At 45.8% G+C, this 72089-nt stretch overlaps 3 protein-coding genes across 8 annotated transcripts; all 3 read left to right on the forward strand.

The window, feature by feature from the left end:
• Positions 1–10837: 10837 nt before the first annotated feature.
• On the forward strand, positions 10838–12548 carry LOC135383539 (uncharacterized). Its single transcript, XM_064612953.1, has 3 exons — positions 10838–11005; positions 11070–11192; positions 11321–12548. Exons 1-3 carry the CDS (start codon positions 10915–10917, stop codon positions 11779–11781), a joined length of 675 nt encoding a protein of 224 aa, XP_064469023.1. The 5' UTR covers positions 10838–10914; the 3' UTR covers positions 11782–12548.
• Positions 12549–23512: 10964 nt separating this feature from the next.
• Positions 23513–25204, forward strand: LOC135383540 (uncharacterized). Its single transcript, XM_064612954.1, has 3 exons — positions 23513–23651; positions 23739–23861; positions 24234–25204. The coding sequence occupies exons 1-3, from the start codon at positions 23573–23575 to the stop codon at positions 24686–24688; spliced, it is 657 nt and encodes a 218-aa protein (XP_064469024.1). The 5' UTR covers positions 23513–23572; the 3' UTR covers positions 24689–25204.
• Positions 25205–44673: 19469 nt separating this feature from the next.
• LOC135383541 (uncharacterized) lies at positions 44674–48004 on the forward strand. 6 transcript variants are annotated; one of them, XM_064612955.1, is made up of 7 exons: positions 44674–44833; positions 45498–45680; positions 45841–46206; positions 46363–46524; positions 47287–47422; positions 47519–47624; positions 47687–48004. In XM_064612955.1, exons 3-6 carry the CDS (start codon positions 46012–46014, stop codon positions 47587–47589), a joined length of 564 nt encoding a protein of 187 aa, XP_064469025.1. In that variant the 5' UTR covers positions 44674–44833; positions 45498–45680; positions 45841–46011; the 3' UTR covers positions 47590–47624; positions 47687–48004. The 6 variants fall into 6 exon arrangements, with proteins under 6 accessions (XP_064469025.1, XP_064469026.1, XP_064469027.1 ...); XM_064612956.1 differs by having other exon boundaries at positions 47719–48004; XM_064612957.1 differs by having other exon boundaries at positions 47784–48004.
• Positions 48005–72089: the final 24085 nt, after the last annotated feature.

The raw sequence follows: 72089 nt of genomic DNA on the forward strand, positions 1-72089 counted from the left end.
GAAAAAAAAAAAATATATGTTGTTGTCGTCCACGTGAACATAATCCCTGCGAAGTATTTCGCCCGGGGTCCGCATAGAACCACCGCCAGGGGGCTTCGAACTCCTGCGCCGGGCCTAAAACCATGGTGCATCTAAGCGGGCGCTGAGCAAAAACGGTTTTACCTATCCAAAACGTTGAAACGGGACGCCGTTTCGAAAGGGTCACACTAGTTCCGTTCACGATCTCAGTCGCGCCGAGCCGATATTTCGCGAGCCGAGCTATCACAAAGAATGTGCAAAATCCGCCAAGTTGAGCAATTTTTCCTGAAAACACCGTACATAGAAATCTCAATGTTATATTTTGTCCTTGTTGGGGCCCACGATATGACTCACCGAAAAAGTTTGACTGCCGAACTCTGGACCGTTTGGCTATAAAAAGGCGCGAAATTCGGAAATTTGACGAAAAATTGGAAACTTTGACAAGAAATAGCGCTAAACGTGAACGTGGGACAGCGCTGAAATTTGCACAGAAATGTAGTATACTGTCCCGGTAATCACTACAAAAAATATCTTCACGGTGTTTTTTGTTTAAAGCGCGCGACGAATTTTTAATTTTAACCCGAGAAAGGGACAGAGGAGGGACGACACGACACGTTCCACACGACACGACGTCCCACGTCGGCTTGTCCCAGGCCCCCTTCTGAATCCAACGCCGCTGAGACTGAGGTGGTAAACCTTACTGGCGAGGAGATCCCTGCGTCTCTTTCATCTGTCTTATCAAGAACCCCCAAGTTCTGCATTCCCGTGAAGCCGTCGAGGTTCGATGCCGCAGCTGCTGTTCAGAAGGTTGCTTCCACAGGATATCCGAACCGTCCAGCAAGTCTGCCTTCGTGGAGTTATGTGTCAGCCGCATTCCACGTGCTTCGCTCTCTAGCCAGGAGAAAAAGAGGTGCCCCAAGGAGCTTGCCACCGTCCGTGTTGAACTTTCAAGCAAAAATTGGGTTCTGTTGGAGTGCGACAACTCTGGTAAGTTCGCTGTACTCCTTCAAGGGTTGTTCTTGGCCAAAGCCAATCAAGCCATTAGCAAGCTGTTCAAACCTTTCTCCGGCAACCTAAAATCCGTAAAAGCGTCCGTTTCCAAGCTATTGAAAAGAACATTTCCTTAGGAAACAAGATAAAAAGTTGTAAATCGTCAGCGCTTTCTGTGAAGTTAATCCTAAAGGACCACAAGGTTGATTTACCGCTTAGAATTATCATCAGTGAGTTAGGCACTTGGCAAAAGATGCTCTACTGTATGTAAAGATGTACTGTAAAGATGTTTCTGCAAAAATCCTTGTCTTGCATTGTACCTCAGAACAGTCTGTCTTTGAGGAGTTCCTCTGAGCTGCTTCCTTCACTCCGTGGCTTTCATGGAAAATGTTGTGAGGGGGTTTCACTGGACATAAAAGACTTGTACTACTCCCTGAACATTGGTATGTTGCTAAATCGTGTCCGCCACGTTATTAAAGACCAATTGGCTCGTTTTCAGACGGCGGTGGGTGTGCATGTCAGTGACTCCTTACGTCTTCTGGAATTGTATCTTGGTTCTACGGCTATGTCCTTCAATGACCAATTGTTTGTGCAATCTCGGGGTGTGTGCATTGGGTCTGCTGTCGCGCCGGCTCTCTCAGAAATTTACCTCAATGTTCTTGATGCTGCTGTCTGTCAAGCTTTGGAACCGCTTTCTTCTGACTGTATCATTGTTAAAAGGTATGTTGATGATATTTTGGTGCTGTCCACGCAGAAGGATCTTACTCAGTTAGTTTTTGTCATAAAGTCTGCCGCCCCCGAACTGGTGTTCTCGCAGGAGGTCATGTCGAATCAAAAACTGCAGTTCCTTGACCTGTGCTTACGCTCAACCCCGGGCCTTTGCTGGTCCTACGGGAAGGCGGAAGCGTAACCCTTATTACCCGCCAGCAGTTCTCACTCAAAGCTGATCAAGTCAGGTGTTATTATGTCCTTCTTCTGTTCGGCCGTCGAAAAGTCCTGCTGTCATTTTGATTTTGAGAGTATTGGTTGCCAAGTGAGCCGGTTACAGAAAGCTGGTTACGGCTATTGCCTATATCGCAAGTTGTTAGATTTTGCTACTGGTTTCGCTGGGCCACCTGTTTCTCAGAAAGAAAAATTGCCACGTGTTTGTATCCCGCACTATCATTCCGTATCACACAACATTTTGGCTGCCGCACGTAGATTTAACATTACGTCGAGAACGTGTCGTGTCGTCCCTCCTCCCTCCTCTGTCCCTTTCTCGGGTTTACAATTTTTCACTATGTACCAGCTGGCCTGCACCCCTGCCCTTTTGCTATTACTTTTCAATTTACTCTGTAGCAACAACCGTGACGTGCAGGGCGGGGCCAATACCACGGAGGAATTGTACTGTTAACTTTTTATTCTTTTGCTTGTTTGTCGCTTATACGATCAGTGATGGATCCGACGCTGTCAGGGCCCACCATGGCTAGAAGGCCAGTGCTGAATTGCATATGCAGGTCGCCATATCGCGTACACGGCACAACATTTCTTACTTCGATACTCATCAGACGGGTCATTCCATCTCAAACCTCCCAGTCACCTGGCTCGACCATCACCGATCCGAGAGAAAAAAAGTATGTTGATCCTATATATGGATATATGCAGTACACGAAATAGTTTTGCCCAACGCCGATTAGGGCGTTGTCGGGAATGCCTCAAAGTTACGCACGAGGCCGAAAACTAAGGTGCGCTTTATTGCTTCTGGAGCGAATGCGGAATCAAGTGAGTGAGAAACTAAAATTGGACGCTCTTGAGGAAGCATAGTGCTGTCCTCGTTCACTCGTCCTACGAGTGAAGCATTAGAAGGTTATGGGTTTGTGAAATAACCGCAAAATACGCGATATTTGACTTTTATTTTTCTCGGACCAACAACGCCATTACAACAACTACAAATATTTTCCGGATGTTGGACTTTACCTATATATTATGTGAAAAAAATTCAGGTTGGACCGCCGAATGGCCGATTTAAAAAAAAAATCGCGAAGTTGAAATAGAGAGTTGCAATATCAGTGTCTTTCATTAAACTGTCATTTAGCCCTCTCTGAACCGACGCATCTCAGTTACCAGTAATGGTTGGACGCGACGGATGCGACATGGGAGTAAGTATTGTGCAGCCCCGATACGTGCCGCAAAATATTGGAATTAATACAAAGAAATACCCTCAACTCTACACCCACTCGCGTATTGCGGGTTAAAGCTTGTATTAGCGGGTGCAATAGTAGAGACAGAAAAATAAAGAAAAGGAGGACGCAAGAGGCTGCTTGCGGTGCACCGTTCAACCGTGCTACGTCTACTCAGCGCAGCTTCATGTTTGTCGTACCGTAGCAACTTTAAAAATTCACTACGCGCTTTAAACAAAAAAACACTCTGACGATATTTTTTGTAGTGATTATTGGGACACTGTACTACATTTCTGAGCAAATTTCAGCGCTGTCCCACGTTCACTTTTAGCGCTATTTCTTGTCAAAGATTCCAATTTTCCGTCAAATTTCCAAATTTCGCGCCTTTTTGTAGCGAAACGGTCCAGAGTCCGGCCGTCAAACTTTTTCGGTGAGTCACATTGGTGGGCCCCAACAAGGAAAAAATATAACATTGAGATTTCTATGTACGATGTTTTCAGGAAAAATTGCTCAACATGGCGGATTTTGCACGTTCTTTGTGATAGCTCGACTCGCGAATTATCAGCTCGGCGCGACTGAGATTGTGATCAGAACTAGTGTGACCCTTTCGAAACAGGGTCCCATTTCAATTTCTTGGATTGGTAAAAGCGTTTTTGCTCAGCGCACGCTTAGACGTACCATGGTTTTAGACCCGGCGCGGGAGTACGAAGCCCCCTGGCGGCAGTTCTATGCGGACCCCGGGCGAAATACTTCGCAGGGATTATGTTCACGTGGACGACAACATCATATATCTTTTCATGGAAATCGGAGATGGTCGAGCGCCATCATCGGGACGTTTGAGCTGGAATGACCCTTTAGCAACACCTCGGTCTCCCTTCCGAAGGCACTTTACGGGACTTCATCGGTTTCACCGGTCACCGCAGTGACTCTCGAACAGGCAGAGGTTCATTTGCAGGTTCTCAGGCTTCGTATCGTGTAATCTCTTTTCTGCTGTGATGGAACACCCCATTCATCATCTCAAAATAAGGTTATTGTCTCTTTTCTGTTTACTTTTTTGTGTCGTGCACCGGTATCTCGTTGTAGTACATATTTTCTTGGTGCATCGTCTGGTGGGTATTTGAGAATTCGCACAACTAATCGCGTTTGCTTTCAACATTGAAACGTACGACAAAGAACAAAGAAGAAACCTGTGTGTCTGACTCCATCTGTGCCGAGGGAGCTATATCCAGGCAAAGCTACCAAATATCTAGGTAGACATACAGGGTTAGTCTGGCAAACGTTACACATATCAATCGTATCATAAAAATAGAAGACGGCGGTTTAGCCAAACCCAAACTTTGAGGACTTATAGGCATTTGTCTGAAGTTTTATTGGGATCTTTTGTAAGCACTATGGTCATGTAGAAAGAAAATTAAAAATCAAGCAAAATCTCGCCCGATGCATTTTCAATGGCCTATCTCACGCAAACACCGCCATTTTTTTCTTGTGTTTGCTTCGCATTCACATCCTCTCGCACAGGCGGCGCTGCTTACAACGATGTGACATGCCTATTCTGACATTAGGCACTAGTCCTCTTCTTGTGTGTTGGCGCCACCTGTGTGTGGTGAAATGAAATTGAAGCATACACAGGAGAAAATGGTCACTTTTGAGTCAGATAGGCCATAGAAAACGCATAGAGTAAAGTTTTGCTTGATTTTTAATTTTCCTTCTACAGGATCATAACGCTCACAAAAAATTCAAACAAAAACTTCGGACAAATGGCTACCAGTCTTCTATTTTTACGATGCTGTTGAAATGTGTAACGTTTGCTATACTACGCCTGTAGGTATACAGGTAAGCACTGACAGGGAAGCACTGAATATAACATTTTTAACCTCTTTTAGATATAGATATGTTTATTTCCATCTGCTTATATGACGGCGGACGCCGCGAAGATGAGGTTTTTTAAGTACCTGACGGGACAGGGCCCCAGCTCTGCCGTCAACCATTTGCAAGAACACAGAAAAAGTTTGCAAGACGCTCACCGTGTTACATAGCAATTGCGTTCCGTATGTAAAACCTACTTCACTCTTCAAGCAACAGAAACGCAGTCAATAAAATGAAACAAACACCACGCGCGACGTTTATGAGGCAGATATGGCCACACGTAATTCTCGAAATGACGGGCTTGAGGATGAAATCCCTTTGGAGCTAAGTTTATTCAATAAATTAGGTACCAAATAAAGAGGTAAAGATAAACACTGTTTGCCGTAGTTAGTTCGCTCCCGATGAATCTTCCATAAGTTGCGGCAACGTGTGTTACGTTAAAAAGTTGTGGGTGAATATTACAACTCACACTAGGCATTTGTAAACAGACAGCCCATTTTGATATAACATAAATGCATCTAATATATTATACCGTCGAAAAGACTCTTCGGTATAGTCTAAGCAAAAAAGGTAGGATTTTCTACCCGTCTCGGCAGATCTGTATTGCACCCACATTTCTACTCAAACCAATGTCACTTTTCGGGTATAATTGCAGAGTAGAAACAAACTACCGAGTAGGAACTGTCGTTCCACCAGCTTGGGTAGAAAATTGTACCTTTTTTCTTAGAGTGTAGAATCTCGATAACGAACATTCGCAGTTAGGAGTACCATATTTTCTTGCTTGGTATTGCCCCAAGCAGCACAGGAGACCGGGAAAAGGTTGGGAAGGCAACGGGGCTACTGGTTCTGCAAAAGCCAGTGTCGAATGCAGGAACTCGAGGCTATGCGATAGTACCCCAGTACCAAGAGAAAGGAGAACTGCGGAAGGGGAAAATTGTGAGGTCGCCCCCCGAAAAATCCCCGAGTCACCCGATTCGTGATCACGTGGTAGATGTAAAAAAAAAGAAGGCAAAATCGTAGGATTTCACTCCGTTCATTCCCCGACACCATGCCGATTGCATATCACGGGGCAGTGCCTCATACGGAGCAGGCAAGCGCACTTTTAGGACAACCAAGCTTACCATGCAGAGGCTGATGCAATGCAGAACCATGAAGGCGCCACGACGGCTACAAATTCAAACGGCGAGACGCGAGAGCAGAGAGGCGAGAGTGACAACAACAACAACAATAAATGAAGAAGTGACGATGACATGGGATGTTTCTCCGTGGTAGCCACAGGACCCTACCCCACTGCACAGTGGTTAATATGAGAGGATGAATTATGGTGAGAGTGAAGCGAGAGTTACAGGTGACAGTAGTGATGGGCGATAGTCATCCAAACACTATCGATAGTACTATCGATAGTTAGGACGACTACTCATTTAACTATCGATAGTTTTGCTCAAAGCTATCGGTGGTTTGAACTATCGATAGTAAGTTGGACACAGTCCAAAAATGTAGAAGTCACTGCTCCAAGTTGTATTATCAATCTAATCAAATACCTTTATGTATAGTTGCACAGTATTCATATTTTTTAAATAGTCTCCGCCCATTAGCATGAAAAAACCGATTACATAAAACAGAGGAGCTGTTCCGAAAAACAGACGGGAGCCTCAGCTCTGCTTAAACCAACAAAGCAGAAAAAGAGATGTCGTGGATTGTTGTGCGCTACCCGTATGGCTAACATTTATCAGAGCAGTAGCATACGCTGTCAGACTATAATTACTTTATGTTACTGTCATGGTCATACGGATTTGTGGCAATTAACGACCACTAATTCTTCCTCTGAAGGGCCCACATTATAGCATTGTACATGTACAATATTCCGATATTTCATATTTCATGAACTTAATATTTTATTTCCCATTATCATATTTCTTTCTTTCTTTTATTTTTCCTTGTCCCCCCCCCCCCCCCCCGAGAAGTAACAACCAATGAAGAGCGAAACTCGATAGTCGAACTGCATGCGAAAACCGAGAATACGGATGGTTTTGTTTGCGATGAAAATATGTTCATCTTTTAAATTGCGCGTGACTAAACTGTCGATAGTTTGCATGAGCGAAACGCAAATTCAAACGGTTTCGTTTTTTTATTCACATACCCCAAAGGCCCTCACAAGGCATGACATGGGGGGTGGCACATAGAGGCTGGTAGGTACAATACACTGTACACTTTTTCACCCCTTTAAAGGTGTGCGCTATGCACATTCAATCTGGTTGCGTAACATTGCATCTCCAGGATGATATTTTACAAAATTCGGAAAGCATTACTAAAGATCAAGTGTCAGTGCAAATCTTGCTTTCATTATGTCTTGAATATCGTAGGTACGAGCTAATGCATATATGCATCGCTATCGACAATCGAGCACGCGCAAGTGTCTACAATACTGTTGAACAATGTTGAGGTGTTGCAAGACAATTTTTGCAGGACAGACAACACTCGAGTAAAGAAAATTTGTGCGAAACCGTGCTCCATTATGATGTTACCGAAATTACACCTAAAAAGGCGTGCGCCATGCACACTATTACACCTTTAAAGGTGTGAAAAGATTTAGAGCGTACAACTTCAATTGTAAATACACGGCTAAACAGACACAGAGAAATTATTAGATACAGCGGTGCGAAATTGATGAGGGTCAGTAAGTTTTTTAAAACAAAGATTATAAAATTTTGAATTCGTAGTGAACAAAATATTGAGAGTTTGCAGGAGCAAGACACGAATCCAGAAAGTTTCGTTTTCAAAAGAAACCTTCTCAAATTTTAAATTTGGATCGAACAAACTATTGATAGCTTGCAGGAGCGAAAAGCGAATTCAGAAGGTTTCGTTTTGAAAAGAAACATGCTAACATTTTAAATTCGCAGTGAGCGAACCATTGATAGTTTGCAGGGGCGAAACGCGAATTCATAAAGTTTCACTTTCAAAAGAAACATGCTGAAATTATAAAGCTGGAGTGAATAAACTACAGATACTTTGCAGGAGCGAAACGCGAATTCAGATAGTTTAGTTTTCCAAATAAACCTGCTCTAATTTTTAATTTGGAGTGAAGAAACTGTTGATTGTTCGCAGGAGCAACACTTCAATTTAATTCCGGATTGGGTAAACAATTGATAGTTTGCAGGAGCGAAACGCGAATTCAGATGATATCGCCCTCAAAAGAAACATGATAAAATTTACATTTTTAGTGAACAAACTATTGGTAGTTTGCAGCAGCGAAACGTAAATTTCGCAAAATATTTCGCTTTCAAAAGGAATAAGCTCAAATGTTAAACTCGGAGTGAACATTTCGAAGTGAATTGGCAAGTACATAAAACTCAAACTGAATAAAGTATTGACAGTATGCAAGAGGGAAACGCGAATTCAGAAGGTGTGCTGGATTGGCTTGGCTGAAGTGATGTGAAGCTCGGTGAAGTCCAGTCACGACACTATCGATAGTTCGGAAAACTATCGCGATACTATCGATATTCCGGTTCACTCGATAGTTGGAGAATCGATAGTCCAAAACTATCGCTATCACTAATATCACTAGGTGACAGCTCGGAGTTGGACGGGTTGCGGTGAGTTCGTTTTGTCTTCGGTTGCCGTAGCAAGGATCGTGTAACTTCTGTGCAGTATTTGCGTGTGTTTTAGTGCGCTTTCTAAGACAATGCGATGACAGTGGTCCCAGCGCAACATATTGTCGATTTCCCGGAAGAGTTTTCACAAGAAACGGATGGTGAAACGCCAACCGGACTGCACATGGTGGTGCTTCTGATGTTCGAAGGTACGAGTGATGACCGTGATGTTTTGCTTACTATTAATTAGATGTTTCATTTTAGAAACTTAGAAGGAACTCAAAGAGATATAGATTCCGAACGTATCGTGAAGGGGGTATATGTCGCGACTTGCATGGAAAACAGGAGTGTCATGTGTTATCTTCTCTGAGAAAATAGAAGATGTGAGGTGGCCAACAAAACGTAAAGCTCCCTGTGGCCAGCGAGTGCATCGCACAGTCAGGCATATGCTTTGTCTAGACACAGTGAGAGATCAGACGTATACTACGTAGTGCGTATATGTGAAGATTATTTGATTGTTTCATTGATTATTTCTTTCTGCTTATTGATTATTTCTATTAGTGTATGCTTTGAGCAGAATAAACAGTATATTTACTTGAGCAATATGTGCATTTCCACGTATTATTTTCGATTATGCATTCAGTGGTCCCAGCTGCCAAGAGGCCGGATCCCAGACCACTTGCAGAGGGGACCAATGGATCAATTCCACTAGTTGCACTTCAGGTGAATCTGGTTCCACTTTCAACTGGTCCCACTCACTAAATGGTCCACATTCAAAGTGGGACCTGTCCAATAAACCACTTTGAAGTGGGCCCACTCCAGATTTTTGCCTGGGCACAGTGGGCACTTTGACTCAGCCACCGATTTTATGCTGCACAATGATGATTTCTCATTCCCGAACACTACCATTTGCAAGTTTCACGTGTTTTAAAAGGTTGCTTCGCAGATAAAAGTTGTATCTTCTCAAAATGCGGATCAAGTTTGAGTTTTCATGAGAGAAAATGCAGTTGAATTGGGATGCCCCCTCGTGATGCAAACTCGTCGTACATTTAATAGGAAAAGGTTCACAAATTCCACAAACTATACCAAACGTTACACATAGACGAGCATCCCGAGCAAAAACTGCTTTTTTGAGCAGATGACCAGTTGGATATCATGAACCCAGACATACGATGTACTCTCATTAACCTTACGACCGCAACGTCTCTCAACTTTACTTTGTGGGACAGCGTTGGCCTCGGTTAAATGCTTTTCTGATATTTTCTCCATGTTTGAACTGTCCCAACTGCATTTGACTTGTACATGGTTGTCGTCGCGTGTCTTTTTACCTCTTTTACTGTGACTTTTTTTTTTACTTTTGGTTATATTGCTGCCGTGAGTCTTCTTCGAACCTGCAAGGGTGCTTCATTATACTTTCCTTTTGACAAGCAAGTACCACTGAGTCCAGACGAGTGCTGCTTTGTAGCGGTTTTGGTAGGCTGGAAAATATGTAGTCACTTATAGTCAATTTGCTTCTCTTGTTTACCTAATAATAAATGAGAGCGTCACGTGAGCGTCTTGTTCTTTTTGGATGCAGAACACCTTCCGAACAGCCGTAGGAGGGATGCTTTTTGTTTTCTGTGGTACGTTAAAAACTGGCGGTACTAAAATTGCGGCCATTTTCAATACAGCAAGTACTGCAGAAATAGTCAGTTTTCCTTTTCTCGCTCGGTTCGGAAAGTGTACTTCGTTTGAAATAAAAACCTAGCTATAAAAGCGAAAAATGAAAAATAAAAGCGGGCGAGGAGGAAGTGGAGGGTAGGCTTCTACTCAGTACCGGGGACCAGTCGCGTTCGCACCGGGCTCCGGTACCAAGACACAATTTTCGTCCGATGTGTCCCCGGTGTTGCAAAACCGGTACCGGTCTGATGTTGTGCCCGGTACTATCGTATCTCATACCACCGTCGGACCGAAGACCGGCCACACTCTAGAAAATTAACAATAATTATTATGTGATAGAAACGAAATATAAAATAAAGTTCGCCACGAGCTCTCAGCACTTTAGATGCGACGCTGAAATAAAGACACAGCGTATATCCGTAAATAACTGTATCCTGATACTGTTGCAGAAAAACAGAGTGACTCACTAAGATGGAGTTTCACGATTTACAGCGGTAAGATGTTTACATAAAAGAAACTTCAGCTCCTGATACTTGACGTCAGTGTCCGCTTTTGCCTGCATCGTCCGTATACTATAAGACGTTCAGGGATTTATTCGGGCCACCAGATACTTTTTCACCAATCGCTACATCATGACCACTCTTTCGGGAGCCGCATTGCTCCTCGCAATCATCGCCGCATGTCACACCCAGTCGACCCCTTGGGCTACTTCGTACACAACAGGTATGGTGACAGTACCGTGCTTCGCTTGGATACAGCAGTAAGAGTGTCTTTTATTTGCCTGCAGTAACAGACTCCACTGGTGACCAGTTCATATGTAACAATGGCAGGCACATCCCATCCCAATGGGTGTGCGACAACGACGTGGATTGCGAAGACGGTGAAGATGAATATCAGCAGGGAGCGTGTGGTACGTACGGCCTTATCGTTTGTATTTTATGGGTGTTTTCGTGGTAATTTTGCAGTAATTTTAGTGCTTTCCCGTTGTATTTTTACCACTCATTATAACAGAAGTGAACACATTGTCCCCCCTTACAGTGGCGTCAACCTGTTCTACCTTCGATGCCTGTAGTACACTACGAGCCCTCAACGTGTCTGTGCAGTACCTATTTAGGGACATCAGTAGACACCCTTCAGTTCGTATGGGTGGACTGACATACTTTTCATTTAATGACGTGAACGTGCATGAGACGGGTTACTTTTGCGACATCATTCCTGTCTTGGAATTTGAGCTTTCGTTTTCGAACGCTCAGCTCCGTGTGACGCTGGAAGGAGAGAAATATCTAAATGCTGACTACGTGGAGTTTCGTGGAACAGTCGTCAACGATAAATACTGTGATTCGCATTGTATCTGTAGTAAGTGCAGTTTCGCTGCTGCATCTGTGACGGTTAGAAAGTATAATGTGAGTAGCACTGACTTGCCAGATTATTATCAAGAAGCGGCTGTCTCTGTGTTGGGCAACACGATTGAAGAGTACCTGCGCAAACAATCGAACTAAAGGATGTAGCTGATCATTGAAAAAAGACTGAAAGCTGCCCCATGTTATTCCAACAAAAATCGCGATAAAACATATAGCACAAAAGTATAACCTGCCCACAGGACAAGTCGTGAAACAGAAGAGAAGAAAGCTTAAATTGAATTCCCAAATACCTTATGCAGAGGAGGACCCAGACTCCCGTTTTGGACGGGGGGTAGGGGGTCTTTATCGGAGTGCGGATTGGGGGTGGGGAGAGACGGAAATCTAATGTATAAACTGACGTTAAGGGGCCCTCCTCCCTCCCCCCGATCTACTATACTGACCTTATTTCGAAGTGCAGTAGAACATATGGAAGCCCGTCGTTGGGGGGTGGGGGTAATGGCCGGATCGGCACGCCGTTGTTGGCCACACAGAAGTGGGCGTCGTCACGACTATAGCCAAGAAAAGAAAGAAAGACGGATGGAGCCCGTCTCTGGAATGCTACAGAGACACACTTGGCACACATGGCATGCCGAGAGAAGAAAAACAGCAACCGCGGGATACGTGTGGTAGAATTACATATGTTATAATTAATATGCATAATATAGTTATATACGAAGACAAGTTAAAGTTGGGGTTTTCTTGCCCAGAGTTAGTTGATGTACTGCGCATGCACTGTTTTTTAACATTGCGTTTCGGCATAAAACTGATAAGCCACTATTCATATGGTGGTGAAATTAAATGTTTTTTTATAAAAATATTGTCAGATGATGAGCACTGTTTTTCACCAAAATAAATTGTACTTCAACCTAAAATGTTGTGTGTGTGTGTGCGTTCCAGCTACTGTGTCTGCGGTCTTTCCTGAAGACTAACAACTTTATTTGAGAATGATGACTGGGGAGTTTCATCCTTTGCTGAACAGGGATGGAACCATGTGCTGCTAATACAAACATTCACCTCTTCGATTGTGTACTGGGGTAGCCAGTTCGACTTCGTCGAAACTCACATCCCCATTTTTTTTTCTTTATCACATCACATCTATTCAAGAAAAAAAAAGGCGATAAGCACTACCACATGACTCTGTGTCACTCATGAAATAGTGGAGGAATAGCTAAATGAGTTGTTAGTCACAGATTGCCCCAAGTTATGCCTCGTAACGTTCCCACGAATGGGGAGAACAGAGACGTATAAAATCAACATCGCGAATATTCGTGATGTTGATTTGTTTGTTAACAATGTAAGAGAGAATCTGTTGAGGGTGAGTGTATGTCTCCGAGTTTTCTCTCCGAAAAGAAGCGGAACGTAGTCGATGAAACATCCATGGAGACGAAGCCTGAGTTGTTTTGGCTATTGGAAGGAAAGATGAAACTACAAGGACGTAACGTAACAACACAACACGAGATCAGACTAGCAAAACGTCCGCTGCTACCCGAATTTGTACCCGAAGTACCTTTTCGGTGTCCTTTTTAAAATTTTGCGAGGTCCCCGCTCTGCTACGAAAAAGAAAAAAGAAAAACAATATACTTGTTACAAGTTCGAAAGTAGCTAAATCCTGCAATCCTGATTTGGAATCATTTGGCATTCTACGCAAGGCGCAGTCTGGTGGATCAGCTACCTCGATACGCCGGAAGAGCGGTTGACTAACGGGTATGTTAGCCGTAACTGGCGTAGTAATGGAAAAAACTCGCGTGCACTGACCAGCACGGACGTACTTTTCGCTGCTCTGAAGCTTGAAGGCTCATTTCTGTTCTAGCCGATTTCGCCCCCCGGGGGCCCTCTTTGTTAATGGCCACAGGGCGGACTGTCCTCCGCCGAGACGTTGAAAACCAGGATGGACCTCCAGACGGGGTCTGTCTAGCACGGACTGACGGGAGCCGTTCACCGATATATCGGCGACCTCCGGGCGCACTGCGCGACGACGATCCGGTCCTGCCTTCTTCGAATGATCTAAATGCACTACGGAATTGGTCCGGTACCACTGAAGTTGGGGTGGTGAGTTACTGTCAGTGGTTACCTTCTCCCCGCCTTAGAATCCCCCTGTGACGCCACCACCTGATATGGAGGGTGTCGAAGAAGGGAAGGACCCTTTCACTCTTGTAACATACCACAAGAATAGAGGAAAGCGGATACCACTTGTTTTCAAGCCCCTTCAGGAAAATCAGTCATTCTGGAAGGTGAATCCCAACACTGTGACGAAGGAGATATGTTCTGCAGCCCAAGAGGAAATCCTGAGTCACCGTTTTAATCGTGACGGAAGCATATGTGTGCGTGTAACTTCTGAAGGAGCAGTAGCAAACCTGATGGCCCTTAAAACGGTCGCCGGACTGAATTTTGCAGCCATCACTCCGTCATCGTATCTGAACAACATGGGTAAAATTTATGATGTACCACCTGACTACGAGGACGAGGGTATTGCCTCTTACTTGGCAGAAAAAGGTTTCACTTCGGTTCGCCGGCAACGACGTCATGTCTATACGGACGGGGATTTAGATTACTATACGCCACTCAAGTCACTAATTCTTACTTTCAAATCCAACATGAAGCTGGCGAAGACTCTTCGGCTGGGTTTCAGTACTTACCAAGTCTCTGAGTACGTTGAAGGCCTGGTCCAGTGTTACAAGTGCCAACGTTTTGGTCACCTGGCGCGCTCTTCTCGAGGGTCAACACGGTGCATGATATGTGCTGGGCCTCATAAGTTTAAAGAATGCACTGCTCGGAGGCAGCCTAAATGTGCCAACTGCGGCGGTCCTCACGCCGCTTCTCACTCCATGCGCCCAAAGAAGCGGGTGGCAACAGTGGCGCACCAGGCGGAAGTCTTGAGCCCAACAAGCCCATCGCCTCCGAACGGCAGTTCGCGACGTGGCAAACAACGGCGTGTCGGCGCTTCGCGTCCCAATCCACACCCGGAACTGCCCAAGAACGTTGGCGGAAATGTCATACTGGCTAACAGGACCCCCAGGCAATTTACAACAGTTCAAGCACATACCAGTGTATCTGACAAGCAAATTCTTGGCCCGTCAAACAATGGCGGTGTGAATTCTCGTCCTCAACTTTGCCCTACATATGCCGGTGTTGCTGGGAGAACCTCGAGTGTGGGAAACAATAGTCCACACATGTATCAGCGGTCGGACCCTGAGCGTCACGTCGACACAGATGGCTTGGCCGATCTTCTGCTTCTCTTGATTTTCGCTGCACTCAAGGCCATCCTGCAAATTTTCCCGAGCTCTTCAGAGCTCTCAGCCGTTAAGCAGCTTCTTGCGACGGAGCGGCTCCTCGCATCTGTCCACGGACCGCTGCTATAAAAACGCAACTCTCCTCCAATGGAACGCACGTGGCTTGCGCAGTAAGCTCCCTGACTTAAAATTGTTTTTATTGAAGTATCAGACCCCCATACTGGCCATCAGCGAAGCCTATGTCAAAGATGACTTTCGACTTAGCGGGTGCCACATAGTGCGATCAGGAGGCGCGGCCTCGTCCAGGAAAATATTGCGCGTACGAAGTGATTTGACTTTTGCTGTGCAGCCACGGCCGCCGGGTATTGCTGTAGACTACGTCACGTGTGCAATACGCTTCGGTGACGTTTTGCTCACTGTGGTTAGCCTCTACGTTCTACTCTCGTCAGCCCTTACGAAACGTGAGGTGAAGCATCTTCTGGAAAACTTGCCTCCTCCATTCATTCTCAGAGGTGATATCAATGCACATCACCCATTGTGGGGAAGTTGGAAAACGAACGCCAAAGGGAGAATATGGAGCGACGTCATTGACGAACTCGATGTGTGCTTGCTGAACGATGGCTCCTCCACGCTTGTGCGTAGGGACTTCACCACGGCTGTCCTCGATGTCTCTATCTGCTCGAAAGATGTCTCTACAAAGGCGTCATGGTCTACGGATTGTGATGGTAGAGGAAATGATCACCTTCCGATATACATAGCGATCCGTGGATGTACCATGCAACGTGGCAATAGGTCCGTTCGTCTGGTTAACTGGAAGGTGTTCCGGGAGCGATGTGAGGAGTCATCACAGCGGGAGATGACCGCAGACCACTTCTCGGAGGTGTTGACAACTTCTCTTCGTGAGTCCTCGAAACACGTACCTGTTGCAGCAGGACATAGGGGCTCTAGTCCCCAGGTGGAACTGCTACGTGCTTGCCGTAGAAGAGCTGAGCGAAGAGCTCGACGCACGGGTTTACTTTCCGATATTGTCGCAGCGCGTCATTCACACAGAGCTGTGCAACATAGGTTGAGAGCTCTTGATCGACAGCGTTGGCGCCGGTTTTGTGAGATGCTTTCACCCTTCAGCACACCCGCCAGAATTTGGCAAGTTGCGCGTAGCCTGCGCGATAGCCTTCCACGCACCAATGCATTGGGGTCACTTGCTCTGATCCTCAACAAGTCTGAGGTAGACGTAGCTCTGGACTTCTGCGGAACTGTGGCGGCCGCTGCGGTAGTTGCGGCAACTGCAACGTTTCATACCAACATGGTTGAACTTCGGGGGCATATTGAGCGTATAACGCTCCCGTCGAACGCACAGCTGAATGCGGATTTTTCTCTGCCAGAGCTTAAAACTGCCCTTCGTTTGTCCCGACCCAAATCTTCCCCTGGTGCAGACGGTATCACCTATTCAGCTCTTCGACATCTTGGCGCTGAGGGTCTTCGAACCTTGCTGTTTATATGCAACACCTCTTGGAGACCTGGCCAGGTACCCGCAAGCTGGAAGGAAGTCATGGTGGTCCCATTGCTGAAGCCTGGCAAGCATCCGTCGCACCTGTCCTCATTCCGTCCAGTTAGCCTTACCAGTTGTGTTGGTAAGGTGATGGAGCAGATGGTTTTACACAGGCTGGAATGGTGGTTGGAAAGGAATCACGTTTTCCCTGATGAGATGGCGGGCTTCCGTCGGCACCGTAGCTCAGTTGACTCCCTTATGAACCTTGTGAATGCTGTGGTTATGGACATACTGGAGAGACTAAGCCGGCTTGAGATCAGCGGGCACTCCATCTACTTGCAGTGGGTTCCTGCACACTGCGGCATCCGCGGCAATGAAGAGGCTGACGAGGCTGCAGCAGCTGCGTATCATTCCCGATCAAGCGTGCGGATTACATTTCCCAAAGGCGACAGACGAACCTTCCTAAATGATAGGAAGGGAGTTGCCTCAGGACAGAAGCCGCCGATATTTCGAACAGAGACTGTTCTTCTTCTGGGCCCAGAAGAAGAACAGTCTCTGTTCGAAATATCGGCGGCTTCTGTCCTGAGGCAACTCCCTTCCTACATCTCTACCGGTTCGCTGGATTTCGACCCATCTACCTTCCTAAATGATGTGGTGAGGCCTCTCGCACATGCGCAATGGTCTCGGGACGTTGCATTAAGAGTTCTGATGCGTGAAGTGGACCCTGACTTTGGCTTCACCATGCCTTCTCGTGTGCCTCGCCATTTTGCGTCGCTGATACACAGGCTTCGTCTCGGGGTTGTATTCACCCCCCACTTCAAGCATCTGATCGGCCGCTCCGACCCTATGCTCTGCTCTGGCTGTGCTGTTTTGGCGGATACCAAGCATGTGCTCCTCGACTGCCACCTTTACACCTCCCAAAGAGCAGCTCTGCAGTGTCGCCTGCAGTCGATCACGGCAGCAACATTCAATTTGGCAACCATTCTCGGCCCTTGGTCTAACCAGATCGACCATCGCCAAGCTCTTGAGTATGTCAAGATTTTTCTCCGGGACACTGGTCTCCTCTCTACCCTATGATGTGCCTGCATACCTGTGTGCTGTGTGTGTGTTTTTTTCTGTGCTGTGGTTTTGCCTACCGTTCTGATGTCTTACTGACTCCACTGACTATCGACCCTATTTAGCATCGTTCATCACCTCATCATCAGGACACATCTCACCCTGCCCATTGTGCCTTGGGGTAGTGGGCCGCACCTTATGTGGCGAATTTCGCCATTCATTATCGTTGTTGTTGGTGGTGGTGGTGACGTAATGACCCTAGTGGAGCATCCTCGAAGGTGTGGGTCGAGGTCTGTGGGTTCTATGGTTTGCAGCAGTGACGTCGATTCTCTAACATTTAACCGATCACGCCTAAGCATATGTCGTCTAAACGCCGATGGACGTCTAAATGCATATATGCACACCTCGCTGTATATAGGAAGGGAGTTGCCTCAGGACAGAAGCCGCCGATATTTCGAACAGAGACTGTTCTTCTTCTGGGCACCGTCCTCATCATTGGCATGGTATTTAAAGGGTTAGGTGTGACGTGTTTAAAGGTTCATGCGAATTGTGGGTCAACAGCCCGGAGGGAAGAAAGGGTCCGTGCGGGCTTCTACGGCCGGAGTAAATGGCTGCTAACAAAGCATATCGTGCGGAGCAAATAGCCTCATCTGCATCATCATTGTCATCATATACGTCACCTTGATCTTCACTCGCGGATTCATTTCTTGACGAGCCTTTAACGCATTAAATCCCAGTGTCAATCTAACAAGATTGATACGATATATGTTATATCAGGTGTGCCGAAGTGGCGGCCCACCTGGAGGGGTTGTCATGAGACCCGCGTGGCCTCCGAGCAAAAACAAAAAATTCATATACAAAAATAACGGAGATAGAAAATATTCGCTTCAGTAACTGTCGTGGCGTTATCATTGGGTTCTGTGCCTGTGCAGTTTATCTTGCGTTAGTGATAGAAAACTGTTGCCACTGACATGTAACTGCCAATGACTCTCTAACTACAACAACTTCATTGTGAGGCGCAGAAAGGCGCATTCTCTAAGTAATGTCGAATTCGGTTGGTCATTTCGTGGCAACTTTCAACGTGCTAGATCCGACCTATTCCCGCCCATTGTGCCACATCTCGCGTGTTTGCGTGACACTTTGCGAACGCCAGGAATTTGCCAGCTAGCATTTTTTTCCGCCCGGCCTCGAAGCGATCGGGCAGCGAATTTCCCAACTTTATCCGGTGTCGTCATATATCCGCATGGCAAGGGTAACGAGGGCCCTTATTGACCCGCACCTCAAAGTTCGCGTGTGTTAGCAGACGACAAAACACGAGTACGTGCAACAGCGAAGCCTCTAGCGTGGTCCCACGGGTAAAACCGCTAGATTCATGGCACTGATGTTCTGGTGGCACATGTCACTTGTTCGAGCTCGGGCGCCGACCTAGCAATTACCGAGCGCTATGCCGTGTTGCCATGAAATGGCCACCCGGATTCGCCATAAGAGACAAGCGGGGTTGGTTGGCACTTGACAACATCGAAGACGACAACAGTAAAAGTAAAACAAAGACAGCCGGAGAACGTCGAACTCAACACACAATCAACTCACATCTACACTCTTTATTTCCCGAATCAATCAATCGATGTCGAACCTTCAACGTTTAATCATAATCAACCTTTAGTTATATGATAAAAAGATTGGAAGTTCGACGTTCCCCGTCTGTCTCTGTGTTGTTTTCGGCGTCTTCGCTGGTGACTCTCTAAACTTGCCTCAAATTATGATTTTTACTTGTTTGATATTACTAGGACGTTCCGACCAGAAGTTGAGAGCAAACCCTACATGGCCGATTTGTAATATGGGTACCTTCAATGCCGCCAGAAGCGGACAGGTTCATTCGCAGGCTTGGTGATCTCCCGAGTGGATTCGAGCAAGAATTCTTCAAGTGCAGGATAACTGAAACGGAGCTTTTTGACTCGCCGCTTTCCGCAGTTGTTGGCAACGTTCATAGTACTGACATATGGAATTGACTGAGCTGCAGTGCGACGCACCGATAAGTGCGCTGAAGTTGGTGAGCTTCGTTCCATTCTTACGTTGGACGTAGGTATCCGAAGATACGTATGTTGTACGGACAAACCTGTCCATGTTCAGTACAACATACGTTTAATAATAATAATTCGTGGCGTTACGTCTCGAGACAAGTGTGCCAACATACGTCTGCGAGCAGGCGTTTTCTCTGTTGAACTTGAATATGCTAGAGTTACGCTCACAACTAACAAATGAACGCATCAACGAAGCCCTTAAGATCGTAATCACTTTCGCACGATGTTGACGCAATAGTTAAAAACAAGAGGTGCAAAGTTCCCTCTCTACGCAGCAAATAAAAAGGATTGATGACTCTGTGATTGAGCAACGCTAAGTAACTTAAATGCACGCGTTTTATGTTGCTTTAAGCTCTGTGTTGTGCCATCTATAGGCTGTTTCAGTTAAATCCCCGTGCTATATAATTCGCGAACGGGTGCACCAATCGAATAACTTTCTTTCTTACAAGTATCTGTCCAATACCACCTACAAGCTGCGCACCGTGTGAATGAGTGGGAGGCGCTCATTATCTAAAATAACAATTCAAATGAGTTTCGTGAAAAATTATAACTTCTAGAGCAGGGCGCCGACGCCATTAAAATGGGTACTGCCCCTTTTGGGATCTTCAGTGGACATGTTTTAGAGAAAAATCTGCCACCAAAGCGGGTCACTTGTTGCAGTGATTAATTGGTTTCGGTTTACATATTTTTGTCGCGGCTGGTCGCGGCGAAGCGCAAAACGACGTAATTCATTGGTGTAAGGACGTAATTCATTGGTGGATAAGGGAGTGGAAAAGTGTCCTTTTACGCTTTTCCGCGAGAAGCCGCGACAAAAATATGTATACCGAAACCAATTAAATACTGCAAAAAATGAGCCGCTTCGGTGGCAGATTTTTCTCTTAAAAGTGTCCACAGAAGGTCCCAAAAGGGGCAGTACCCTTTTTAATGCCGACTCCGGCCTGTTTTAGAAGTGATATTTTTTACGAAACTCCTTTGAATTTTTATTTAAATAGTGAGCGCCTCCCGCTCATTCACATGATGCGCAGCTCGTAGGCGGTATCGGACAGATACTTGCAAAAGAGAAAGTTCTTCGATTGGTGCATCGGTTCGCGAATTATTTAGCCTGAGGATTTAACTGAAACACCCTGCGTATCAGGGTGTTTCAGGCTGCCCCAAAGGCAGGTTACCTCAAAGCCGCGGTATGCGGCCCGCGTAGTTTCTCTGAGGCTCAATGCGGTCTGCGGACACGTATGAGGTCGGCACCCTCGTGCTATATGCAAATCGTTTGTGTACGTTCCAGCTTCTTAAATAGTGAGTCGATTTCATAGCCATATCTCTCCTTTGGAGCACTCAAACTTTGTACTGATTCCAAGTTCATCAGTATGCACTATGATCTTCCAACATTTCTTGCAATATGTTGCTGATTGAATGCTACGGTGCCACATCACCTTAGGTGTTAACATTAACAGCACAGCTTAACATAGTACCTGAAAAGAATAGAAGTTTGAGATCATCTGCCTCATGGTCTACACTTTATTCGTGATACGTAGCACCCGGATGGTTAAGCATCTATGGCTTCAGACAGAATTGTCGTAATTTATGAAGGTTAATGATTTTCATACTGAGCCAATTGTCATCGTTGTTAATGTACACTTGCCAAGAATGATAGACATGTCCTCCTTCCTCCTGGCGAGTTATTGGTGTTTAAAGATTCGTGAGTACACAACACACATGAAAATTTCACTGGTCATCCAGCATTAATTTCTATCCGTTTCGCGCGGCCTTGGAGGAATGCATACGTGGAACAGCGTTGAAGGCACCTCATTCGTTATTTGTCGTTATTAGTACACCCGAACATGCAGGAATACATTACGTTGGTGTCTAGCACGACCTTCGGCATATTCTCCATCCCGCCGACATGGAATCAAGCGAAGGCGAAGTGCGCTCATACAGGTTGGTTACTCCCGTTAGTGCCGAGCAGTGGGGCTAGTGGTACTCTGAAGGCTGGAGTGCGTCGCCCCTATATAGAACCCTAGAGAGCCCTGCGAGCTCGAGATTAAACAGGATGCGACTTGGTTTGTTACCGAACCCTGGCCCTACCAATAGCAAATAGATGTTCTCACATGTACCCATACCACCCTTACGCATAAACACTACGCCGTCTGGAATGTAATTAGGAATCCAGCTCAGCATATGGCCACTGATTTACCTTTCATACAATTCCGCTGATCCACGATATTTTCAGTAACTCCAACCTTTCGGGCCCCTGTTTTTCATTGCGTGAAATTTTATGCGATTTGTGGTCACGTTATGCGATCTGCACCCAGCAGAGGCGCTGGTAACTGGCGCCTGTGCCCGCACCAACAGACCCTACACCAGAGCCTTATACAACCTTATACAGCCTGTTTCCAGTTCGCCCATTTTGAGTTCTGGATTCAAGGCACTGGAACCGGCAGGAAATCAGCCGTGTTTGTGGGCATGACAACTGACAGTCCGCATGACTCTGTGGCTTACGCAGACGAAGGCTTCGAAAAATGTAGACAATCACAATGCTCGTCCACCACACTAGATTCAGGAGGCCCAACGTATCAAGCCAAATCACAATATCGAATCTGGAGGGAACTGAGGCACCTCACAACTGGTTTTATGCGGCATGTAGGGGTATATGAAGTCCATAATGCACAAAAATAGTTCGAGCTTCTGCATCACGCGGTACTGCTGACGCCGAAATATGGCAACAAACTCTTCGGACTTCTTTATAATGAGAAAAGATATCTATCCTTCTGAAACGCCGTTATGCCCGGCTCCGAATGACTCCTCGCAGATTTTCATGTGCTATATCTACGGTATGCATTCTCTGCGGAAGTGTAGTACCAGATGTGCCCCTCTGCACTCATTTTCTACGACTGCTCTTGTAAACTATCGCCAGTTTGTGAAACGCAACCAGAGCCGTTCCAAGGCGAGCTACCGCCTAGGTGCAGTTTTATCGTAAAGCACCACTCCCCCTCCTTCCCCCAACAGAAGAGATGTTAGAAAAAGTAAGGAAGAACTCGCTTCCGCATCCGAACTAAAAAATAACCCTGACTGCAGCTTTGGCGTACAACCTAGCTCCCGGGATCTGCTGCACGCCACCCTCCCGACGAAGTCGAGGCTGCCCCTCTTCCCTCCTCCCTGTGGGGACGACTCTGGCGCGAAAGGTGCGGTCTGCTGCTTTCGCGTGTGCTCTGAGTGGCGATAAACGCGTGACTTGATGAGCATACAGGGACGTTCGCTACCGAAGTTATTGCACATCCATTATCCAGGTCAAATGCCTTACAACGTCTACCGAAGAAAATGCAGCAAGTAGAGTGGGAAGCTGTTCAGGGCGAAGGCTTCATGCGAAGGCTGTACACTGCATGCTGCAAATTCGAAGGATGTGTCATCAGGAAGGACAGAGCTGTACACTGTGAGAATCATTCCTCGAACTGCGCCGTATCGAAGACCGAATCGAAGACCACACGACTTGGGCGTTTGGACCTTTGTGAGAGGTTTGCTAGATTCTAGATTCTAGATTCTAGTTTGCTAGATTCAGATTCTATGACGAGAAACGTCCGCACCTCAGGAATTTGGGAACAGCGAGACAGGTGTCATGCTGTTCCATGTGGCGAATTTCCCCATTCATCATCATTAATTTATCTGTTGTTGTCGTCATGCTGTTCGCAAAGCTTACGATTGGCGCTTCTAACACCAATGAAGGACAAAGAAACAATATTCGGTCTATACGTTCATAAATCACAAATAGAATGTAGGGTGCACCTTTTACACTGGGTACTTTCGGTGCGACGCTAAAATGAAGACGCAGCATATATCCGTAAATATCCGTGATGCTGTTGCAAGCAAGAAAGTGACTCAGTAAGAGGCACTGTTATGACATACAGCGCTTAGAGGTTTATATACGGTAAACTTAAGCTGCCTATGTTTGACGTCAGTGTCCGCTTTTGCGTGCGTCTCTCGTACTATAAGACACTTGCGGATCTCAGCGTGCTACTATATACTGCTTCACAAATCGGTACAGCATGACCGCTCTTGCAGCACCCGCAGTATTTATTACAGTCATCACTGCATGCTATGCTCAGTTCGCTGGGCACACAACAGGTACGATGACAGCCACCACCATAACGTTCTAGCAATGGGTTCAGTCACACATATATGGTTCTACGACTGCTCTTTGTTTGCTCACAGTGGAACCTTGCAACGGCGGCCAGTTTCGGTGCAACGACGGCCAGTGCATCCCATCCTCCTGGGTGTGCGACGAGGCCATCGACTGCGAGCACGGCGAAGATGAACATCAAAATGAAACCTGTGGTACGTACCGGTTTCACGTGCAGGATCTAATGGCAAATGTTTAAGAATCGCCGGAATCAGACCTCACTGTTTCAGTATTATAGTAATTTATTGTTTCAGTATTTCAGTGGTCGTAGTGGTGTGGAGTTGTTAGTCCCGACAGGGTATGCACTGGTTACCCCAGCCTACAATAGTCTGGGAAAATGTGCACTCACAACAAAGTCATAAATCACAATTCCTGTCTCTCATTACTGTTATAAAACTGTCAATATTACAAATTTACTTTAGCCAACAGAGGTAGATGGTATGTGCGTGCTTTGCAATGGTAGCGCTCTCACATTTTGTCTTTCCTGTCCATTATGACACAAGTGAAAGCATTGTCTCTCCTCACAGCGACATCGACCTGTTCAACCTTCGATGCCTGCAGTACACTACGTGCTCTCAACGCATCTCTGCGAACACTACGCAGCCACAGCGGAAACCCCTCCGCTCGTGTAGGTGTTCTCGTGGGCTTTTCATTAGACGACTTAGCGGCGTATGAGACGGGATACTTTTGCGACGTCGTTCCTGTCCTAGAATTTGAGATTTCGATTTCCAACGCTTGGCTCTATGTGCAGCTGGACGAACAGAAATATCTGTATGCCGACTACGTTCAGCTCAGCGGGAGAGTCGTTAATGACAGATACTGCGATTCCTCTTGTACCTGTAAATGCAGTTTCGCTGCTGCGTATGTGACGGTTGGAAAGTACCATGTGGACAGTACTGACCTTCCAGATCATTATGAAACGGCGGCTTTCACGATGCTGGCGAATAGGATTGAAGACTACCTGCGCAAATCATCCGAATAAGTGAAGGATTAAGGCTGCATGATAACACTCGCGTAAAATCGGACTGGGGCATCTTACTCCTAGGTATAACCAACCATAAAAATAACACTGTAATAAATTATAAAGAGAGACAGAGAAATATGGAGCACGCCAGATGCGAAGATATACGTAATTCAAAGTGCATAATCACTGTGCCATATTGGAAAGTGCTGTGAACCATTTGGAAGCACGACTATCTTGCCGCTGTATGGCTGTGATCGGACGCAGTGCAGGTATAGGCGACCACAGACGTTTCACCATCAGATCTGCAAGTGCAGTGAGACAAATACTCAGGAGAAGCTGGGTGTTGCAGCATTAATCGACGTGTTGAAGGGTAGTAAATGTGGAATTTCATTATCTATCGTGGCGTGATATGCCGCGCCGTGTTTTCTAACTGTTCCTTTCGAAATACAACTGATAAGCTGCTCTTAGTAACCTGAAAGTGTGTTTAATATTACCGTATTGAACTTGAATAAAAAGTATTGGAAATGAAAACGTTGAAAATGTGGTCGTTGTGCTTTTCTGTCTCCTGTTTGTGTTGTATTTACTGTAGAGCCGATTCAAAACTTTCAAGAACTTAGCCTTATGTGACATTCCTGGTTTCCCCTTAGCACTGAGTGCGACGCGTGTCGGAGACACAAATTTCAACACAAATTGGGATATGCGCGTTGGAAATATTCCATGAATCTAATTCCCAATTTATATTGTCTCAAAGAGGACACAACCGGCCTCTTTCGCACACTCTTCTGGCGGGATGTTACATAAGTTCCCATGGCAAAAAAACAAAACAAAACAAAAACATCAGCGCTGTAGAAATTAGTAGAGCAATATCGACAACAACAAGCCATCCTCACCTGTGTTGATGATGAAATACTGTCGGAATAGATTAAAGAGACAATCCCGAGCTATTGTTTCATGTTAAGATTAGAGTTGTATTTCACTCCAGTTTCGGTGTAGAAGATAACAGCAAATTTCGTCCAACAGATCGTCGTATTTTTAACATAAACAAGAAAAACGAGAGGCACTTTAACACGTGGTTTTGTTTTCATGGTGACCTAAACTTGAGGTGCGTGACTTTGGCGGAAGTCACCAGGGTGCGCGATTTAGATAAACGTGGTTGAATTGTGATTTGAACTGTAAACGTCGCTGAAGCCCACCTCTGTGAGGCCGACAACGGCGAGCCCTTTCACCAGCACCACCACCACCGAATGCGCCGGAGCGTGTGCCGTAGACTTTTGTCCAGCATTGTACCAAAAGGCACATTCAATACTGCTAAGGGAAAGTGAAGGGAAGTCCCTCAGGTCGAGAACCGCCGTTATTTCGAACAGAGATTATTCTTCTTCTGGGCCCATGAGAAGAACAGTCTAGGTTCAAAATATCGGCGGCTCTCGTCCTGAGGCACTTCCCCTCACCTTCCTTACCGGTTTGCTGGATTTTCTACACTTCTATGTTAAAGGTAAATGTGTTTCTTGGCAGAGAATGGCTGGCGCTCCAGTGGTGCAGTATTGGGTAGGCAGCGAGAAGACGACAGCCGACGCCTCAGGAGAGCAGAAGACAAGGCAGCGAGACGTAGATGGCGCAAAATAGTAGCGGATTTGCGCTATTATTGGCCCGTCTCGCGTTCATTAGCAGTTAGCGCTTCCGGAATCCACGCACGGTGGGCTGGCTGGGCGAAAATATCTGGCATGGCCAGATCACCAGGGAACTCTCACATTTTTGACGCCTTGCGCAGAGTGTCCGACGCAGGGCGAAGTTTGCCACTTTTTCGCCTCACATTCGCTCCATGCTGGTTGGCTTTTATGCCGTGCACGGATTTTAGAGAAACAACTGTGAAACGATTTTTTCTCGGCCGACTGGAGAACCGCAACTTTGACCTTGTAAAAGTGCTGGGCCTTTGGCCACCTGACATTTATTCAGAGCAGTGCGTTGGAGTTAGCCTATTAGGACCGTGTGATCCATTGTGGCTATCACACTAAGAATATTTACGCCCATTTAGGTCTTGAATGGGTGTATTTTGAAATTTACACCCTACAGCTAGAAGCAGAACACCTGTCCAGGTGCAAAGATGGTGTACTGTACAGTTTACACCCCACAGTCAAAATAGCAACACCTAACTTGGTGTAAAAATGGTGTACCGGTTGAGACAAAAGTTTTTGAAACGCACGAGCGGCGTCAACACTCTGCTGAGCGACATCCTGCGAAACAGGGACGTCCACTTGATCAGACGGGGGCCAGTGCCCGTTATCACTTGCGATAAGGCTGCTTTCCATGCACATTCGAGACCAATGTCAGCCATCCACCCCTGAGTGAAAGTGCCCATTTTCGGTTTCCATTTCCATTTGACACTGCTCGCACGTTTTTGACCGAACCTGTACACCACTACTCATTCGTTTATGAAATTTGTTTGCCCTGGGTCCTTACAGAGTGTAATTAGAGTAATGACAGCGAACTCCTGGTTTAAAATGGAAATAAGTGAGGTATCGATCATTATAGCTGTAAAAGTTCATGCTCAGAACAGAAGAAAAGAAAGAAACAGTACTGAAAAAATTGCATTCAGTTTTCAGCACTGCTATAAGCTGTGCATTGCAGTTTCTCAAATTCATTATGATGTTACAATACTCCATACAAGACTCAACACAGCTTCCTCTGATGGCTCTTGACAGTACCCATCCTTGCAGATGAAGCACAGATCACCATCGGCCCATGCCTCTAAAGGGTGTAATTCCTTACACCCCACTGCTTTTACACCAGGACTGGTGTAAGTTATCAAACACCAACTTTACGCCACAAGGGGTGTAAGAAATATACCAATTTACACCCTTCTAAAGGGTGCAGATTCTTACACCCTACTGACTTTACACCGAATTTGGTGTGAGTTATCGAACTCCAACTTTACACTCAAAAAGGTGTGATATGTTTTAGTGTGTACGTTAAACGATGACTTGACCTTTCGCCAATATTTATCGCGAAAGCAGCGGTTTTTTTTTGGGGGGGGGGGGGGGGCGTCTGTTTATGGGAGTAGCCGAATTTATCGTCCGACGAAATCAGTCTCTCCCTGTTATTTTTTTTTCGCCTACGTCAACATAATTTATGTTTGAGAGAGGAGATGTCGCTGTGCACAGAAAATGAACAGTTTCCTCGCCAGATAATTTAAACGAAGTACCGGGATTCTGCGAACCAACTACACTTGGCAACGTGGGCAAGGGGCCACGCAAACGTGACCCTGTCACCGCAGTGCCCGACTACGTCTCCGTTTACGCCACCGCGTGCCGAATTGAACGCCAATGACTAGCCGAGGTTCCTCTATGCGAATGTGAACACTGTATAGAACCAACATAAGGATGCACTCTTAACACGCGTCTGGTAGTCCAGCAGCGAGAGCGTAGAGACAAGAGAAAAAGGGCAACCACAGAGTACAGGTCCGCAGGCAATCTTAACCGTATATGGGTTAAGAAACGATGAGCAATAACAGGTAAAATATTCTGATGTACCAGTTCTCGACAAGAAAGACCGTTTTTACGGGAACATTTTCTGGGGTGTTCGGAAAACTTCATAGCCAGACGTCGGGAGAATGCCAGAAAGAGAGACTTCGGAACAATGTTTGATTAAAATTGTTGCACCACGCCTTTGGGACATATTGTCACACAAATATTGGCTATGAACATGCTTTCCCTTTTACACGATGTGTTATGCGGAAATATCAGCTATATCTAAACCGAAACCACAATCGGGGGAGGAGGCGACCAAAACTTCATTTTCCTAGAGCGCCCGCATAAAGCCGATGCATGACGTTACCGGGTATGTAGAAGCAGAAGTACACTGTTAGAAAAAAAGGTGCCTCAATGGAGTGAAAAATGTGATTTCGTATCATTTACCACTTCCTTGACCGTGTTTATTCCATCCAAAGGGTACAAAAGTGGTGGAGGCGCCTATTTTACTCCACTTTGTTCACGGGATGGGGAAGAAGGCGTAAAGCATGCGTTTCCTCCTTGAGCAAACTGAAAAAGCCTGCAGCTTACACCTTTTGAACTGCGAGAACTCCTCTGGCTATACCTTCTACTTAAAGGTCAGCTATGATTTGATTTGATTTGATTTGGGTTTTTCTGGTGCATTAGCTACTAAGGCCAAAGGTCAGCTATGCCGATATCCCAAATAGTCGAAACGGTTGTGATATTCTGAAAGCCCACATCCAGCTCTCCCCAAAATGCACCTTCATTCTCTCAGTTCGGTACAGTACCATGTCAAAAAAATAGATAATTAATTCCGAAACACACATGGGCGCAGCCATTTCTATGACGTAGATGCACCCGAACGGGCATTGTGACGTGTACGCGCCTTCGTACTTTTCAGTGGATTTCAGCTACGGCTTCTCGCGGCTTCGCGTATCTGTGCTTGAAGATGGCAGCCGGGTTCCACCGTTCCGCGATAAGTAAACAGTGCAGCAGCTGCGAACTCATTCGTGAACCAACCTCTGTGCGATGTTGTGACTGGAATTCGTCGTTTGTGTTTTGTGAGCACGTACAATTTGTATCAAGTGGCGTCTGCGTTAGCGCCTTTACAGCACTTGCCCATTGTAGAGACTGACGTTTCGACAGCCGTGTCAGCAAGAAAATGCGGGCAGCGTTTTATTCCTGCAGGAAAAAATTGTGCTATGTATTTGAGAAACCGCATACTGCTACGGGACAAGTTTACGTACGATTTATCAATGTGCAACAGCGTCGACGATGGTAACGACGAGAGACGTAAAACGAAATACAAATCACATTTTAAACTTTTTGTGGGATTCTGTGCATTTTCCAGAAGCTTTCTTTGAATCACGCATTTGTGGCACGCTACAAACTACTGCATTTTATGTCTAACATCTGGATATTGTTTGTAATGAGCACCGTCGCACAAAAACATGCACACGAAAGCTCCAGTAGCCATGTGGTTGCACACTATGCAGACGCAAATGAAGTACCAGACCACATGTTGCCACTTAGAAATGGTGTTTTTAGAAATGTGGTGTCTGAAGAGTTAAGGCATAGCATAGATCCTAGAAATCAGGTGCACCTTATCCTTCTGTAGAGTGCTCTTTCAATTCACAACTCAGCCCATGGGGTGTAAAAGTGTTAGAGGCAATTATGTGACTTGTCGTCCTGGGTGACATCACTGGCCAGCCTCGGAATTAATACCGTCCTCAGGAATTATTGTATGTAGGACATGATAAGCAATATGTAAGTTGCAACCTTGTCTGCAACCTTGTCTTGGTCCCTGGCCCAATCCAGCCCAGCAACGCTCTGCGCTCAAAGGTCTTCTGACATTTCTGGACACCATCGGACTTCGATCGTTATTGTAAAGGGGCACGTTATTTTATTCCCCCCATTCCACCAAGCACTGGGGTAGAGTATCGCCTGTTGCGATGAAACTCCCCACTCTCCAAGGCCGAAAATAAAGTTGTTGTTGTTTTGTCTGCAGCATTCTCGATTGCCTCTTACCTTTACAGTTAGAGACACGTTACCAAACCATTTGCAAAGGGCACTCTTACAGGGGCCGTGTAACTTGAGTTTTTAATTTATAAAATTTATAAAAATATAAGTATACAATATGCAATATGAAATTTATATAAAATAAAAAATAACATTTATAAAAAGAATTTATAAAAAGTAAATAAAAAGGCTTCATGGAAGCAATCCGTTAGCATACCCATTGCACATGAAGCACAATTATATATGCTTGGACATCATCGAATTAATCTTCTGAACCATATGTGTGGCTGCATACGAATTTTTTCATGCGCATGGTCTACCTTTCTATTCCTACATGTGCACACGAATAACAGTGAATATATGTGAAGTGGCAAAAAGCAACGGTAGACTCTACCATCATTGGGCCCCTTTAACTTTTCCACATTTATGTCTGGTGAACAGGGAACATCTCACTAGAAAAGAAGACATTTGTGCATTGTTTGGCAAGCAAATAAATATATTTATTTATATTTTCCATCGATCAACAATGTTGTGACCTGGTGCAAATATTAATGTCAACAAGGAAAGTACTTACAAATTATCCCTATGTGCTCAAATGCAGATATGACAATTCTCTTTTTGTACCTCAGTACAGTACAGTTTCAAAATCAACAAAGTGCACAGCATCAGCAATCTTAAAGTATCTCAAGAGGGGAATCACATAAAGCTCTAATAATAGACTGTGCAAACAAAGCTAAAAAACAAACAAACAAAGTACTTCACGAAAAATCTGAATAATCGGTTGCCGTTGTGATATGTACTACTATGCACAGTTCATGAATGGAACATGTTACCTCATTGCATTGCCTCCATGTGAGCACCAGAACAGGATGCTTTTTAGGTCGCTCTTTTCGTGTTTTCCTATTGTCTTTTTTTTTGTTTTCTGTTTTTGCAATAGCAAGCATGGCCATAGTGAAACACAAGCAGCCAACTACAGGATGAGACATCTACAATGCGACTGCTAGCTCTAAACTGATATATTTATTAGCAGACTCTGGAATATACACATATATGCTGCTAAGCAAATGACAATTTAACCAATAAAATAACATACAAGAAAAAAGCGTTATATATCTTCCCCTCTCCTCATTCTATTTCACAGGCAGCCCTAGTATCATTCTGAGTGTGTCCGTGCGTTCCCTTTGAGATAACGTATCTCGGACAGAAGCAAATCTAACAGCGGACTGCTTACACATGCAACTGTCTTGGATTTCTATAACCACTTGTTATTTAACTGCTGCCTTGAGCTCTGTGTTCTGGAAATTTAGGCAGCATCCAGAGTCCCTGCAATGTGTTGCCATGTTTCTCCAGGGCATCAAGAGTCTGTCCTTGGCTGCCTGTGTTTCACTATGGCTCTCAGATACAAACTACCCCATTTCAACACAGTAGAAAACACAGATTTGTAAATAGCATCTGTTGATTGCACTGAAGGGTCCCCCCATATAAAGGATCATAGTGGATACTACATCTTGTGCGATAATGTCAGGAACACAAAAAAGCTAGATTTGAAACCACTCTTACGTCGTAGTAGTAGTATTTGTGTGAAGCTACGCAATTCCTGTCCTGCAAATAATTTAAACCACATGTTTCATCTGCCAGCGTGATGATCCCCTGAAAAGCAATTCAAACTTGGCCGGAACTACCGGTTCTGAAACCTATCCCTGACATGTGTAGCCATCAGGGAGGAAACCCAAGGGCTGCACGCACGCACGCACGCACGCACGCACGCACGCACGCACACGGGCTATGTTCTCACTGTGTATCAGCTGCTCTGGCTACTAAGAACATGTTCCAAATTAATATAACAAGGCTTGACATGATACGCCGGCGAAAGCTAAGCAATAAAATTAGTATTTAAATGTACAATACGTAAACACTTGCCATAACATGACAGTTTCCTTCCTGCATTCATGCGCTACCATTCAACCCACATAAACAGTGTACTGAATTTTTTTTATAGCATTACACGTCGTTTGACAGGACTTGAACAACATTATATAGCACACGATAAAAGTAGACTGAACATAATGTGCAGAAAAAATGGCTAAGAAGCAAGCGAGCTGGTGAAGATGATGCATATGTAAAACCCCGAGACTAGGGAACACAAAGGGACGTGTTTGTGTCTGTCCCTTCGTGTTCCCTAGTCTTGGGGTTTTACATCATGCATAATGTACAGCTTTCCATTCACGCTTAATGGCCATAGCAGTAATGCATGAAGGCCACTGCTAAGTTGTGTTGAGAAACACCACTTTATGTTTGCTATGTCTAAATGAAACGTACCTGACCTGATCCAAATTAACCGTTCTGAGTCTGGAACACACAAAGAGAAAAACGCAACACACGCCACAACATTAACAGATAGGCAAATGAGCTGTGGCGAGCTCCATCTTGAGACAAAGTCAACAAGTAATTCACCAAAACTCAATGAGCGCCTGAAATGTAACATCTCTGACTGGTAGCAGGACGGTCCACGTTCAATTCCTGGTGCTAGCACTGACTGACTTTTTCATGAATTATTTGTTGAAGCTTCGATGTGCTTGAGAACCATTCGTCAACCATTGTATCCTCATGAGGTGATGAGGGTTTGTCATCCCAAAGAGACTCCCTTTCTGGCATGTGTCCTTATGGATGCTCATCACTGCAGAAAAAAAAAGAAAAAAAGAAAAAGCATTTAATGACAAGAAATGAATAGTCGTATTTACTGCATAATGATTGTGCACAACAGAAAGAAGACTTTCGCACAGAAGGCTGTACTTCTTGAGGTCTAACATCAAGTTACAAAATTCCAGAATATATAAGACATGTTGTAAGGTAGAGAAAAAGTAGAGCTATTGAGTTGTCGAGTTGCGTTGAGGGGGGAGTTGTACCCCCTTTTTATTTTATTATATATGATTGTATAATTATTTTTATGTCTGTACCAACCCTCGCTCTCTACATTACAACACGTTTTATATATTCTGGGATTTTGTAACATCATGTTAGACATTAACAAGAGCAGCCTTGTGCACGAAAGTCTCGTCTCATTAAAATTTAGATGCTCTCAACAGTCTTCTTTCTGTTGTGAATCTCTATCGCAGCATACCTGCACATTACTGTTCTACGTACTGTGACTTTGCAGTAAGAGTATGGACTTTGGGTAAAAAGACTACACAGCACTGCTCAGGTATTTTTGCCTATCGAACAGTATGTATGTATGCAGTATGCACACAGTATTTGTGCACCGGACCCACTAAAAATGTAATGAATGTGGCATTGCCCAAGGTAATGCACCAAGTTCAACACAATTATTGTAGAATTCAGGTATTTTAGCTTACATGTCAATCCAGTACCACATCCAGTGTGAAGTTGTGACAAATAAATAGTTTCCATTTTTCTTAGCTCTCAGAACACAGACAGTGAATTATAAGAGTAGACAATATTAACATGAATTCTGGGCTATTCTTCAATTAAAGATTTACAGATAGTAAAGGCACCTTCCTCAATAGACGTTGATGACACTGAAAATTCTAAAACGTCATCAGAGGTGACATCAGCTTCTGTGTGTCAAAGGATTGTATGTCCAACAGTAATCCAGCCAACAGTAACCAAAATGTGCAAAAGACAAATTAACTGAACTAATGTAACGTACCTTCTATATCAGACAGTGAAGCTTGTAACACCCCATCCACAGCAACCAGTGTGCAGACAGCAAAAGTGGTTGAACTGGGAGATAGCAGCTAATCGGAATGGCGACCTTTGTTTTCCACCCTGAAAGCACAGATTGTAACTTTGAGGGCAGATTTAAAAGTGGTGTCAAGATGTCTGCATGCGAGTGCGCATGAAAAGTTGAACGTAGGTGAATACTCAAATTATAACATCACATTGTCATATCTGTTGGTGGAGGTAGACTGCAACTAACGTGTCAGCAATTTCTTCATGCACCAGATGCAAGCCAGATCATGCTTCATTTCCGCCTTCAGCGTGCACCTGTGATAATTCAGAAGTCAGATTATCAATACTATTGTGTTGTTAATCGTGGTTATATCAGAGTAAGTGCAGTAGGACAGCTGCACAATCGATTCATTAAGCTTGCTGTTTTTTATATCTGAACCTCGACTTACCTTTTTTGCTCCCGTTTTTTGCCTTGATCATCCGTGGCACGTTCAAAATGTTGTGCGTCGGGCACCTCAGATTTTCATCAGACGATTTCGTGCCGAGATTCCAAATTGCTTCTGGAGTCGCGCGTAACCTATGATAACATTCGTGGACGAAATCCTTGCAGTGAAAATTAGCAGGCACCACTGTCAGCCAAGAGCTTCGCACTGCTTGGTCTTTTGGCAGCTTATAATAGGTAACACTTGAATGCTCCGATGAATTGTTCTAACACCGTCGCATCTTCGACAACTTCGCCGTGGCATATCACGTATCATATCGCTCCAACCCACAAAAGGCAAGGTCAGAACAAGGAAGTGCACTTTCCAAACGACGCCGTGCCAAAAAGAAATATTCACATGCTTTGTTTCCGGCTTAGCAACAACATAACAGCTGTTCGCTTATGTACGATGCACAGAGGACGAAACGAAAGAAGCCAAGCGGCCAAGCCAAAAGTCCATGCCAAGCCAAAGACAGATAAACCGAGAACAGTGACGTCGGTGCGCCCGTGCGCAGGGTTTGCCGACGGTCTGACGGCCGGGCGTGGGAACTAAAAAAACTGTTTTCTAAAAAACTACGAACAGTTAGAGCAAGATATTTCGCACACATATTCAGTGTTCGGTAATGAACACACAGCGCGAGTATCGCTCAGTTCTGCGGCACTTCAAAATCGGCATATCTGACCTTTAAGGAGTAAACTGCTTCGTTAACCACACCCGTCTTCGTCAACCGTAACATCCGTGCGCCATCGCGGAATATGAGTCCCAACAGGCCTCATTTTGTGCCTCTTGTTTTTGCAAGCAAGTAATGGCCCTCATCACATTACTTTTCTATCGTGTTCCCGTATTTGCTGCAAGGAGGCGAAGCGAAGCCGGCGAATGCAAAGCAAAGATGGCGCCCGCCTGAGAGACGTGTGCGCATGTTATCCGCTTTTCAGTTGTTCTGTACAGTTTCCTTCAGAAAACTTGCTTAATTTCCGTGAAGTATCTCACATCTTTTCACCCCTATCGAGTCGTTCGACCGAGTGTCCAGCCACAAGGGTTTGCGAGGGCCAAGTGTTGTCAGTGCCATCAGGGTGAGTCTCGTCTTCTGTCTGGGAATTTCAGCCTGACTGTATGGGGCTCATATCTATTTTTGTTACTTTATAGGGTCCCTGTAGTCGCCCTGTCGCCCAGAGCGTACACGTCTACACAATACCGCGCTGGACTGTAGCGACAACACCTGGTATCCGTTGTGCTCCACAGGTAGGCAGGAAAAATCGCGATAGTGTTGGCTGACCTTTGTTTTTGCTTTGTGTTGTTTACCTGATAGCACGGAGCAATACATGGCTCACATTCTGAATATCCCCCGATGGAGGGACAGGACGTCATACCTTTCTAGAATGGCAATGCATGTGTGCAGCCTGATGGGTCAGCAGTGATGTAAACTCTTCAGTACCTTAATCTTGGACTGTATGTCACACGTGGAATAGCTTTTATTTGAATGAGAATTATTTAGGAAATGCCTCATGCATGTTCAATGATAGATTGATAGTACGTACTGATGCTCAAAGCATTCATGCCACATTTAGTTCTCAGCACACAAGAATGTCATCAACAGTACCTTTTTTGTCTGCTCAGAACGTGTGAGGTGTCCGGGTCGGCAGTGTAATGCAGACACTATTCTGCACAGTTCAACACATTCCAACTGTTTCATAGCGCAAGTCATACACCCACTGCAGCACATTTTCTTTCCATAGGTTTACAAGGGTGGACTCGTTATTGGTGGCACAAAAGTGAAAGTTTGAATGCAAGACACGAGGATATCTGCATGGTTCACATGTCTCTACGTTAGTGCAACACAAAGATGAGTGCTAAATATCAGCCTTTCTAAACACATCACACAATAACAGCAGCATGCCGTATCCATAACTCCAAACCAAAGTGAAGGCATACACATTATTCGTGTCACATTTGGTAGCTTACTCAGTGAATCGGTGCTTCCCAGTAAAGAAAGCATACTTGGGGAAATGTAGCATTTTTTAGACACTGTGTACACATAGTAATACTCGTGAAACACATTCAAATACCTGGCGTCTTCGATCAGAATGCATTGAGCTGTGCGTTCCACTAGGTAGGCATGGAAATGCTCATCAAACAGTTGTGTTGTCAGCATTGTTGCATGAACAAATAGATGCATGTTTGAGAGAATAATAGCAGAAATTTCTGCAAAAGTTGGAAGATCATCGTCATACGCTGTTACAACAATGGTATATCCTACTCGAAATGTTCTCTCATGTATTGTCAAACACTGTGCACTGCAGACTTCTGTATCCTGTAAGTTCATGCACCTTAGTCTGTCACGTACAAGCTCTGGCAGCGTGTCAAATGCAACATTCTTGCAACCCTGTGTGGTGAAGGTGCTTACCGGTTGTGAAAGGTGGTAGGCTTGCTGCATCTGGTGGCGCAAACTTAGAGAGCGATACACGTTGATGAAATTTTGTGTTTTCCTGATCATTATTTTAACGTATTGATGCTTAGCTTCAAACCGAAGGCTAGAAAGCGTGGAAAGTGGACCATAAAGCAGGATGAGTCTGGGGTAGTGGATCAAATAATGCATTTTAGGAATTACATTTACATCAGGGAATACGTCTCGGAAGTACTTGTAGAAGTCACATATTTGCACCTGTAACAGGGGAAGAGTCGATGGGGAAAGCTGGGGCGCTAATATAGTGTCAACGGCAACTCTGATTGATAAGTACACTTTGTCAGCATCATTGCCGGCTTCAACTTTGTGCCCGATGAGTACTGGCAGAAGTCTGAAGAAGCACCACTTCTCCATGGCAGATCCCTTAATTTAGCTTGCACCAAAAATGCACTGCCGAGACAGTGGAGGCAGTCGAGCGTTCTTATCACCGCCATGAAGACCAAATTGCTCCAGCCTTGCGTTTAAAATGTGGAATGTGAATCTTCCACCTGTCATCAAGTGTTTCAGAACATATTTGAGAACGAAAGGAATTACGCCCTCAAATAAGTCATGCATGATATCAGGCGGGAGACTCACGGTCGCATCAAATGAACTTAAGTCACTCAGGCAACTCTGACCGGATGTCCCATACGTACCACACAGGCTGGGGTCAGCCTCGACTAAACGAACATGCCGGGAAGCGTATTTCCAAAACATATGGCGCACAGCCAGCGCGGCCTTCCTTCTCGCACATCGCTCCTGTTGCCGCAGTGCGCATGCTCTTTGTAACCATGGAGACGCCGCCGCCAAGTGGTCTCGTCAGCGCAGCAACAACTCCGCCGTCCACGCTTGACCCGCGCGCATGCGCAGTATAAACCGCAGCGCTCACAGAAATTCCGCGCGCTTTTTAACGCCCTCGCGTAGACTGCGTATCTGATGTCCGACTCCTCTGCCTCAGATAAACAAACAAGCCGAAGTGCGCTGACAAAGCGCTGCTCCCTTTCCCTTGTACATAACCCTCTCCCATATATAAAGCTTGTTCTTGTCACCAAACCCCAGTCCCGTCGAAGGCAGCGCTGACTGCCGAAACGTCGACCCCTCTCCCTATACGTGTTAATAAACTCCCCGTTGTGTTTTCCTGTAAGCTCTTTGTCATCTTCTGATTTTTCCTGCTTATATATATACAGGGTGTGTGCAGAAAAACATGACCCGCATTTTTACATGTAACTCGTTGTCTACTTAGCCGAGGAACTTCCGGTGGCGCACGACGGCATATTTATGCGTGCGAAAGCTACAAAAAAATCCTGGAAGCCAGACTCAGTGTAAAAAAATAAACAGCGCGCGAAAACATGGGCTTCCATGCATTAGAATAGGGCGGTCATGACAGTGCATGGTAGTGCATTTCGGTCTCAGGAGAGTTATGTGCAGGCACCGCTAGGGGTACTGCCGATGAGCATCCATGTGGGACATCGTTTCGATTTATGGACCGATAGCTCCCCTAGCGGTACTTGAACACAACTCTCCTACGTCCACCGTGTTGCCCTTTCACATACACTCTGTTGTCCACCATGTTGCCCTATTCTGATGCACGGAAGCCGACGTTTTCGTTGTTCCGTTTATTTTTTAAGCTGAGTATGGCTTCCACAATTTTTCTGCAGATTTCGCACGCATAAATGCGCCATCGTGCGCCACCGGAAGTTCGTTAGTTAGGTAGGCAACAAGCTATGTGCCTAAATGCGGGTCATGTTTTTCTGCACACACCCTGTATATATATATATATAAAGACGTTAATTGACTAAATTAAATGCATGTCATCACATGTTAAGGAGCATCTCGTATTATTTTACTGCATGTCTACTCTTGCAATTATTCCAAACGTGAATTCCTCGATAACAATAATATAATGCTCACGGTTCGCAAATTGTGGGTTGACTGCACTGCCTGTACATATGGACAGCCATTACGTGTTTTGCCGCTGACGTTTATTACATATCGCGCAATTAGCTGTGTCATATATGACAGCAAGAGTGATTTTGGTGAGTCCACTCTTGATTTGTTTTGTAGCTTGCACTACGACTACAAAGAAGTGCATTGCAGGAACGATCGAATAGACCCTTTATTATGTGTTCAAAATAGCAAACCATGAGACAGCATATATGCAGCTCGAATGGTGAAAAGTGTGCCAAACAGTTAAGTCAACTGCAACCTTGCAGAAATGATTTGGTCTGTGTTACACCACAGGTGCACCATTCACATGTTGCTACAGCATCAGCGTGTAACTTGACTATTCATTCGCGAGCTATTCGATAGCTTCGATGCCACAAAGGACGGTACAAACAGCAAGGGGTGTTCTCATCGTTCGGATGGACTCGGCCGTGCCACTGCTGCTGTCTTGTGCGGCAATGATTGAAGCGGCCTCAAACACATGAATCGCCGTGCGAACAGGCGCATGCGCCTTGTGATCCCGGCGCAGCAGAGGGTGAGGAGGAGCCTCGCCGGCTGTGCGCGATATGTTTTGGAAATACGCTGCCGGGAATGGGCTGAGGGGGATCGGAGTGCAAAGTCCTTCTCCTCCCACTTGTCGTTTATGTCTTCCTGTTGTGCCATACAGAACCTGCAGATTCGGTCACCGGAGAAGCACTCCCGAAAACCACCAATCTGGTGGCATGACAAGTTATCGCCACGCACGTAGAGCAGTGCTCCTCTCAGAGTTTCATCATTGACAGTAATGCCGTCAGTTTCAAGCTTCTTGAGGTCAGCCATCAGGGGCTGCATCACGCATCGCAACCCATGCGATGAGACATCGGAACCCATGCGATGAGACAAGCTTGCATCTGACAAGTAATACTAGATGCTCACTCTCCACCCTTGACCGCAGTCCTGGGGAAAGATTCAGTAATGTAAAATATCCAGCCAATAATTTGTGTCTTCCTCTCTTACTCTCAATGGGGTTGCAGACCTCGAATTCGTCAAAATAAAGTTGGATAGCAATTTTCCCCTTCAGGTCTCCTTAAAAAAAATTACAATCTTTGAAATGCTGACCATCATACACATCTTGAAGCAGATCAGGTGTCGCTTCATGTTTACTGGTGCTGTGCCGATGAGAACACAAAAGCATCTTGATCACATCACATATTGGAACATATTCTTATGTCTGCCTTGTGGAGGTTGATGATGGGAGGTTGACGGTCACAGGAGCTACACAAGGAAACTGGCTTTTCCAAAAGTTTTTACGCTCATGCTTTGAACGAAGGCATTATAGGTCTGTGACGTTCATTGAACTCAGACTTTCTTTAAACAAATCCAGACATTCGATTAGGTCATTCCCGGTCTCATTGAGTGTCGATTCTGGCAACTGTCTTCCTTCTTTCCATTTGAGAAACAGCAAAGAAAGTTGTACCACCGCATTAGTAGCGTCAACAGCACCACCGGCTGGTGTGGTCTCGAAGGTCACATCCGCGGAGATTTCTCTCGCGTCGTCCTTATGCTGTGTGACTTCCTCAGACTCCATCTGCGCGGCAACATCACCTTGCTCGGTGTGCTAGGTAGAGTCACGTGCCAAACAAGTCAGAATGCTTTCTGTTGACGAGCTTTTTGAATGAGGAGTACAGCTTATACGTCTACCTGCAACCACCAAGACCGCAGAGCCGGCCACATTCATGAGCGTGAATTCGTCCGAAATGACGGAAAAGCTGTCGGAGCGAGAAAGTTCGCTCCTGGCACTTCGTGCAGACGTAGGTTGTAACGTCGCGATGCTGAAAATGTTCATATCGTCGTTAGAACCTGTAGAGACAAACGCTTACGCCACCTTCTAACACCTTCTACACTTCTACACTTCTCACGTCCATCTTTACAATTGTTTCGGGTTCTGAACATCAAAGGGATCGAGACCACAGGACATTCGGCGCCATGCCTCTGAGAACTGTCAGCGATGACGATAGTCTTCGGGGACCACTATTTAATTTAATTCAATAACACTATGTTTGGTTTTCAGCGCATTCCGTTTCTCTGTCCGTCTGTTTCGCTTTCTTTCTTTTTTTTTCTTTGCATGCGATTTAGCTAACTGTTACGCTTATTCCTGTTTACATAGGCGGCTTCCTTCATAACCAATCCTTCTGAGCTGGCAACTATTGTCGATACCCCCTCGCCCGTGTCTTGGCGTGCGCCGCTCGTTCTCATTCATTTGTTCACGCATTACAGGATTGGCACAGTTCCCCTGGATGCTCCTTTCAGCTTCGAAATAACGACTTGCCTGCGGTGAGTTGCTTTATGACTTTATGATCATTATTGTCAGTTCTTCTGTTCTGTCGGCAGGCAGTGGGCGACCGCTTCTGTTTGCTGATATTCGATAATGGCGAGAAAAAAAAAGTGCGTCTCAAGGAAGGTACATACGATGAGCTTATGGGAGCCATTAAGGCGGTGCATCACCACCGACGCTCTATGGGAATCCTCATACATTTTTCAACTCCCGTAGCGCCGCGAAAATTTGGTTGATCTCCGTGCAACTGCTTTTAAATGGAAGAGGATGCTTAGATCTAGTGCCTGATCGAAGCAGATTTTACGTTTTAGACTCAGAAATTTTTATATCGTCGTCGAAAGGTTTGCGAAAAGCTACATTTCGAGATTCCGCTCGCTTACAAAATAGCGCCGCCCAAAATCGAAAATCTGACTCGATCACGCACTAGAAAAACATATCAAGAACCAATACCAACAAATAGATTTCATCTTTGTTAAGCCGTTGACTCGGCACACGAGTTTTTGTTAGGTATGGTCATCCGTGGAGTACGCCGCTTTAGAATGGACAGCGCAGTGCTGCCATCTCTCATCGAGTGTGTCGTCACAAGCAACAACAATTTGACCGCTGGAAATGATATACCGCTGCACGTGGCCGGAAGACGACGAGGCCGACGTTGACCATGACGCGGGAGCACGAGCACTGGCAGCGTAGCCCTGTCCCAAATTGTGTTTGTTTGTTCAACGATGCTCATTTTCTCGGGGGAATAGTAGATGAAACTTATTTGTCTTGGAATTCCCAGTCGCAGCCACAGAAATGTGGAAGGATCATGCTTGTAAAAAAAATAGTGGCGCTGGATAGGTTATGCAGTGAAATCTTTTCTTTTACACTGGATGCCGGAAACCTGGCAGCGCTTTTAGCTCTCATCCAGTAGGATGTCAACGGGAAGGGGGGGTCTGTTGTTTCATGGGACAACTTTACAACAGTTATGTGAACCGCACTGGGTATCCCCTCGTCCCATGACGTGGTTAGGAGCGCGGATCAAGTGCGGTCCCCTAGACTCTAAGCATTTGGAATTTCGGGCGGCGGATGGAGCTGGTTGGGGCAGATTTCAGACACGTCCATATCGTTTAGTGTACAGTAAGGTACAGCGGACAATTTGGTGGGCAAGTGTGCAAATATGCTTCTGCTGAGAAAAGTTATTCGGGATCGAAGTTGAATCAGAATGGAAGCTGAAATGGAATCGGAGCACTTGGGACCCAGGTCGAAGTACGGTAAATAAATGGATAGAAATGTTGGCTCCCTCAGATTGAGAAATTAATCTCAGCGTAACAACGTCATGAGCGAGCACTGGGATGGCAGAAGCGTCAAAAACCGGCGGCACGGCATACCCACCGTGCCGTCTTCCTCACACCGTTACACAATGAGGGCATCAAGGCGGACACTGATGAACGTGAGCATATGATGCCAGTAATACCTTAGTGGTACCTCAGAAAGTTATACATGTGTAGTTGCTCGCACGATGAAGGAAAGATTACAACACCTGGATGCCTCCGCCTCGTGTGCGCGAGACACAAACCTTGCGCTTTCGTCCGAAGCAAAGCGTACAAAGGTTTCCGGCGTTTGTCTACGCTATTCGGCAAGTCTACGACGAACACGGTCTCAGTCGCTGTTCGTGCGCCGGCCTCTGCTACAGCGCTTCAGCAAAATGGGTTCTACAAGAGTTTACGGGACGCGAAAGCGTGACAGGCGACAGCTGTTGAGGATGCACAAGGTACGGCGTTTGCACGGTGCATCCGTCACGCTGGAAGGGGACCACTCGTCTACCGTTGCGTCGAACGACGCAAGTCGACACGACGACGCAGCTGCCGACATTGAGGAAGGGTCATCAAGCCCACCAGAAGACGGATCCGGTGCCACAGAAGGGAGACGGATTGTGGACCTAATGCATCTGTTCAGGAGCTTCAAGGCGTTCGGAATTCATCACCCTTCGAGTTACACACTTGCGGACATGGAAGTGGTTTCTGAACGCAGGAAAGGACTGCGCAGTGAACTAACACTGCAGTGCAAAATGTGTGGACTAAAGGATGTGGTTGACACTGAGCGCCCACCAAGCGTCGACCAAGATAACATGGATGTGAACACCGCAGCAGTTCTCCTGCCAGAGCCCGTTGACCCTCGCTATCCTCGAAGCATGCGAATTAGAGTTCCCGATTACAGAAGGAAGTACTGATTACGCTAAGCCCGAAGAATTGTAATCAGTGTGCCGTGTGCCTTTTGCTAATCGAGACAAGGTCATGTGATGTCGGCAGCCTCGACAAGGACGAGAAAGAAAGCTAGAGTGGATTTCTATAAGTTCATGTGCGGATAGGCAAGATGACACTCACACTGACAATTTGTTATGAAATGCTCTCACTCCGAGATCCATGAGCTGAAGGTCACTTCCAGACGAATGGGACATCAGAGACCCAGTTCACGGCATGCTGATCTGTACTTGGGCGAAGTCTGGGACCGTGGCTAGTGACAACCAGGATGAGCACAGCAGACCCGAATTATATACTCGACCAAACTGGAAACCTCCATTCGCACTTTACGTTCCAAGCAGCTGTATGGTCCACGCACACACATTTTTCTCCCCTACCCTGCTTTTCTTCCCTTTTCTTCTTCTCTTTTGCCTTTCTCCTCCTCCTCCACTGGTGTCCAAGGATATGGGAAACGCTATGCAGCCTCTTTGCAGTTTTATTTCATTTCCGTTGACTGTGCTAGTAAATGAAGCGTTTTGCACCACCACAACGTGGTCTGAAATTTGTAAGCCCAGGGTGACAGGAAACAAAGAAAACAGGTTGCGGTTTCGTTTCGCAATTTCCGCGTAATGTCGGTAGGCGATAACATGTCGACACCAACTTGTTTCAACCGCGTCGTGTCCAACCTAGGTTTTTTGTGTTACGAGAGATTTCGTTTATTATATGCGCAAGCATTGCCGAAATCACACGAAACGACTGGTGACTAAACCTTCGCCCGACACAGCACGGAATAGCAACAGATCAACGAATAAGTTCAGGAGACAGCTGGACAGCCTGTGCGCATTCAAAAGTCGCGCTACTAATTGTTCCGTCTGGCTGAGCGCGATATGTATGTTGAGTATTGGACTTATGTTTGACCAGCTCGCGTGGCTCAGTGGTTAGCGTGCTGGCCATGTCACGTCGAGACTGGGGGGTACCCGGGTTGGAATTCCGGTGCCGACTGTGCTGTCTGGGGTTTTTCCTGGGTTTTCCTCAGACGTTTCCAGACATGTGTCGGCACAGTTCCCTTACAAGTCGGCCCAGGATGCGCATTCCCCCAGGACGTCAGTCGTGACGTTGCCCACCCCTGTGAGGCCGACAACGGCGAGCCATTTCACCACCCACCACCACCACCACCACAGATCATATGTTTGCACAAGATTTTGCTTGACCCGTCGCGCGCCAAGAGAAAACAAAAATAACACAAAAAGAAGACGTTACACCAGCGGTACTGCATTTCTAAGCAAGCGCCTAAATGTTGTGAAGCGGTGACTGCGCGAACCATTTCGCTCGCTGCGCCATCCCTCGACTGTAGACGACGAAGTGCCGGCTATGATGCACCGCCGCTGTCGTCTGTTTCTTTTTCATCCACGTGGGTTCTCGTGCGTGAATAGAAGGTAGCTTTGCATTTATCCAGATTCAGGTTTATGACCCCGACGTCGACGACTTCACGGATATCGAGAAGGGTGACGAGATAAGCAACAAATCGAAGATAAAGGTGGGACGCAGGCTCGTTGCTCACACCAATGTAAGCTATATTGCACCAATCCGGCTTCCAGGGTTTTTGTACACATTTGATTTGAGTTGGGATGTACAGGGTTCGCCAAGATAAACTACGGGGTTTGTAACGAAGATAAAACAAATTAGAACAGTGTCGGAAAGCTAAACTAGATATTAGAAGACGTATTATGCCCCAAAATTTTATGTTAATAATGCCGCTTGGTCTGTTTCTCTGCGGATAAATCGTGAAAATTAAAAAAATCGCTGCTGCCTAAACAGCTATACCTGTGTTTCAGCTTCTTTCCGTCAGATGGCGAAACGGTCGAACGCGGCGTTGCAGAGTACGATTCTGCATTCAGTTCCACTTGTTCAGATTTCGATGTTGTCTGCAACGCCGCGTTTGACCGTTTCGCCATCTGACGGAAAGGAGCTGAAACACAGGTAGAGCCGACTAGGCAACGGCGGTTTTCTAATTTTCACGATTTATCCGCAGAGGAACGGACCAAATGGCACTATCGACATAAAATTTTGCGGCATATTACGTCCTCCAACATCTACTTTAGCTTTCCGACACTGTTCTTATTTGTTTTATCTTCGTTACAAACCCCGAAGTTTATCTTGGCGAACCCTGTATATTAACAGGTGCTGAAGGACGTGACCAATTAATCAGTTCCGTTTATTCATTTGCACAGGTCAACCATTCAATGCGCATTGAAAGTGGCCGTGTAGCAGCGTTAAAACTCGAGCGTGCTCGGGAAGTTCAATGCAGATCGGATTCGAGAAGGATCAAAATGCCCGTGTGACAGGGGTATTACTGTCCCAATGGGCTGTTGCTCTCAGCTTGCATGCCATGTGGTGTCCGATGATGACGAAACGTATGTAACATTTCCGAGTGACCAATGCGGGTCTCATCTTGGGTGTCGCATTCAAAGTGCTCTTGAGCGCATTTAGCTTACTAAGCCATGCTGGATTTTGTAAAACATAAGGGCGATTCGGAACGGTAGACTGGACGCCATTGCTTTTTATTCTATATAGGAACGCTTTACCAGAACCATCGATTTCGAAAGAGGATGTACCTGTTGTCGACAAGTGTGACCACTTGAAGTTTAAACTCCCGACCTTTGGCCCTTGGGAAGCAGTGCTCAATCGGAAGGCATCAATTGGCGGCGACGTTCGCCGTGCCATCGTGGATATCCTCTTTCAAGAATGCATGAAATTGGCGTTGTAGAGGAAACTTTCGTTTCATTTTGTTGGTCACTGTTGTTCCTGTCAATCCAACTGAAGAAATGCTGTTCCAGGTACCCTTCACACCGTCTGTATCGGCGTTCTGCAGAGCTGCTTGTACTTAAGTTTCCGCACTTGAGAGATAACTTCAGCGTGAATGGGAAGATGGGCGGACATGTGAGGAAATCTGTTCTTGAATATATTAAGGGCAGGGCACTTTTTCCCTTAATGTCTTTCCCATGCAGCCATCTTTTCCGAAGTGATCAAGTGCAAGAGCTTCGTGATTAAATTTATAGTTTGTGGTCAACATGGATAACCTCTTCACATTTACAGTACTCTTGGGTGGAGGCACTGAAGTGCAAATTTAAAAACATGAGGAAGAAATTGGACGACAACCCTGCAGTGCTGGCGATGCGTGAGAAACAGGGCAAAAAGCGAGTGAAACCACCCGAGGAAGCATGCCCCAATGCAACGAAACGGGTCTCCCGCCTTTATGTGAGTCATGCTCTTTGCATTGTTGAGTACGTCATGCATCACATTCTTTGGGACAGTTTTTCATTGATCGACAGTTTCTGAATAGGTTCGTCATTTTGCTATGTGTAGGGTCATGAGCATTTGATCGTCCTTAGAGAGACAGAGTAGTCATTGGAGAACCATAGGCAGTGGCTGATTTGCCATTCAGAGGAAGAAGAAAGCCAAGTCACAAAGGAGAGGTTTCTTCTTACAGCAAAGGGAGCGGCATGAAAAAATGATGAATGTGACCCTGGCAGCTGCGTTGTCAGAATTCCCATTCCTCGCGAGAGGATCAGCTGTATGCTATAGATTTTGACCATGTGTGTCAGTGCTCATTTCATATAGGTTAGATGCGTGTTCCGGAATCATTGAGATCTATGGCAGGGTGTCCACAGTTTTGGGGGGGGGGGGTCACTGTAGTGAAAGGTGCTTAGTCTAGATGCACAGTTGAATGCTATGTTATAATCGTGAAGTCGAGACTGAGGGGGTCAGTACACCTGGAGCCCTGCTACTTGAGCACACTTATCTGATTTGGCTGGGAACCTCTGTGTCTTGGGTTGCTTTCAGTCAGGCAGATGATCTGTAGTGGCCGTGGCTCACATTTTCAAACAGGGTATTGACCTTTGCTGTTGCAGTTAGGCCAATTTGAAACTGTGGCTGCACTTTTGGTTATATAAGGGCTTCATTGTTGCTCTCATGTCTCCAGGGCTGACATACTTTGTTAATACTTGCATTCGTCCGCAGCGGCTTCTGGAATTCAGCCTGCTGTGGAAGGTGGACCTTGCAACAGCATTCGAGAACGGGTTTCTGAGCCTGACAAACATAATCTTGCAGCATGGAGAGGCAAGTGAGGTGGTTACACTGTCTGCAAGCTCTACTGGTATGCAGTTCTTGTATTTAGACGTAGTCTTAATCTCGCCATTACATTGAATGAGATAACATGCACAACTTTTGCCTCGTATTTCCATTTTTTTAGGAATGATATGTGTGTTCTTTAATTTGCTACATGGTAATGCAGTGCTGGGGGCACTTGAGGTCATGGACTGAGGTGCAAGGAAAAGCTAAGCAACATCGTTTCCAGGGTAGGCACACCCACTGCCAACTACTTGATTTTAAGTCTACCATTCCTGCTTGTTGTCCATAGCATAGGAACTAAGAATCAAACCTTGCATGAAGGTGTGCCACTACTTGCGTCTCACGTGCGTCCTCACTTCTCAGCGGTGTGTGCTGCATATTTGCAGCATTTTGGACATTCCATATAGAGTACCCACTGGGATACCACAAGATGCTCACATTTCTCGAGCACGCCTTCGCAGGGCTGAGTGAAACTAAGCCCAGAGTAAAATGCATGGAGTTCCTCAAATTCTACATCCTGCACGGTGGACGAAACGAGCAACCCAACGAGAAATAACTTCAGTTCCTGGCCCATAGAAATATTTGCAATAAAATACTGTCTTTTGTACGTTATGTCTATTTATTTTGTCCCTTTATTTTGTCCCTTTTATGCATGATTCAGGTAAAATGGGGGGGGGGTATATAAAAAAAGGTGTGAAATAGTGCCATTTGGGGGTACGAAAATTACAGTTTAAGCAATACATATGCACCTTTTCAATGTTCTCGATATACTGCCCTTCGAGCCACAGAGTTACAAATGTACTCCATCCCAGAACGAGTGAAAAAAATACACTTCCTTGGTGGAGTGAAAATTAGAGTAAAAAGGAGTTCGCTATGGGACAAGCGATTTACTCCTTTTGGGCAGTTAATGTACACTTTTTTCTCTAACAGTGTACACGCGTGTCACGGCCGGTCATAGTGGTTTAAGAGCAGTGTTCCTTCATGTGTTCAGGCCGTTATGCCCTGCATGGCAGTTATGCATGGGCCCTGTATGCTTTTCGTCTCACTCGCACGAGTGTGAAGTTTCTTCGGAGCCAGAAGTGGAACGTACAGCAGCCTCACAGTTGCGCGGGTGTTCGCCGTGTATGACGCGTCTTCTTTCAGAACATCATCTACAATCTATATATGTTTAGTTCTATCAGACTCGTGTTGATTATCAAAGGAGGTAATATCACCACTGCCTCGCACATTCGTACTTCCTTTGAGTCTTTTTGCATACGCGCACCCTTTAGTTGGCACATAGGAGCACTCGGGAAGAGCGCAGGAACAGCGTCGCTCTGCAACACTTTTCCTTGAAGACTCCTAGCTCGTGCATCAGTCCTGCTCTGATATCGAACATCTCAGATTCGAAATGGTCGGAACATATACTCTGTGTGGTATCATCCCACTCATTCCCGTCTTTCGGAGCGCTGCCTCCCACTCACGGCGACGCGCTTTGCATCTCTCGAGAAGCCAAAATAGGCAACTCCCGACGCAAAAGTCGACTTGTTGCCGCAAGTTTTGATGACCACCTCGCACCACCACTATCAACACAATCACCACTATGACTCATTGTTGCACAAAAAACGAGAAAACTACAAGGCGTTCAACGGACACGAGCACAGATCTGGTACAGAACACGGCTCAGAGCCACCGCTCCTCACATGTTGAAAATCATTTTTGTGACGTCTGCGCCCTTTTTAGCCGATATATTCCGTAACTGCGTTCGAAGCATGTCAATAATCGCAAAAGTAGCATAAACCTGCAACAGATTTTCGAAGACTCGAAGTCTCCCTTTAAGGCCTTCAATCGAGCAATGGTGTTTTTCATTCTTTCAGCCCCCATCAACGAGTTGTTTACTGCACACTAGGAATTAGTGTAAGTCACATTGGATGCATCAGGCAATACTTGGACATTGTGCTGCTGATAGCATATTCTACCTGCCCTGACGTCAGAGCCACATGAGTTTCGGTATTTGCGGCGCCGATATTCTACACGTCTTTATTCCACCTTTTGCTATAAGAAGATAAAATTCAGGTTCACATTGATGGAAATAACTATCGTTTACATTGATCCAGCATAGTCCGAGGTGAAGTGTTCATATAGCTTTAAGGTAATGACAGGTACTGTCTTGCTCAGCTCAAAAACGCGGGTTCGATCCCGACAGACGACGGTAGCAACGTGGAGGGGCTGGACGTCGCTTCTACCTCTGCGTGTCCGAGATTTCTGGCGCACAATAAACAAAAAACAAAGAAAAGACTCCTTACCCCGCGGCACCTGCAGCATGTCACCAAACAAAGGGGGGGGGGGGAAATGTTTAATAGAGTGAAAGGAAAAAAATGGAAATGTCATCCAGGCTTTTGCCAGCTTGCTATTCCGAAAAAGAAACTGAAAAATAAACATACAGGAAGGAAAATAAAGGAACTGAGAATAAACAAAGGCTGTCTGAGTCACCTTACGTGTAAATCTACACTGAATCGCTTATGTAATACGTCCCATAGTTTAGTAGAGCACAGAGCTCTCTGTGCCAATGAAACCAACTGAGTGCTGCTAGCAGTCATGCATCCTAGTCCTCAGTACCTACGGAATGCATGAATTCGTACTGGTAAAAGTCGTCACACTAATGCTGGCTAGTACTTGTCGCTGATTTTCGTTATTCGGCGAAACTACACGTGAGTCTGCATGAGGAATTAGCGCAATAGACGTGCAATTCTGAGTCACAAGTTGCAGCGCACAAATGAAAGGAAAAAAAGAACGAATAAAGCGACCGCGACTGCGAAAAATACACGCAAGTTGTATCCAATTACTTGTCTGTTTTGTTAAGATGCTTAGCGAGGCAAGCAGCTGGTGCTGTGTTCATGAGACGCGACATGCTAAGCAGAGACCATGGTCTGTGCATGTCTATGACTTTCTCTTACGATATATATCTCGCTAACAAAATAGCGAACATAAACACTGATATTTTTATCAGTTGAAGGGCTTCGCAAGCCTTGCACACAACTGAAGCGGGATGCTAAGCATTCAATCCAATATGCATGAATTTGCAACTGTTGAGCACACCAAACTGGTATCGAAAATAGCTCGGTAACGAAACCAAAGACCAAATACTCCTTCAAAGGCGGAAACGAAACGTTGCGTTCCTCACGTATCAGAAACAGAAACTGAAATATTCTGCGGTAGCCACCATCGTTTTCAAGAAGGCACCCTTTGTGTGGCTTCGCTATGGTCAAATAACAAAGCCTGCGAAACATAAAAAAGGAAATTAACATGATATAAAAAACAGACCCCGGACGCAGTCACGCGTTCTCACTGCTAGGATCTGTCCACTTATACTCGCCACCTGGTTACACCGAACGTGACGCAATCGCACGGGGCCTAGTCAGCACGCTAAGCGCGCCACGTCGTGTGTCTATCAGCTTCTACCTCGGTGCGTGAGGGCTTACTAGTCGCCCCACGAGATGGCGATACTTCACCGGGGGAGCCCGAACGGAATATCGGGGGCGTTTGCAGGCATTTTCCTGTAACCCGGAGGTTCTATCACCACACCCCTAACAACACCTGGAGATCATACAAATACACACATCCTTTCGAAATACCTGCGAGAAAGGCAAAGAGAAAAAGAAAGCACACGAAAAGCCGGCAGATGTGTTTGTCACGAACACAGTATAAGGAATTCCAACGTCTCCATGAGATCAAACGCCCGTTCATATCTCTGGGCGCATGCCTTTGCGTCAGTGATTTTCGATGTAAGCGTTTTAACGGCTGTAAAAATTTTACAAATATTAACAAGTTAATGTTGTTAACGGAATTGTTATCGACCACGTACCTAAGTGAAAGTTGCGCAGACTCATGCAGTTGAAGTGTAGCAATATTTGGATTTGAAACAGCATATGACCCATTCGTCCGAAGCCCAACGCACCACATCCGAGACAAAACACTATCTCCTGCGGACGTTCGAAATACTTTCCAACGTCCATGTCCTGAAATGGATATCAGATGGACATCTCTGGGAGCTACATAAATGGACGTCCCTAACCGTACATCCGCGGGATGTACGGTAACGGCCGTTTGAAGAATTGTCCGAATAGGGTCCCTGACGGGATGTTGCATGGAGCATTATCAGAGGAGAGATAGAAACATGGCAAGGTGTGTCGCGCAGTGAGTTCGACTTTCGCTGAACCAAGTGAGTGCCTCAAATCAAAAGCAGTAAGAAACACAGACATTATCGTTATAGTGAGTTAATACGCCAAGCAGTTCTTCACTCCAGTGTTATCAGTATACGCAATCGCATTAAACTTAAACACCTCACCCTTTAGTTTGACTCGCTGGCAAAGAGGACTCTCGAATTTGTGGAAGCTCGCGAGAAGCTTTATATAGTATATGTTTTCGCTTTAGAAAGGTATGCAACTGCCTTTCTACGTTCATGGTTATATATATAGCTTTTTTGCTTTTTAAAACTTCGTGCTCATTGTCCATAACGGAAATACTAGAGAGAAACAAAGCGGTGCAACTGAGAAAAAAAGATGCAGTACCCGAAGCTCAAACAAAATGGCAGAAAAAAAAAACGCCTAGTAAGAATCTGTCCACTTACGCACAGCTGAATAAACAGCATCAATACGCAACGTACGCAACTAAGTGCCGGCATCTTCGTGTAACTTCCTGTGAGGACAAACGACGGATGTTTGTGGGAAAGCCAAACCGTGGCCACTCGGAGATGTGGGGGACGTCTGTCGGAAAAATGTCTGTCTCCCACCGAGATCCGAATTTCCGGGAAAGGATATCCCCAGGAACACCACGGGAAGTTTTATTCCGTTTGGGACAATGGACACATCATGGCCATCGCCAGAGCTCAGCAGCGTGGCAGAAAAATATTTCGGGAGGGGCTCTTTGGGGACTTTACATTGGACAGGAGGATTTCCCACTCGTTTCCCTCTCCCAAATGAACTATGAAAGGTACGATTTGGGGGTTGACCCCCTAACCCCCTAACGAAACAACCCAAGAAGAACGATCTTTTCATGGATTTGTTTTTCAATATTGTTTTTTTTTTCGCTTCTGGTTGCAAAAGCATCTTTATAATACTTCGACTTTCACTTGGGTTCATGAATTAGACTTGACCAGCAAGTACGTCGGTGTAACTTATCACTACCAGCATACTATTCCTGCGATACATTATGCTAGGAAAACGTCCCAGAAATGACGCGTGTGTGGACCCCGCAAGACCAATACGATTAATACGCAGGACTAATACGACCAGCATATCACGTCGACGGCGTCGTCCTTTGCGCATCATACTGACACGTAGACCACTGGAACTCACGAAGAGGATGTTTCGCTATACGCGCATGCTAAGCGGTCCTCATGGTGTGGTGGTGTAACACCTTACCGTAGCTGTAGGTAGGCGTCATCACGAGTAACGCATGTCCAGGAAAGCAGGAATGTGGGTTCAGATATGCAGTCCAAAGTCCACGCTGGAGTTAAGAAGGTGGGCGACAGCACAGCAAAACAGTTAAATGGTATGGTTGTATTCAGAAATTCAGAAGAAGCCACTTGTAATGCGTCCATAGAGACGACATAAGAGCCTAGTATTCCTGACGAAAGAAGCCAGTTTTGAGGCGTAACGGCGCCTTTCTGTTGGCATCCGCTGAGAACGACAGCATGCAGTTTTCGGGGTTCGAGTTGCAATACGCTCGTGTCCTTCACTCACAAGGCGCTATTTCAGAGAAATGCGGGTAGCCAACAGACGAGACGCGGTGTGTGTTCGGCGTGTGTTCAGCGTGGAATACCACTGCTGCCACTGCAGGAAGCGGACCATCGTCATGCATGCCGACCAGTACGAGGCGGCGACCCCTCTTGGTCCTCGAACACGGCATGAAAGAGCTCAGTATACACACGTATACTCAAGTATATCAGAGAAGTTTTGAAAACCGTCTATACGTTACATAAAATATGAAGATACCTCAACATGGGTGCAACGGCAAGCACCATGATGCTCCACCATGATGCACCAGGAAACGAGTGCGAAAGAAGTGATGTTGCTTTTTTTTTTTTTCGTTTTCTACTGAGACAGCTATGTCAGCTGCTATTTAATGGTTGAATACCGCGCAATACATTGCATATCCTACATAAATTTTCGAAATCGCTGCCTACGAAAGGCAATCTCGGAGAGTGTAAGAGGCAATATCTGTAAGAGAAAAGGGTAACTGACAAGAAAATTGCAAAAGCAGAGTCATGGTCCACGCTTACTCTACCGTAAGCGTGACCTTATTATGTATGTTGTATGTTCTCGTCAGAGAATGACTGACCAGAACAGAACTCCTCCGTCCCAGAACAGAACGTTTCCCAAAACAGAACCTTTATTCCTCCTCCTCTTCTTTTCTCCAATGTCCTACCTCCTCCTGGTCTACATTACTTCCCTGCTTCTAGATCCATCCCTCCGTGGATGGTATCGAACAATCTTTCCTATGAATGTCATTCGGTGCCCTTTGGTCCTTTATAGGTGATGGCCTTCAGTATTCCATGGTGAGTTATCAACTGTGGGACTGTGTAGGGACCACTGAATGGGGTGCTTCTCAGTTGATCAGACGGCACCTATCCGTCACTGGGTTTAGAGTGTATGCTGAGCAATGTAATGAAATACATCGAAAGAGCAGACCACGGACTATGAAGTCCCTTTCCATCAGCTCTCTCCACAAAGCCTTGAAAACGTCACGCCTAACAGGGCCAATGAGAGCACGTCTTCCGGCACAGCGAATCGGTGGGGTCGGCGGGCATCTGAAATGCGAGGCGGCGAGCAGACAGCCGGCGTCATGTCGGAATCGTCGTAATACGAAAGTGACGTGGCGTCGCTTCCAAGCAATTCCGGGGATTACAGCGTTGAAGAAATTGTGCTAGATGACGACCCTTACTTCATAAACCAACTGCCATTTGACCCTGCCGCAGGTGAAGGTGCAGACAGTGAAAACGAACCGTCCGATGGCGACGGCACTTTCAGGTAAGCCTGTCATATTCGATCGCTCATGATGATTGTGCACTGTCGGGCATTTTGACATTTGTCCACTTGGGAATGACAGATACCTCTGCACACGCTATACTCCAGTGGAACATGACGAACACCCGGTGTCGGATATCTCTGAGAGTGCAGGCACAGTTGTGCCGCCGATCACCCGCTCTTCAATGATGTTTGTCTGCGGAGGGAGCTCGCTGGTTTATGCACACATCTTTTGTCGTGATGACCGCAGCATGCGTACTCTCGAGTTACTTGGCAATATGTACAGTGTCAAAAAAACTTCTCATACGTCGTAAATGGCGTGATTTAATTCCAATTTCATTTCAAGCACATGGATAATGCTTTACTAAAAGTTTGCTGCTCTTAGTCAAACAAATCAATATTTTCTTCTTCATTTTTGTTTCACACAGGCGCCTCCGATTCACTGCGTATTGCTCCTTCACAAGCTGGATTTATGAATACCTTGGCATAAGAAACCGAAGGCAGATACCAGGATGTGTTGTGCGCAGAATCAGGACGCTGTACCCATTGACTTCATATAGTGGATAATACGAGTAACATAAGGGTCAAGTGGGCCACTGTACAATGCAAACGAGCCATACCTTGTACTGTAGGACGCATCATTATTATCATTGGTAATAATAATAATAATTGGGGGTTTACGTCGCGAGACAACTGAGATCATGAGCGACGTCACAGCGGTCGGTCTGTGATCTCGGGATCAGAAGGCGAACACGCTACCGACTGAGCCACCGAGGCCGGTTATTGTCATTGTTGTTTTAGCATGTTCATGAAAGCTACTTTACTCTTGAGAAAACGTAACTGTGTACCCAATCAAAAGAATATCGATGGTTCCTGGTTTTCATAACCATATGTGGTGAAGAAATGTTGCAGTGTGAAGGCACAAATTATTGAGTGGTTATACTGGTCATACTGTTAGTCATATGTGTATGCATTCATAGTTTCGAAAGTTTTAACCCTTTGTTCAAGAGGTATGTCTCACAAGCAGTGTAGACTTATAGTCAAATATTACAAGTACAGTAGAATGTGTAAATAATTTTAATTGCAAATCATTCTGGAGTACAAACCAAGGTTATCACACGGCGAGGACAAGCACTGGTGCTTGTGTAATGCACGTTCTGAATAGTCTATTCAGCTTCACCATAGAGAGGTTTCTTTTGTACCACGTTTTTCACCCATGTTTGAAAAAAAAAAAAAAATGATACTCATGTCTTTTGCCCTCAGCATGGATTTATGCTTCATTTCTAAATGGAGGATATAGAGGTTAATGCGAATGTGTGTATTACCATAGTTTTATCTCCTCATGTGTACATGAAAGTTTTGTGAACCTGATACAAATATTAAACGTGTCGAACAAAAGCTGATTACATTATGTCAGTAGATTTTATTTCCCTCTTTCTTGCTATATTTTCAGTTGCTGTGCGGAGAGCTGGCATTTAGGTTCATGTTGACAGAGTGGTAACAGGTTCTTTCCTTCCATACAGTATAGGAGCAGTGCAGATGTGAAGCTTGATGTGCAGAAAAAAAGAAAAAAATAAGACCAAAACAAAACAAAAAACTTATATCGTGCCCATGTCAGTTCCCAATACCACCATATCCTTGAACCCTTGGAGTGTGTACTGTAACTGTAACTGGAATTGTACTAAAAGTCACAGTTTGCATATAGTTCATTAGATGCCGTTCAGAAAAAGTTACTAAAATTGAATTTAAAATAGTTCATTAGAATGAGCAACACAATTCGGAAAAGTGTTTGCAGCTGGACCAAAAACAATAATGTGCGCGTTGGTGCGTTCATAACAACAACAACAAATAAGTTAATGATAATGAATGGGGAAATTCGCCACGTAAGGTCGGCCCACTACCCCAAGGCGTTCATAACGCAATGTTTGTCTCTGCATAAAATATGTGGTGGCCCTGTAAAGGGCCTTTTTAGTTTAGTTTCAATGGCTCGTTCAGTGTGAGACGCAGGTGGAAGCCTCACTTCTGGAACCTAAAAATAAAAATTCACAATATAACAACATCAAGCCCTGACAGTATGCGAGCAATATCACTCGTAGAGGCTGATACTGCTGCATAAGCTGCCGGTTTCACAACATGAACATTCACTGTGACTCAGAATTCACATGTCATTCACCGTACAACACAGATATTAAACTTTCCTAATAAATGGAAGCTTCTCATACTCACCACCTCAAGCAAATTCTATCAAGCTGCTTGTCTCCACCTGTGATAGAAATTCAGCGCTTGATGTTGGACAATATGATGCATAAAAGCGTAATGCCGAATGGGGCTATTCTGTTGGAAAGCTGCCTCCTTGGCTCTCTCTGGCTCACAAAAATGATGGTGAGTGCATGCTGGGTTAAATGAGCAAAGAAAGATGGGAGAAACTTTTTGTGTATGAATATAGCAGTGAATTTGACTGCCGCAACCTGAAAAGTTAGAGGGATGTCGTCAAAAATTTACGCGGGGTGCTAGTGGGGCCTAAGGGGGTCTGGTACATCACTGCCGGCCGCGGTTCATACGTATTCCGATGCACATTTGCAGAAACGAATGGCTGAAATCCGTGGAAATCCGAGGAAAGAGCATGAAAAAAGCGTACTGCCGTACATACTTTTTGTTATATTGTTGGGAGTTTATCCCCGAACAGCACAACCGCCATCTCGTGAGATACTCTCCGCTTTATTGTACGTGCTTACATTCCGAGTGTATGTTTATATTGAGTCATCTAGATCTTGCGCGTCTCGACGGCGCGCAGTCTGATCTTACTCGAGCCACACCCAATCTACCTGGAGCCACTTCGTGGCCTATTATATCAATGCGCCACACTTTTGTGGGGCTTCATTCGAGATTAACTGAAAATGAATGCTTACCGGCGCATCCCGCACATCGGTGGTGCCCATTTGCTCATGGAACAATGTGGACACAGCATGGGGCTTTAGCCTCTTTCGTTCTGCTGACACTCCCATACGGGAATGCAATAACTCCGCCTCCACATACGCTGCGTCGGTGAAATGCGAGGAACAAACGTGCCGAACGTGCAATTCTTCTGCTACGGCAGTAAGCCTGCCGGTGATTGCTGCTCCCAACTTTCGTTTGGTGTCCCTGTCCTTGGGCTCGTGAAATGCCAATTCTGGGCTCGACCCAGACGATTTTTTGCAGCCAGGAACATCATGACGCGTTCCCGAACTCAACGACATGTTGCGGTTTCACGACTGAGCGAAACTCACAGCACTTCCGAAGAAATAGGTTGTTTCATACACGTAGCCATGCACGACGCCATCTCCAAAGCAGACGATATCTCCGACAGAAAATAGGGGAATGGCGCGACGACGCGCCGCCCGCGCATTGGTCCTGTTAGCTCCTGCGTCACAACGATGTCATCGGAGGTTTCGCTGATCGAAAAAACTCGTTTATTTATACCCGAACATTTCTGAGCAGAGAAAATCGGTGAAATCGATTGTCGAATGATGCCAAGCATTCTCGTCACCATTTCCTACCCATGTCTCCGGATGCGATAGGATAGTCCCTTTAAAATTGTAGCCAGGCGTTCAGCTCAATGTTCTGAGCTAATTAACTTTATTGTTGATTAGAACAATGGCATAGTCTCAGATTCTGTGCTCCATGCCCCACATATTCAAGATCCGAAACATTCTAGCGCTGTCTTATTTACGTGATATCAGCTAATTCACAGAAAATGACCCACAGTCTTTTCGCCCGCGGTAACTACCGTCTTCGCCGAATGGGCAGCAGTGCTTTCACAGTTGTGTTCACGACACACACAGAGAGAACTGTTTTCACACTTGCTTTATTGAAAGAGCGACAACAGACTTCTATGATGAGTAAAGTATGTTGGGAAGGCGAGGCACTCCCACTGAATGAGTGGGAATCTTCTTGACATAGCAATGCAGTGGGACAGGGTATCGTCCTGCATGGCGATGAGACTCTCCACTCATAATCATTGTTGATCTTGTTGAATAAGTTGTTGATCTTCTTGACGTTCACCAGGGAACTCGTCGCCCAAGAGTTCGTGATGTTGCGGGCGAGTAGATGCCACGTCGGTCCACAACCATAGTCTGTCGCACACACCGAATGTGTATGCGAACTCGTTATTGAGAAACTTGTCCGCAAACTCTGCGTTAGCCACTGGGAACTCCAACAGATGCGGCACTGGGTACAGATACAGATACCCTGGATATCGGGTTATCTCATTGCGGGGTCTTCCCGCCATCGCTTTGTGACCACTATATCGCGTTGGCTAACTGTGCGGACGTTTCTCCTTCGCTTCGTGGTCTACGTTTCGCGTTGTCTCACCTCAAGGTCTTCTCGCGTGCGCCTATTCGCGGCAGGTGTGCCTTCTTCTTGTGCTTCACTTTGTGTACGACGTCGCTCACGAGCAGCCGCGGCGCGCGGCGCTTTCCACTCTGGCTCTTCAGATTGCATGCGCACTTTGCATGGCCGCCCCATTGTCAGAAGTCTGGTAGAGGATTTATTTCCCTCTCCTTGCGTTGCGATTGACTACAGCGCCGGCCAATGATGGTGCTGCAGGTGGTGTGATGTCATATGTGTGCGTGTGACGTAATTGGTGGCGTCCACTGTGCCACGCGATGTGACATCAGGCTGAGGTTACTTCATTTCGTTTCTGCTACGCTCACCCTGATCCCCGTCAACGCTGCAAAATCTCCCTGACACAGCTGCCGCTGTAACATGGTGGGCACCAGCTCCCGTGGCATAGTGGTTAGGATGATCGCTTTCCACGCCGAGACTGGGAGGTGACACGGGTTCGAATCCTGTCACCGGCTGTGCTGTCTGAGGTTTTCCCTGGGTTTTCCGAAGACTTTCCAGACGAATGTCGGCACAGTTCCCCCTGAAGTCGGCCCAGGACGCATACTAACCCCCCTGTCCCCCACTCCTTCCTGCTGTCCTCTCTCCATCTGTCCACGTCTGTACGCCGCTCATAGCCACAGTTGCTTCGTGGCGCTAACACGGAATTAAAAAAAAAAAAACATGGTGGGCGAGCCATGGAAACCGCGACAGAGTTCTGAGTGTTTCCGAACGCAAATTCCTTGAGAAGTGCAAGGAATTTGCACATGGCGTGGACTTCAGTTGCGCCATTAAATGTTTTCTCCTTGTTTGCTCATTTCTTAATCAGGCTAGCACATTTTGAACGAAACACTCCCAATTTAGGATCCATACACATCTGACAAAAAGTTCACAGATCCCAGTGGCACTCGAGATTACCTCGACATCCTGTTCGCTTTACCGTGGATTCCTTGAAATATGTTCTGCAAGTTTTCCTCTGCAATGTCCATTTTGCCAGTTCTCAACCGGAGTTTACTCGTCGGTAAGCACTACATGTACCTGTAGTGCACAGCTTGGGTTCTGCGTTTTCGGTGTGTATTATCCCATTCCGTAGCCCCCAGCAAACAAGAGAGTTCACAGCTTCTGTCATGATACGTGAGCAGTATGAAGCAAATTTTGCAATCGCGTCATCAAGTGTGCCAACCTCAGGGAGGACAAGACGGAGTATATAGCTTAATGGGGATGCGACCTAACGAGTCAGCGCTTCGCTTTCCCCATGTTTTTAAGATTGCGAACAAACGTACATATAGTACAGGGTGTGTGCAGAAAAACATGACCCGCATTTAGGCACATAGCTTGTTGCCTACCTAACTAACGAACTTCCGGTGGCGCACGATGGCGCATTTATGCGTGCGAAATCTGCAGAAAAATTGTGGAAGCCATACTCAGCTTAAAAAATAAACGGAACAACGAAAACGTCGGCTTCCGTGCATCAGAATAAGGCAACGTGGTGGACAACAGGGTGTATGTGAAAGGGCAACACGGTGGACGTAGGAGAGTTGTGTTCAAGTACCGCTAGGGGAGCTATCGGTGCATAAATCGAAACGGCGAAACGATGTCCCACATGGATGCTCATCGGCAGTACCCCTAGCGGTGCCTGCACATAACTCTCCTGAGACCGAAATGCACTACCATGCACTACCATGCACTGTCATGACCGCCCTATTCTAATGCATGGAAGCCCATGTTTTCGCGCTCTGTTAATTTTTTTACACGGAGTATGGCTTCCAGGATTTTTTTGTAGCTTTCGCACGCATAAATACGCCGTCGTGCGCCACCGGAAGTTCCTCGGCTAAATAGACAACGAGTTACATGTAAAAATGCGGGTCATGTTTTTCTGCACACACCCTGTATATGTTTCAGATGCTCTAGTATTGAATTGTCATTCGCACGTGCAATCAGAGCTTTCGTCTCGAAACCGAACACCGGAAAAACTGAAGACCGAAAACGCGGAACCATAGTAGTCGTCCCTGTGTTCTTCTTCTATTCGTGTCTTGGTTTGCTACTGCATATACGCAGTTGTGAACATCTACCTTACTACCCCGCCTTCCCTTAGAATAGGAATGAAAGCCCCGTGGCATGTGGAATGCAAAGAATCTTCAGCATTGGCGAATTAAGATCACCGTACGCTCTCGGCTGCGAAAGTATTAAGCGGAAACCCCTAGGCGCCGCATACGTTGCTGAAGCCGCAGCCTTGCATCTGCATCTAGCCAGTGGGAGCAAATCATCAACGAGCGCGTGTTCTTTTCTGATCTAGCAACAAACTTCACGCCACGCAGGAAGAAACGCACAAAGCGGACTTGGTCCTGGTAATCTATATATTTGCGTGATTTGCATGCTGAGGGATATTTAGTGGGACTCGACGGCAGGCACTTTAATGGTCAGTTTATGCAAATTCGTTGGCAAAACTTTCTTGGTGTGGCACATTTGTGGCTTCCTTCTAGGGAAAGTCAAAGTCTGGTCGGTGTAATGGATGTGGCTAATGCCTGAATGCTGGGTGCAGCCGACGTTAATCTTTTCATTTTGTTTGTACGGCGATGGACGCCAGTTATATTTAAGATAAGGGTGCGTTTAGATAATATCTCGCACGCGGAAAGTGTAGCCCAGCAATCTGAATGTTAGACACACGATGGCCCGGTTCCATTTCGCATAAAGTGTGATCTGCTCTTACATCCTTATGGCTATTCATGGATGAAACGCCAAGAACATATCTTCTACTGGAAAGCGAGAGTTTATGTAGTGTACATGACACTGCACAAACTTTGCGTTACTCAACGAATCCATAAATTTTTATCCATGAACAGCGAATGCACGAAATACACGGGCTATATACCTTTTTTGTTTGTTACTTGGGTTTTGGTGAATGTTACACTGTGCCAAGGTAGGGGTTGTGAGAATATATTTGTACTGTCAATGTGACCGCGCGGCCTATTAAACGGTCGTCGGGGCAGCATCGCTTGCGGTGTTGTTTCTGGGAAGATTTTTCCTAAAGTGTGACCGCGTCTTGACTTGTGCACAGCATACGGTGTCTAGAATCATCGTATAGAATAAACGGGAGAAAACAAAGCACTCTCGATGGCAACCACATCCTGTGACTTGTGCGAGGGGAGTGATGGATGGCCGGAAGTGTGGCACCCTGCCCACTTCCGATGCTGGACAGGTTGACCATCGCTTTGTTATCGACGGGCTGGGACAACTTTTGCTCTTTGTGGCACTCAGATCGTTATTGATCCTGAGAAGAGGTGCGTGTGTAACTGTCATCTGCTCTTTGACATTGGTGTGTATATGTGCGAGGAGGTAGCAGGGACCCTGAGGCAACCCACACGGAAAGTTCGTTTGTGGGAAGTGGTATGCTACGAATCAATATTGGCGTATGGTAAAACAGCTCCGCTGAATGCAAGCCATTTGCTGCTTGTTGGATAACGAACCACTCCGTACTGTCAAATTTACGCTGAACGCAGAACAAGATAGTTTCAGCTTGCCGACCGCAAATTTCGGGGCACTTGACTCTAGTGCATGCACCATAACGTGACCATATTCCTCCGTTTAAAAAAAAAAAGGGAGGTTATCCGTCAACAAATGCAACTACCTTGATTTCGCCTCTGCCCATGCTGTGGCGCTATTTTAATTCGGTAACATTATTGGGCCACCCCCTCAGATATTCCTTTGGTCTGATCCGAAAACTCGTCTCGGACGATAGATGGCGCCATGAGAACCGTACGCGAATGAGGGTGTACGACAGACTGGCATCCACGGCAGTAGAGCGTCGTCTGGCTTCCTCGTGACGTGGCCCTGCCAACATGAACAAACGGTCATTCTCTGGCTTCCCATGTTGGTGCATACGCGCCGACTACGTGCGGCCTTTGGGACCTTAGCCCCCCTCCCCTCCTAGAGTGGCCGGACTCCTTCCGAGATGTCTACCCAGCTGACGCTCATGATGAACGTTCCGAGGGATACCACCAGAATCACGTGATTCAAGCGAGTGAGCATCAAAGTGCTGTAAAGATTTGCCTCATAACATCACAACATGGAATCACTGACACCCTGCCCAGCCTCTGTGTGTGAAAGGGGGCGTTCTACGCCAGCCCCCTCGGGCAGCTTGAAAACTCTCCGCCTATGCTACGATGGCCGTTGTCGACGCGTTGCAGTAAATCCAGTTAGGCCTGTCGTCAACCCCAGAGGTTTCATATGAATGCTTCGGATCATTAAAATCGATGGCGCTCGAAATACACGGCAAAATATTTAGCGTGATCTACGCTTTGTTCACACAAGGCGCCTGCCACCGGCAACGGCACGACAATGACACGCTGAAACGTACCGATTCTGTATGTGGTTGCGATGGAACTGCTTGCCGCAGTCAGCCACGATCAGGCGGGCAACATTACAACTATCGCATTGGGGCATCATGTGTCCTGTGCCGGCTTCACAGTGAACTGTGTCGACATCTGTCTTACAGCGATTCCGTAAAGCATATCAGCACTTATTTTTATACAATAATATTAATCTGGTACGAGTACAGCTCCTCCTGTCCAGTGTAAGACAAAGAAAAAAAAAACTTCAGTCTTCGCATGGCGTCCACGGGCTGCATAGGAAGATTGTTTATGCCCCCCCCCCCCCTATAAGGATGTGCAGGCGGAAGCTGGACGGTTGCCGTGTTGTGCGACCTTCGAACTCATTGAGGGACCAAATGCGGTTTCGCGGTTCCTTCACTTTCACATCGGGCGACTATTTCTTCTCGCCAAACCCCACGGCACGTTATCCCCTCTATCATTACACCATAACTGATTGCAGTTCTGCTCCTTTGAACCATATGTGCAAACCATTACACGCAATTAAAAATTATCCCCACATTTTCTTAGAGGTTCAACGATTGTTATTCTTTACTCCTCGTTGCATCAGCAAGGAGACCGCTAAGTTTATTTATTTTCGCTTTCTTCTTCGTTTTACGTACGGCCTAGTGCACGCCTCAGATACCTTGACAATAATGCATTGTGTTTGGTGCACGTTCATTTCATCATTATGGTCAGCACCGCGATAATTGATCATAATAGCGCAACCATGCTCAGTAATAACCCAGTGATGGGTAAAAGTTGAAAGCGCTTGCAAAATATATCTTTTTGTTGCGTCATATGAGCATACTACCTTCACGAATCGTCGCGCAAAATGTTCCATGTGGGAAGTGCGAATTTACTGAGAAAATTGCTTTGCAAGAGAGCGCGCAACGGCGACGACCTCGCCCAGCGGCTCATCGCGTCTCGTGACGTCAGGAGGCAGACCGTTTTTCTTTGGCCACGGAGAATCATCTGCTCGGGAGAGCGACCAGTCGAGGCGCAGGAAGGGCGGCACTGCAAAAATAAATAAAGAAAAAAAAGAAGGAGCACGTCTTAGTATTCGCAAGACACATGACGTTGCAGACAGGTACCCAAGGGAGCAGGTTTTCTGGCCCGCGAGATTGAAAGCTCTCGTGCGCTCCAGGATTACACGTTAAGGTGTGTCACTATGCCGATAGGTTAGCCCGATCGGCTCTCCCCGCTGTGCTTTTTCTATGGCTCACTATGCCGATCGGCAAGGCCGATGCAGCTCCAGTGAATATCTAATAGACGTCGGATGGATGCTCACAAACTCCAATGGATCCTGATATCCAGAACTTAAGATCCACTGGACATCCCTTGGTCTTTGATGGTTTACCTAGAACTGTTCTGGCCACGTCTCGCGCCAAGGGGAGGTGCTGGGTTACTGTTCAAGGGGCCATAAGAATAAAACTGGTCACAAAAACTCCCGCGATACGACCGCATGCTCCAGCCGAGGGACCACATCTGCGTGTAACATTTTGACAAAAGAATCGCGTCCGATAAATAGTACGTGGGCTACAAGAGGTTAGTTCTTCTTGATGAGCAGAAACACAAGTCCATGCTCAGTGAAGGCGCTGTGCTGAGAATATCAAGGGTGCCCTCTAACGTAACCTTGTTGCTCCCAAAAGGGAGAAAGCGGACGACAACACTCTCGGTCTCTCTTCAGGTATTGTCACTGACTGAAAACGACGTACCGGGAATTGCTAAACGAGTACGTTGATTTGTTAATGTGTACTTTATTCCAGTTCCGCAGTCGAGATCGCTATAATGACCACCACTTCCCCATGGATGTACCCATGCAAGTTGGCAGCATGAAACATATGCCGGGGGTCGGAGCGATAAAGATGATCGTAGCTGGCCGTCAACGCTGCTAGGTCATGAACACTCCTTTCGGTACAACTGTGGCGTAATTTGGATGTAAATCCTTTTGCAGAGCCCTGTTATACCCTTCTCGGGGAAACGTTTGCATGGAGGGTGTTAGACGGGTGTAATAGTTAGAGGTATATTTTGAGGCTGTATATCTATGGCTACTAGTCTGCAAAGGGTGTGACTGAGCAAAATGTTCAGCACTGTCGTGCAAAGAATATGAATGACGTGTACTTGGAACACAGTCTGAATTTTCCATTTCCTGGTCTCGCATTCTGTGTTGAATTACCTCCATTGTAATGCTGCACCTACGAGTACGTACGAGCCAAACACACCGTGAAGAAAATTTCTAGGTAAATATGAAATTTTTTACTTAATGGCTGTTCCAGATGTCAAGACAATTTCAACTTGATGTGTTCCATAAAAAGTGATAGTGTAATGCACAATCGTTCTTTTTAAATCCGCAATACCGACACCCATTGCATTATATTTATGTGACATGTATTTACTTTGAGTTATATGCATAATACACTGACTATAGAAACAGAGCTGCACACATTACACCAATGTGCGTGTAGTCTATAGAAAGATACAACAACCATATTATATACTATACAGAATATTGTCGGCACATGTACCGCACAATTACCTCTGTGCATATTTTATGCTGGAAGCCAAGTCACATATATGTTCCAGAGTAATGGTGGAGAACTTACTAGACAAGTACTACTTCAAGTACACTTCTAAGCCTGCACTTTGTACTGTCTGTACCTTACACTCACATCTCAAGACCTCTGAGGAAACAGGAAATACGACATAATGTTATTCTAAAAAGTATGCTTACATTCACCATTGGCACACTGTCGAAGCAATTGACACAAACATTATGCAAGCAGGACGTACTTTACATCATGTATATTTGGGCAATTACACTCTGAAATACTGATGGTATTAGTGGTGGTGATGCGTGATGGATGCGAGAAACGCACAGCGGAGAAAAACAAAAGCGAAAGGAGTCTCACCTATAACAAAATGATCTGCTCGTAGACGACCATCACGCATAAGACACCAGCACGGTGGACAATCGGCGTACGCATATGAATTGGCAGCGTGGAGACAGCTGGGAGAATCACAACTGTTTAATCAGCGTCCGGGTGACATCGTGCGACGTTGTCTCGTTCGATGCCTTTTGTTCCTGCAATACATTTTACACAAATCAAGTTTGAAACTCCACGAAACTCAACGCACCCGGCCCAAAACGTCACTACTTACATTGTTAGACGGTGCATGAAGTGAGGTCATGAGACGCCAGAAGCCAGAGTGACCGTTAACCAAGCGAAAGGAAAGACGCTTTGCGGCTAGACTACAACCCTTTGTAACCGTATACGAATGCGGGGGTCAGACAGGGATTACGTCACTGGCTTGCGTGGCTGGTTTCCACTCCGCCACCTACATGACTCAGTTTTCGGAGACAGGCTCCGATTCCCTGCGTCCGCCGCGGACGCAGCTCTCGTTTGGAAACGGGGCATTGGTTTACGCGAAACATACGATTCTGGTTGAGTATGGGACGGTGTTCCCTGGGAGCTGTGCCTCGGACCGCAGTATCGTCTTACCTTATTTAAGGCCCTCATTATATGTGTAGGGAAACCTACATCACGTGTTCCGGCCCATCGAGAGCGGCTCACACGTATACAGGGTGTCCCAGAAAACGTGTCATTGAATTATAATAAAAAAGCTACGCCACCTAAAATCATGCGGTCAACAGCATTTGTTCTTATGAGGTTTTTGCCACCTCCTAATGTGAATGTCATGTACTCCAAGTTTAATTATGTAAATATTTGCGAACTGAACTCGTAAGTTTGCCAAGTAAAGGTCACTTTTTTACCCCACCAATATGAAGAGCGTGCCGAATTCACTCAAATTCATGATAATTGACAGTGATATTCACGAGCTATCCCATCAGAAAAAATAGCCGAATATCATGCTTTTCGGAGCACCGGACCATAACGCGCGATTACTTTTTGGGCGCAATCGCTCTCAGTGCGACGAAAGGAGGTTCGGAAGCCAGCCCACAGAGTGATAGTAGAAAAAGTAACAGTTCCTAAAATTGGGAGAGGGAAAGCATTATCCCAGAGAAAATCGAACGTGATAAGCTGTGCCTGTTTTATCTCTGTCTGCGATGTCGGAGTGGGATGGGTTTCCAACCCCTTTCGTCGGACTGACAAAGATTGCGCTGAAAAATTCATCGTGCGCTATTCTGTGCGACCGCCGTAGAGCATGATGTTCGGCTATTTTTTCCGATGGGATAGCTCCTGAATATCCCTGTCCATTTTCATTAATTTGACTAAATTAGACACTCTCTCCACATTGGTGGGGTAAAAAAGTGACCTTTACTAGGCAAATTTCCGACTTAAGCTCGCAAAAATTTACATAATTAAACTTACGTTACACGACATTCACATGAGGAGATCGCAAAAACCCAGTAAGAACAAATGCCATTGACCCCATGACTCTAGGTGGTGTAGTTTTTTTTATTATAATTCAATGACGCGTTTTCTGGGACACCCTGTATGTACTATGTATCGTAGTTTGAGTGTGGCGGACCTTCAAGGTTATATCATGAGTGTACAGTTCTCGGAATTGCCCTTGCACGTGGCTTGGTGTCCCGTCTGATTGGCTAAATCTGGGGAAGACGGAAATGTATATAAGCAAACGCGATATTGGTGAGAGGTCTTTGGCCTTCACGCTTGGTCCTGGCCTGTTTTCCTGCTACTCCGCGACGGTCTTGCGGCTGAACCTCACCATCACGGCAGCCTCCCTGCCTCTCCTCTGGGAGCCGGGGCTCGACACGGGAATTTCCACCACCATCCTATGTATTTAACTGAAACTGCCGCGCTGTAAAACAACAACTTTATTAAGGGATGACGGCTGGGGAGTTTCATCGCCGGCGGCGATACTCTACCTCATTGCTGGTGGTGATGCGGGGAATGAAATAATGAGCCCCTTCACAATAAGGATCCAAGTCCTCTGGTGTCCAGAAAGTGAAGAGAGCCTTGAGGGCAGAGCGTTAGTGTGCCGGATGTGGCCAGGGACCAAGCAACTTTAACTTAACTTTTACTTTACTTTAAGCAGTCCATTTTCATGTTCTATTCTGGAACGGTGTACTTTTGTTGGAGGGAGTTGATTTACACCAGAAAAGGAAATCAGTCATTCAATTACACCCCATATGGTGAGATGGTGTTGAATTAGCACACTTCCTGGAGGGTGTACTTCCATATGTGACTGTTCATTTCCACCGAAAAAGGAATACGTTTGGGTATCGTCAAAGAAGGCGTATAAAATTTGAGAGTGAACAGCTGGCAGGTAAGCCGCTTAGCTGCCTGGAAGCAAAGAGCGCGTGGCATCGGTCATGGTTGAATTCCAGCTCAAAATCTGGCGGTGGATATCTCAAACTACGTGGTCATATATCAGGATTTCAAGACATAAAAGGAAAAGCCTTAATTTCTGCAATGTAACATTTCGCAAAAAGTTGCAATTCAAAACTTAACCAAAGGATCAAGATGCATATAAATTTTCCCACTACGCATAAATAAAATATATAATGCAAAACAAAGTTCACCAACGCCATTCGCCCCTCATTTTATGAACGACAGCCTCAAGGATGAGAGGGCCGCCACATTATTATCATTAATAAACCTTCACATCTCGGCATAAGAGGAAAAGAGAGTTGTATTCAGAAAATGCAGTATTGAAGGGTATTTGATAATTGCCAGTATAACGATGAAGTAATAAATGGAACGAACCTTGTAGAGGCACACTGTAAACGTCCGACCAAATGGTGAACGCCAGCCTGACTGATACGACAGCACCCAGCCATCGTACCGCACAGGACACAAATATGACGTTGGTTCAGGTTCCGCGTCAACAGTCCAGTCAAGGTTGCCGTCAAATCAGAAATAACCACTAGCACACCATGAAACTGATGCGCCAGGCACGAGCTCTCCCATAGTCGCGCCCTCTCTGCAATGACGTCGTCTGGTGGGAGCACTGTGAATGTTGTATCAAGATATGTCAAGATAAACTAGCAAGGAAATGGGGTGGGGGGGGGGGGTGCTCTCTCCTGCTTCCTCCTTCTCCGTGGTCAAGGCTTTGGTTTGGTTTCGCGGAACAAAAGTTAATTGAAGTGGAAAGTGTTGCGCTCGTAAATGGGGCAGGCTGCAAACGTTGTCGTAACCGAAAGAGGGAACAAACAGCTGAATGCAGTAATTAACAAAGCGCAGCGGACACGAGAACACCGGAAATCATATCCACTGTCACAGTAAATCCACCAACTCGGAGCCTGTAAAAATCACATCACCAAGGCTTTTATATGATGGTGGAAGACAGTGTCGCTATTTTTGCGTTTAGTAGAACCCTTCCACGCCTCCTGTTGCAGAGCATAGGAGCCAACGTTAAAATGCAAGTGGGGATCCACGCCCGACTTGCCTCCTGCGACGACTTTCCTTTGCAGCAGTGAACTGCTGCTAACAATTTCGCCATGGTAAAGCCACTACTCAACGGTTACTCTGCGAATTCCTCGCATCCGCTTTAATAATGCAGTAAACGTCTTGACAACCAGCTTATTTCTGTTAGAGCTGGGACATTGCATCCCAGTTCAGACATGAAAATAGTACTTATTTTCCTTAGGTTTCGCTACAAGAGTCGCCGCGCTGTTTCGATGTTACACCGCAGATTAAAGCGCACCAGATTACGTCCTAGCAGAGGAGGTCGAATATGGCATGTGTAGTCGTTCTCTACTACGGCATACAGCGTACCCCCAAGAACACTCGCGATCCTCAGGACGTCCTCAAAGTGTCATCGCGTCCTCGTCCGTGATGAGATATCCGGATGATGTCCGGAAAGTGTCATCATGGACCGTCCAGTAGTGCTCATTTGTGTACGTCCTGCGGTCGTCAATCGGAGGACGTATACAGGAGGACAGAGTTAATTTAATACTGCGTTGTGTATTTTAATGCCTGCGCCCATTAATTAGTGTTCTGGTTTCTTTGTACTAACTCAATCTAACGTAACCAGTGGCGATCATGCATGAATTGCAAAATACTACTAAAACACAAAATACATAGAAACAAATATACAGGGGTATAAATACAGATTCAATGATTTTAATTAATACTCCACGCACACGGTTCAATGTGCAATAGAACATGGCTTGCTAGACCTCTCATTGTGATATTGTTGCTATGAACATCCAAAGAAGGTCCCTGACGGGATGCTACACGAGTCATTTCCGTGGAAGATACAGAAATATGACGGTAAAGTACAGCGCGTGCTTGATTTTCGACGGAAGTTTTAAAACAACCCAGGCAGCACAGCGCGACGAACCAACGTCGTTGCGCCGGCGGCGACCGACCCAACTGGGTCGGCTCCTGAACATGGTCCGGCATACGGTCTGCAACACGGGGATGTTAATGGTCCGTTATCGGCAGCCTGTATCGTACCCCAACGATTTCCCGAGGTGCAGCCAATGCACACTTCCTGGTACCTCCTACCCCCCAAACAAGAGTTAATTTGCGCGATTTTTAAAAACAAAATCAATATGTCACTGTAGAAAATTATTTATTGCATCATAGTCACAAGATACATGGGTTCTTTATGGCATCACTTCACCAGCAATGAAAAAAAGGAGTTAAATTGAAAGTATACAGTCACCAGTCCCGCATATGTACTATTTACTTCACAAATATTCACTTAACAGAGGTTATATGGAACAGAGATAGAAGTTGGGACTCGTTGCCAGTTAAGTTAGACTGTTGAAAGATAGAAGTCACTGAAAAGGTTAGCCAGAACATAATTGTAGGCCGGTTCCACATTAGCTCAGGCAGGATTTTCATTATTTTTTATATATGTTTAGAAGCTCATCGTACATGATGATCAACATAGATAGAATTAATACTTTCCGTGCAAAAAATCGAGAAATCAGGCCCTGAATTCGATTGTTGCAATTTTGCCGTGTTTGTACGTGTATACATCCTGAGTTTTAAAAGATATCGCAGTGAAATCTTTTTATGCTTTAGTATGCCTACCTACCAGCAGTCCGAGCGCAAATTTGGGCGCACAGGTGCAACACTGTGCTGCATAAAAAGCGGCGAACATGCCCTGTCGCGCAGTTTTGTTCCAGCTTCGACGCTTCTTGCTCTGGCTGTAGATACCTCCAACAGGTTCGTACGCAGTAGGGCCGCGTTTTAAAGCGCTAATGACCAGTATACGCCTTTGGAGCAGAATTTTTTTGCGTTAGATGAAAGGCCTAACATCGGGCTATATCCTGGCAAAATATATACGAAATCAAGTGCGACACTTTTGAGAAATACACGCGCAAAATCCATGTTTTTTCGAACTACGCCTAAACATTTGCCTATTTCAGCACATGCCGCTAGGAAGTATATGCAGGATAGATGTATCAGATGAAAGAGCATTAAAAGCTGAGTGAACTGATACCAAGTATGGCAATCAGGGACATCTATAGCCAGAGATATCACGCGTCGAAATTGGGACCAAACTGTGCGAGAAGGCATGTTCGCCATTTTTTAAAGCACACAGCGTTGCACCTGCGCGCTAAAATTTGCTCTCTGACAGCTGGCCTGTAGGCATAATAAAGCATCAAAAAATTCACAACAATATCTTCTAACACCCGGGAGATATACGCGTAAAAACACGGCCGAATTCAAAACCGGCTTTTCTCGATTTCTTTTTTTTTTTTTTTTTTGCACGAAAGCTACTCGATTCATTTTTCCGCTGTTGATCATAATACACGATGAGCTTATAAATATAAAAATACTGAAAACCCAGGAGGTCGCTCGGACCTCCCTGCCTCAACTGACGTGAAAGCGGCCCGTAACTAAATTTCAAACGCAGTTGCGCGTAATAAAACGTAATGAAAATTGATGTGAAGTTCCTAAGCTACTTTAGAAATGTAACAGGTTACCTTCAAGTTATTTTCTACACAATATATATGCTTTTCAGCTCTTGACCTGTCTATATGGTTAATTCAGACCTTGCTGTCACAATGGGC

The sequence above is a fragment of the Ornithodoros turicata genome, chromosome 2 (genome assembly GCF_037126465.1).
Source record: "Ornithodoros turicata isolate Travis chromosome 2, ASM3712646v1, whole genome shotgun sequence".
In the NCBI taxonomy this organism is placed as follows: domain Eukaryota; kingdom Metazoa; phylum Arthropoda; class Arachnida; order Ixodida; family Argasidae; genus Ornithodoros; species Ornithodoros turicata.

Excerpts from the sequence above, each read along its gene's own strand:
- LOC135383539 (XM_064612953.1), top strand. The coding sequence starts at position 10,915 with ATGACCACTCTTTCGGGAGCCGCATTGCTCCTCGCAATCATCGCCGCA. Across the intron at positions 11,006-11,069 it reads GGCTACTTCGTACACAACAG|TAACAGACTCCACTGGTGAC; the intron begins GTATGGTGACAG and ends ATTTGCCTGCAG. Across the intron at positions 11,193-11,320 it reads ATATCAGCAGGGAGCGTGTG|TGGCGTCAACCTGTTCTACC; the intron begins GTACGTACGGCC and ends CCCCCCTTACAG.
- LOC135383540 (XM_064612954.1), top strand. The coding sequence starts at position 23,573 with ATGACCGCTCTTGCAGCACCCGCAGTATTTATTACAGTCATCACTGCA. Across the intron at positions 23,652-23,738 it reads GTTCGCTGGGCACACAACAG|TGGAACCTTGCAACGGCGGC; the intron begins GTACGATGACAG and ends GTTTGCTCACAG. Across the intron at positions 23,862-24,233 it reads ACATCAAAATGAAACCTGTG|CGACATCGACCTGTTCAACC; the intron begins GTACGTACCGGT and ends CTCTCCTCACAG.
- LOC135383541 (XM_064612955.1), top strand. The coding sequence starts at position 46,012 with ATGCATGAAATTGGCGTTGTAGAGGAAACTTTCGTTTCATTTTGTTGG. Across the intron at positions 46,525-47,286 it reads AACGGGTCTCCCGCCTTTAT|CGGCTTCTGGAATTCAGCCT; the intron begins GTGAGTCATGCT and ends ATTCGTCCGCAG. Across the intron at positions 47,423-47,518 it reads ACTGTCTGCAAGCTCTACTG|GAATGATATGTGTGTTCTTT; the intron begins GTATGCAGTTCT and ends CCATTTTTTTAG.